The following is a 72089-nucleotide window of genomic DNA, read 5'->3' on the forward strand; positions in this document are numbered from 1 at the left end:
GACATAAGCATTACATGGTGTTCCATTAATGTTCATTGTTATGTTTTATGTACATTTTGAAAGCACATTAAAAATGTCAAGTTGGGAATGGATGGTGCTGCAGAGAATGTGCTGCATTTTACGGGGTGCCTGGGTCACTCTCCTGTGAGTAACCCCAATAACCTCATTGTTTCACAAAGTGAGACTTGATGGAACTATCCCTCCATTCTGTTGCTACCTGGTTGCATAGCTGCTTGTTCTCATGTACAAGAAAAGGTACACATCGTAACAGTGGGGAATTATTTTATACAACAAAGAACTGTTTCAGAAATGGACATTTATATTTGGTATTATATTCAAACACTCTTATGTCATTAAACTCTTCTGGACAGAGGCTGAGGGTGTGCAGTGATACACTACTGCTATTAACCTATTAACCACATTAAAAGTATTAACCTTATGAAGCTTTCTCATGCCAAACACAATATGGAAACTAAAAAGTATAGTTACTGCTTGAAAATTAGAAAATAATGTCACATTCATTTCTGTGGATGGACCTTTAATTTCACACTGTTGCAGAAGATACTAAGAATCTTGAATGCAAAGTAATATTAAAATATAAAACTGTAGCTTTTGGCTTCCATTGTTTATTACTCTGCTAATTTCATGAGTCCACTTTTTTCTCATTTCTGTTTAGATACAGAAATCTATACTGAAAGCACATAAAATCACTTAATATTAAAATACTGCTAAATTCATAACTCAAACTGGCATTTGTCAAACTACTTCTGTTGGTATGTGGTTAGCACTCCGTGAAACATTCTCAGAGTGTCAGATAAGTTTCATTTCACCTGCTCAACTGTGCCCATCTATCTTTACTTCAGAGAGTATTCACTTACAATATTAATCCTTTGGCCTCTACAGAATATTGAGAAGTTTTATTATATTTTGGTTTTCAATTAGTTATTAGTGTTTTTCATATCATTGACTGGGTGTATGCTAAGCAAAATATAATTATGTTTGGCCACATACAAAATAATGAATTAAAAAGCAGCTGTAACCCAGAATCCATCAGCTTCTTTTGACACCAGATCTCATTACAGATGGTTGTGAGCCACCATGTAGTTGCTGGGAATTGAACTCAGGACCTCTTGAAGAACAGCCAGTGCTCTTAACCACTGAGCCATCTCTCCTTGTATCTCAACAGTGAAGACAATGGAGGCCCTCTAGCATGAGAGTCTATGTTGCTATAAAACAGTGCTTAACCTTCCAAGAAACTCATGACTACATAATTATAGAAAATTAAAATTATTAAAATATATTTCTGAGCCGGGCAGTGGTGGCACACGTCTTTAATCCCAGCATTTGGGAGGCAGAACCAAGCGGATCTCTGTGAGTTCAAGGCCAGCCTGGTCTACAGAGCAAGTTCCAGGACAGCAGGACTATTATATAAAGAAACCTTGTCTCAGAAAAAAAAAAGAAAAAAAACCTTCATCTCTGGTTTCATTCTAATAGCAAAAACTGTACCAATCCTATTTAAAACTGATTTTTATTCTGATAAAGACATATAAAACATTCAAATCAGTGTATGATCAAACATATATAATCAGACACCACATCCAAAATCTAAAATAAATTAGGTCACCAAGGAATAAATTAAAACATAGTTTTATAATTTCTTCCTTTCAAGTCTTTTTATTGCTTATTATTTTCTTTTTTAAAAAATGTGTATGCACACACACTACATGAGAAAAAGAGTTACACATAACTTCCTTCTTCTCTCCCTTACTTCCTTTTTTCCTCCTATAATTAATTCTATTTTTCCCCAGACAGCTTCATTTCTACTCTTATGTTATGACATGTTATAAACACATGATTTTATGTGTATCTATAAAATCTAGGAACCGTAAATGTGAGAAACCCAGTATGTATGTTATACTGCTTTTATTAACATGCTATAACTATCTCCAGTCAAATCCACTTCTCTGCAAACAATGTCACATTGTTCTTTTTATTGTGAAAAATTCTACTGTACAGGTATATGGCACTTTTTTGTACCCAATCCTTTGCTGCTGGATACTTGAAGTCATTCCATAACTTAACAATTGTGAATAATGCTGGAATAACCATGGTGCACAAGTATCTCTGAGATAGATGAACTTGGAATTCTCCAGGGTAAAAATACAATAGTATAACTGGACCATATTGTCAATTGATTTTCAGTTTTTTAGAAAGTTTCATAGTGACTGGACTAATTTATATTCTCACCAGCAGAGTATCGCGTTCAGTTTGGTCCACATCTTCAACAACATTCGTCATTTTCTTTTTTTTTAAAGATGTATTTATTTATTATGTATACAGTGCTCTGCCTGCATGTGTCCCTGCAGGCCAGAAGAGGGCGCCAGATCTCATTACAGATGGTTGTGAGCCACCATGTGGTTGCTGGGAATTGAACTCAGGACCTCAGGAAGAACAGCCAGTGCTCTTAACCTCTGAGTCATCTCTCCAACCCCATTCGTCATTTTCTTAATGACTGCCATTATTTCTCAAGCAACCCAAATCTTACTCAGAAAGCCTTTTACCTATGGTTGTAGTTTGACATGTTTTCTATAATTTCTTTTCTAATTAGTTTCAGACCTTCATTAAAATCTTTGATAAATTTAAAGTTGATTTTTGTGCAGTGTGAGAAATAGGGCTCATTTCATTGTGCTATATTTGACACTCAGTTTTACCAGAATCACTGTTGAAGAAGTTGCCTTTTCTCCAAGTGCAGTTTTGGCATATTTGTCAAAAATCAGTTGTCTATCATTGTGTGAGTTTATATCTAGGTATTTTTTCCTACTCTGTTGATGTATATGTGAAAGTTGTTGACTTTTGTATGCTAATTTCATATACTGTCACTTTGCTGAAAATGTTTTTTTCAGTTTTCTGGTACAGACTTTGCAGTCTTTCTTATTTATAGAATCATATAATGTAAAAAATAAGGATACTTCTTTCATCTATTGAGAAAAATTAAATTCACTGGTACATGGGTGGAGCTGAAAACAATCATTCAGAGTGAGACAACCCAGACCCAGAAAGACAAATGCCACATATTTTCTCTCATCTGTGGATGTTAGCATTAAATCTCCAGATATGTGTGTTTTGTGTCCATATCCATAAAGGTCAGGAAATTGTTAAAGGGCATGGGGAAGTACATTCGAGGGACGGGAGATAGAATGAAAGGTATAAAAGGTTAAAAGGCAACAGGAAGGATTGAACTGGGGTGAGGGAGCAGAGAGTAGAGTAGTGGGGGGAGTAGATGAAGGGATTAGTAACATGAAAGAGCTTTTGGAAACATTGGAAACCTACTGCTGGAGAAGCTTCTCCCTAAATAGTATGGGAGCCAAGCTTTCCGTATGGCAGGCTACCCTATAGGAAGAGGTCTTCGCTTTAGGAAGCTGCATATATTTTTAGCTGTCCCAGATGTATTTGTCAGGGTTCTCTAGAAGAACAGAACTGATAGAATGAATATATACAGGATTTTATTACAGTAGTTTACGGGCTGTGCTCAAGCTAGTCCAACAATGGCTATCTACCCACGGAAAGTCCAGGATCCAGTAGTTGTTTGGTCCACAAGGCTAGATATCACAGCTGGTCTTCAGTATACACTGGAATCCTGAACAAGTAGGTTCTGGCGCCAGTAAAGAAATAAACTTTCTAGTGAGAACAAGGGCAAGCAGGCAAAGAGCAAAAGCTTCCTTCTTCCATGTCCTTTATATATCCTGTCACCAGAAGGTGTGACCAGATTAAAGGTGGATTGTCCCACTTCAAATGATTTAATTAAGAAAAATCCATCACAAGTGTACCCAGTCCCTTAGGTTTTAGTTAATACCAGATGTAGTCAAGTTGACAACCAAGAGAGCCATCACACCAGCTTTAAAAAAAAAAATGATCTGTTTAAATGTCTCATAAAAATGAGTCAGGAAGGAAACTCTCAATTCTTCAGTTATTAAAGAATCATCTTTCTAGGATATTGTAGACTGAGAAAATTCTATTTGGAAGGTTCAAAAAATGAAACCAATAGAAATCTTATATGGAGGAAGATTTTGATACATAAGAAGACTTTGGTAGCTTGGTAGCTAATTTCATGATGTTGAACCATCTAGGACCTACATCATTGAACCAGATTTGGCTTTCAAACAAGATGAAAAGATGTGCAGAATTCAAAGATAGGGATCGCCTTAACTAAGCAGACCAGTGTTTCTTTTAGATAAGGTGGAAAATGATGATGTGGAAACCTACTACTTCATATAAAAAGAGAGGCTGAGCCGGGCGGTGGTGGCGCACGCCTTTAATCCCAGCACTCGGGAGGCAGAGCCAGGCGGATCTCTGTGAGTTCGAGGCCAGCCTGGTCTCCAAAGCGAGTTCCAGGAAAGGCGCAAAGCTACACAGAGAAACCCTGTCTCGAAAAACCAAAAAAAAAAAAAAAAGAGAGAGAGAGGCTGCATGACTACTGTCTCTGGTTTGTGAAAGAGAAATCTCAAGTGATTGGAGCAGGGAGGGACTGTTCCCTTTATCTTGCAGAATTAAGAGAGTATATAGCATTCATCTACCATCCTCTTTTGACTGTTGACAATACTGAGATCCTATATGATAAAATGACTTTCCCAGAGATTCAGGGTTAATAACTTTTAGTATTTTTGATAGATATGGAAGCATTATGACCCATAATATATGGCTCTTAAATTTTGATGGCAATTCTTTTGGCAAGATCTAACTGTTCATCAAATTTTAGCTTTTTCAATTTGGGAAAGTTATCAGTACATAAATTCGAAATTCTTATTTTCAGGTTTAGGTAACATGGAAGTCAAAAGGCCAAGTTTCATAATTAACTAATTTCTGAATTTTAATACAGGTTCATCTAACCTATTGCTTAGCCTATCTTTATGATCACAGTGGTATAAATTTTATTCATCTTTCAACTCTTACGGTCCTGAATATTGAATTCTGACTTTGCTATTTCCTATTCATAATATTCTCAACTGAACAGATACTCAGTCCCACTTTCTATTATATTACTTTAAGAAGCAAAATTCACATAGCAGTCTATGTTAATACCCAGGATATTCTGCTAGATGCCAACAATAAAATGGTAAAATCAGACATAATTTATGCTGACAATGAACCTAAGAGTTTAATTGGGAGTAAAAGCATTTAATATGGATATTAATGCTATAAAATTTTAAAACTTAAGAAAAATAACACGGTCTAATAAAAACCACAGTAAAGACTGTTAACAAATATTTTAATTTACTGAGCATTACTGTGGGATGTTCTGTATGTCAAATGTGTTGCTGATTGGTCAATAAATAAATCACTGATTGGCCAGTGGCCAGGCAGGAAGTATAGGCGGGACTAACAGGAGAATTGAGAGAACAGGAAGGAGCAGAGAGACACTGCCAGCCACCGCCATGACAAGCAGCATGTGAAGCCACCGGTAAGCCATGAGCCTCGTGGCAAGGTATAGATTTATAGAAATGGATTAATTTAAGCTATAAGAACAGTTAGCAAGAAGCCTGCCATGGCCATACAGTTTGTAAGCAATATAAGTCTCTGTGTTTACTTGGTTGGGTCTGAGCAGCTGTGGGACTGGCGGGTGACAAAGATTTGTCCTGACTGTGGGCAAGGCAGGAAAACTCTAGCTACAGGGCATAGGTCATACATGGGGACCCATGGGATTGAAAAGCCATAATATAGTAATACTAAAATGTAATGAATGGTCAGGGGGCTTGAATGGCAGGCTACCATGTCAGACCTTATACAATACGAAATATAAATGGAGATATTAAAGGCTACAAATTGGATAAGCAACATAATCTCCTTTAGAGAGAATGGTCTAGCAACATATAAAACTAGAATTAGGAAGATCCTCGGTTTTCTAGCAATGTCTATCATGCAGACAAGATATGATGAGTATAGATAATAACACAGAGAGAAGGAATGGATTTGAAAGACATTTCACTGTTTTTTTGAAGGCAGCCAACATAAGGGAGGTTGCCCCATCACAGGTACTGGAAATGAAGGAGCTTATTCCCAAGCCATGACAAACTTACCATTAAACAGGTGCAGCCAAGTGCATAAGAGGCAGCAGTCAATTGATTGTGAGCATCTCTCTGAGTTTACTTCCATACAAAGATTGTTTATCAAAGACAAGAGCTGATATTTTTAAAGTGTACAAGTGTATTACTAAAATTGAGCAGGAAAATTGAAGTAACCATAGCCTGCCAAATATCTGTTGGCTTTGCAAACTATTACAATCTACATAGTGTTTAAGGAAGGAGAATTTCATCAATGACCTTCACCAGAAGCTTATAATGCATATTAATAATAAAACCAGATTGATATTTAGTATTATTATTGATTTGATATTCTCCACAGAAGCCTTTCCCCTTCCTTGTTCCCACATCTGGAGCTAGTCTCCGCATAACTCAGTCTTTGGTTCTTTGTTACACTATGCAGTTTGTTGTTTAAGACATGATCAATGAATAAGTTTTAACCTTAGCGCTATTGACAGTTGGGCTATGAAATTCTTTGTGGAATCAATAACAATCATGTGGTTAAGGAAGGATGTGAAAAATCTGTAGAAAATTCTACTATTCAGCAATGATTCTAAATTAGACAATGATACACATGGGAGACAGGAAAAGAAGTCACTGAGGTCATTGTTTTTTATAGCTGAGAAATACTCCATTGTGTAAATGTTCCACATTTTCCTTATCCATTTGTCAGTTGAGGGGCATGTAAGATGTTTCCAGGTTCTGGCTATTATGAACAATGCTGCTATGAACATAGTTGAGCAAGTATCTTTGTGGTGTGATTGAGCATCCTTTGGGTATATGCCCAAGAGTGGTATAGCTGGATCTTGAGATAGATTGATTCCCAATTTTCTGAGAAACCACCATATTGATTTCCAAAGTGGCTGTATAAGTTTGCACTCCCACCAGCAATGAAGGAGTATTCTCATTTCTCCACATCTTCTCCAACATTAGTGTTTTTGATCTTAGCCATTCTGACAGATGTAAGATGGTATCTCAAAGTCATTTTGAGTTGCATTTCCCTGATGACTGAGGATGTTGAGCAATTCCTTAAATGTCTTTCAACCATTTGAGATTCTTCTGTTGAGAATTCTGTTTAGATCAGTACCTCATTTTTTAATTGGATTATTGGGTATTTTGATGTCCAGTTTCTTGAATTCTTTATTTGCAGGCAAATGGATAGAACTAGAAAAAAATTCTGAGTGAGATAGCCCAGCCCCAGAAAGACAAACATAGTATGTACTTATAAGTGGATATTAGGAGTAAGTATAGGATAACCAACCTACAATCCACAGTCTCAGAAAAGCTAGATAACAAGGAGGGCCCAAAGAGGGATACATGGATTTCCCTGGGAAGGGGAAATAGAAGAGATATCCGGAGTAAACTGGAGACAGGGGAGGGGGAATGGAGGAATGGGAACTTGAGAGAGTGGGTGGGGTGGGAGTTGGGTTTGGGAGGCAGGCTGGGGGAGGGACAGAGGGGAAGAGTAAGAAAGAGACATCTTAATGGAGGTGCATTTCAGGGATAGAGAGAAAACTGGAGCCAGGAAAACACCCAGGAATCCACAAGGATGACTCCAGCTAGGATTCCTTGCAATAGTGGAGACAGTGACTGAACTAGCCATCTACTGTAATCAGATTGGTGGCTACCTTAACTGTCATCAGATACTCTATCCAGTAACTGATGGAAGCAGGTGCAGAGATCCACAACCAAGCACTGGGTGAGCTCCAGAAGACTTGCTGAACAAAGGGAGGAGGGACTATACAAGTCAGGGGCGTCATGATGAGGAACCCACAGAGATAGCTGACTTGAGCTTGCAGGAGCTCATGGTCTCTGGACCAACAGTTAGGGAGCCTCCATGGGACCGACCTAGGCCCTCTGAATGTGTGTGACAGTTGTGTAGCTTGGTCTCTTTGTAAGGCTCCTAGCAGTGAGAGCAGGACCTGTCCTGGTACTTGGCTGGCTTTGGGGAACCTGTTCCCCATGCTGGATTACCTGGCACAGCCTTGATGCAAGAGAAGGAGCTCAGTCATGCCTCAACTTGACGTGCCATGCTTTATTCGAGCCCATGGGAGGCCTGCACCTTTCTGAATGAAGATGGAGGAGGAGTGAGTGGGGAGAGGGGGTAGATGGGAAGCAGGGGGAGGGGGCAGGAGGAGAGGTGGGAAGAGAAACTGTGGTTTAAATAATAAATTAATAAATAAATAAATAAATAGGAGTCATTGGCTCATCCCATACTTTCAAAATGACTTAATCTTGCAAATAACTGGACTGGCAATCTTTACCTAGACCACTGTATCATAGTTTAGTATCTAGGTCACTGGTGATCATGACTAGAGGGTGTTAGCATGGCATTAACACAGGAAGTATTTGATGCAGTGATGATTTCTGAAGAGATGATACAGAAATAGTACTTGACTTCACAAAATGAATCAATAACGATCAATTCTCTTCGTGTCTCCTCTTAGTAGGTAGAAAGAGTTTAACCCCTCAGAGGAAGGTAAGTAACAATTGCTAGCTAGCAATTGTCTCCTTCCGCTAGCCATCATGACTCCATCCATTTTATTCACAATTTGTTTTTAAGTTACTTTATCTTTCTTAATAATAAAATTATTTTAATGAGTGCATATTAATTTTATAACATAATAAGCTTAACTATTACATTTTCATACATATATAAAATGTCATATTCACCACACTACTCTTTTTTGTACCCACTATGGTTAGGTACAAATATAGTACTGTATTGTTTTTAAAATACAGTATTTTAAAAATACTCCTGTACTGCAGTATTTTCTTAAAGAATAGTACACTATTTCTGCTTCCCAAAAGTCTCTCTCTGTATCTCCCTTTCTTTCCTGTACATGAGAAAAATGTAATAGTTTGTCTTTCTAAGTCTATCTTATTTCATAAAATTATCTCTGGATCCATCTATTTTCCTAAAAGTAATACAGCTTCACTCTTGTTTATGACAAAATAAAACTCAGTTGTGAATATATAACTTCATGTTCTTGAGACATTCATTCACTGGCAGGTACCTAGGCTAAGTTAATACTTTGTTATGATTAGTTCCATAATAAACATGGATGTGCAAGCATCTTTACTCTATGCCAACTTTAATTATTTTGGGGATATACAAGAAGTAGTATCATGGGTTCATATGTTAACCGTACATTTAAGGTTCGTTCTGGGGGTTTTTTAAGCCTCCATACTTATTTCCATAGTGTCCAGACTAATGTATAATACCACCAAAATTGCTCAAGTGCTCCTTTTCCTAAACTCAACATCCTCACCACATTTATTATTACTTACGTGATGACAGACATTCTGACTGGCGGGGGGGGATCTATCCTGGTTTTGATGGACAAGTGACCCAACATACCTACAACAAAATTATTTTCTTTTTAATGATAACAAATTTAAAATGTTTTCTCTGAATAGGCTTTAATATCATTCAATTTAGTCTCTTCCAAATTTCTATCTTTATAATTGAATAGAATGCACCAAAATTTCTAAAAACTGGTGATGGGAATGTCTTTCTGTACGCTGTGAATATATGTTGCTCTGATTGGTTGATAAATAAAGCCATTTGGCCTATGGCAAGGCAACTTAGAGGAAGGTGGGAAATCCAAACAGATAGACAGGAAGAAAAAGGAGAGGCAGAGGAGATGCTGCCAGCCGCCGCCATGAGAAGCAAGATGTAAAAGTACCGGTAAGCCACAAGCCATGTGGCAAAGTATAGATCTACAGAAATGGGTTATAATTTAAGATATAAGAACCAGATAACAAGAAGCCTGCCATGGCCATAGTTTAAAAACAATATTAGCCTGTGGGTCCAAGCAGCTGCAGGACTGATGGGTGAGAGAGAATTGTCCTAACCGTGAGCTAGGTGGGACACGTGAAAACTTCAGCTACAAACTGGCTATTAATTTATACATCCATATTCACAGATATTTTGAAACTTGCTTCTACTAGTTTAGTAAGAGTCACAAGTTGTTTTTTTCTCAAAAATACTTGCTTTGTTTTGAATTCAAAATTTAAAAAAAAAACAGTACTTTTTTTTCAGTAGGAATGTGAGAAATATATTTAAGAAATTTTCACTTTTTAAATTCCTACATCTAACAATGTTTGGGGAACCTTTAAAAACTCATTAAAAATTCTTTATAAAATCTATTCTAATGATGTGACAGTGTTTTTTATTACTTGCTTTATTTAATTTCCTCTGAATTTCTTACTTAGGCTTTTTATAGAAATACTAGCCCTTTTTTTTCAAATCTGAACTTAAACACAACCTACTCTAGAAACCTTCTATTCCAATTACTTTGCTTCCCCTATCACGTTTGTTGCGTGACTTTTCCTGGGGCAATGTAATTGCGTACTCTATTCACTCCAAACAGAACCAGCACAGACAGACCAAAGAAAGCCTTCCAAGTCCAGCTCAGTTCATTGGGTTTACTTACTGAAGCATGAGAAACTTGAAGGCAGTTACATCACTACAAGAGGTCCCACCCCCAGCATGTAGGAACCCTCAGGCAGTGGCATGACTGAAGAGTGTCACTCCAGTCAACTGTTTACTTCACATAATATCCGGAAGGAGAAGGGCCTCATGAGGCTATCAGAGGCCTTCTGAATCATGGGAACCTCTTCCCTCCAGATGAGAGGATGTTAATAGAACTGGTTTCTACAAGGTCCCCTTTGGATGACCACAACTGCTTTGTTTCAACACAGAATAAGCAGTTTCACTATACGACTCTACTAGACATTTATACTACTCTTACACATGATAAAATCTGCCTTCCTACCACAAAATTATTAAACAATATATTTGTCAATTTCTATTCTACTGAATATAACAAATTGTTTTGCAAATAAATGCTTAAAATGTTTATTAAACTGAATCAAAGCCTACTACTGTATTGAAAATGAGTTGAAACTGGGTTTAAATGTTTTCTAAGCATAGTTTTCAATTGCTATAGACTTTGGTTCAGTAATCTTGAGCTTTATAGTGAGCAAATGTGTAAATAATAAACACTGCATGTCAAATATATGAAGAGAGTTACAGTTATTAAATGCATTGTATCATTAATTGTTGAATAATTGGTAATTAGGTGAATGAAAAAGAACAGCATGGTGTTCACAAATTATTAAAATGCTTTATATTCACCTCACATGGCTGTTACAAAACTGTTACCAATGACTACAGGTGAGGAGGCTTGAACTGCCCCTGTTACCACTACGACCTTTGGCATATTTGTCATTCATGAGACATGAATCCTTCATATGGAATGTTAAGATCAAATGTAATGATGAAAATAACCATTTAAGCTATAGAGAAGCAAGTAGTCTTCAAGTGTATGTTGGGTTTCCACTTAATCATCACAACCTGGCAGATTATTATTTCCATGTTTTGCAAGTAGAAATCTTGGCACACATTTCTGTAAATACGTTTTTTTTTTACCATTGGTTAATAAAGAAGCTGCTTTGGCCTATAGCAAGGCAGAATAGAGCCAGGCGGGAAATCCAAGCAGAGATACTAGGAAAAGAAGGGTGGAGTCAGAAACAGATGCCAGAAAGCCACTGGAGCAACAAGATGTACTAGAGAACAGGTAACACCACAAAGCCACATGACAAAATATAGATTAATAGAAATGGGTTAATTTAAATTGTAAGAGCTAGCTATTAACAAGCCTGAGCAATAGGCCAAACAGTTTGTAATTAATATTAAGCCTCTGAACAATTATTTTTAAAGTGGCTGCAGGACTGGGCAGGACAGTAAAGCCTTGGTTTACAATACATGAATTCTGAAGTGCAGATACCATAGCTGTTAATTGGCAAAACTGGAGATTGCCATTTTATAATCTGATTCCAGAGCTAAAGCCCTTTGCTACAACTACAAGTTGCTAAGTAAGTATTGGCACCCTCACTTTATATATTGTAAAACTAAGTTTTATAAAATATTAATTAGCTGTTTTAGAATATTGCGATCTACAACTGCAACAATAGAACTTTTTTAGATTAGCAACAAATATAAAGTCATAAATTCAATCAAATTACTCCATTAAAATTCAAATGAAACCTAAGCAAAAAATGCCAACTTTTGGAAGATGTTAAATTTGTAACTTGAATATTTCCTGTCTCCTACCACTGGTGTATTCTTTAATACATTTAATAATTGAATCTTCAATAAATCTAAACAGTTTACTGTAGTTTGTGACTCATTTAAAATAAAAACCAAAGTCTTCATCTTTTACCAAATATAGACTCAGAAGACCCACAAGTTCCTTTTTTTTAAATCATTCACATAGCTTTCCTCAGCTTTCCAACTTCAGCTTTGGTGTGCAATTTAGAAAACAATACTGCCACCCAGAGGATAAAGGGTTGAAATGCACAGTCAAAAGGAGGAAAAAGTCACTTGCTTGGTTCTGGATGGCAAAAACAGTTGTGTTATGATCTGTGACTTATGGAATTATTGAAATAGTCCAAATACTAAAGGCTATAATTTGCATGTGTAAGAAAAATGACACGACTCTTGATAGCTTATGTTTTCACTCTTGATGCAAGTAAAACAAAGTTGTACAAATATAACCATCTTCCTGGAAAAAGTCTATTAACTTTCTAACAGCTACAGTGGGATTCCAAAGTGCACGAAAAATATCCTAGATAGAAATGTTTGCCCAAAGCAGTCTGAAGAGAACAGTGAGAACGTCTAACAACCAGTTCTAGCCTCACCTAAAACAAAGCAGGGACTATAAATATGGCTCTGTAGTTAAGAGCACAGGCTGCTCCTGCAGAGGACATGAGTTCAGGTCCAGGCACCCACACGGTGGTTCACAACTGTCTGTATCTCCAGTTCCAGGAGCCCAGTGCCCTCTTCCGGCCTCTGTAGTGCACATACATACAGACAGACAAAACAAACACTCATACATTAAAAAATAAACAACAGCAAAAAAAAAATACTTCTAGAAAATGAACTGTCAATTTGGCTAATTTATAAATTTTGAGAAATATCAAGTGCTGGTATTTTATCTAGTTATTGCTAATGTAGATACAAACAATAAATTCGGTATATTTATTTTCCAGGCATTATTATAAGTATTTTCCAGAGAGAAGAATTTTCTCATAGCATATTACCAGGAAGATAATTACTTACTTTTTTCAGTCTTTATGATATTTTAAACTACTATATTGCTATTTTCCTGAGAACTCCCAATCACTGTTAAGTAATAACAGTGATAGTGGGAATGCCTGTTCTGTTCTTGATCTTAATGTGAATTAATTCAGTAATAGGAATGTGAGAACAGAGTCTATTCACATTGGAACAAAACCAAAGGAATGCTATAAATTCTATTTTAAGGGTTAGCACTCTTCGAAGAAAATTTTCAAGTGTACAAGGAAACATTGTACAAAGACTTTACGCAGTGCTCTAACCTTGATTTCCTCTCTAAGGAGCAAATAATGAATGTAGCATGTGCCCATATATATTTCCTAGAATCTACAATTTCTGATAAAGTATGATCAGAATGACAAACCACAGCCAGGTTCAGGATAGTTTACATTCACACAGGTGTGATACAGGTGTCCCTACACCTAAAATTATAGGGGATACAATTTAAAAGGCATTGAGACCTGATTTTAGTATGGCAACAGAGTACCCAAAGAATAGTAAAATATAGCTCTATAAAAAATTGTGGGAGAGAACACATTTGTATGCAGGTGTGTGTGCACATGTGTGCATGTGGACTCCCAAAGTCAATGTCAGGTTTCTTCTTCCATTGCTCTCTACCTTGTATTTTGAGACAGGGTCTCTCCCTGAATCCAAAGCTTGCAATCTCCACAACCTGTGTTCTAGGACTATAGGTGGTATTACAAGCTGTCTTATTTATTTTTCTATTGCCCTAATATGACATCATTACTAAGACAACTTATAAAGAAATAGTTTGTTTGGGGCTTACAGTTCCAGAGTTAGAGTCTATAACCATCATGGTAGAGAGCACGGCCCACAGGCAGGAAGCTCAGCAGAGGAGAGCTTACATCTTGATCCACAAGCACTGGGCAGAGAAAGTTAACTGGGAGTAGACTGGAAATAAAAAATGAAGGAATATTTCCAAGTAATTTTCACAAAGCCAATATTACCTTGATATTAAAAGCCAAAGACCTAACAGCAAAAAAAAAATGATAAGCATGGATGAAAAATTCTCAGTAAAATACTTACAACTAGGGGAGGCTCCTTGCTGTAAATGTGGTCTGGTAGGCGCAGTGATGTGTAATGAAAGGGAGAAATGTAGAACTGGGAGCCAGAGGTTTAAAGAGAAGAATGTCCCAAGGAGAATCAAGCACTTCATTAATGGTGAAACAATGGAACATTATAGTACCAATGAATATGAAATCAGTGGCTTACAGAAGAAAGGCGTTCTGCCCACTGTTGACCCAACAAAACTTACCTGGGGTCCCTACTCATGTTTCACCACTCCATAATAATTTATTTATCTTGCATTTTACAGAAGTGTAAAGAACAACTTTAAAAAGCAACCCCGGTCCCCCATCGTATTTCTCTGGCAATTGTTAAAGTAAGTAATGAGTATGTCAACAACTTGATTATTGTCATCTTGCAAGGATTTCAGGTCAGTGCCAGAGAACTTGGCAGCTCTTCTGTCTTATTTTTAACGCAATGGTATGTCCACTCTGATGGTAAACCCATCCAGCCCACACACTGGGGAAAATTAGTGGGGATTAGCAAACTAGTTAACTTTGGCAGGGAACTGAGCTCGCTTGCCTGTGATAGCCTGGAAGCCAGTTTTTATACCAGCAATAAAGCATCGAGAATCTGCAGGATTGGGTCTGGTGATTAGCATGTTTAACAAGAATTCCTTGATACATCTTCTTAAGACATATTATTTCTGTTTCTGTGGGAATCGCCCTTTAATTGCAAGTTGGTTATTGCCATCTATAGAACTACTTGTACCAAATTCTGCCAATAAAAAACGTGCAAGGAGATGTTTGGGCTGATGATGTAGTGGTTTACAGATACTGTAAAACTGACAAAAGAAATTTTCTTGGTTCTTACTAGAATGACTTGTGGAGGTTTCATAACAAATTTCCTCATCTCCACAGCAACTGTATCCAATTCTTTTCTGTCTGTTGAACAATCTGTGCAGTTATTATATGTGGAATCTCTTTCTGAGTTTGCCCAAACAGACACACTCTAGTCACTGAATGAGATAGGCCTTTCTAACTGGCAGGATTTCTTTGCTCTTATGATGTATGCAATTAAAATATGGATAAGTGAGCATATTGTGGAAACCTGTCAATGGACCTCAATAAGTTCAAGTGAAAGTTCAATTTTTTTAGGTGTCAGTTGAAAGTTCAAGTGAAAGTTTTTAGTTCAACTGAAGTTTGAAGAATTTAACAAGGAAGGAGTCTTTTTGGGAGTCTTGGATACAGGGATTCATGAGCTGGTGGTTCATACATGTGATGGTCATCTTTCCTTTCATGGGTGTAAACTATGTATCAGTACTTGAAGGATTTATCTTCAGGCTGTGTAATTAGTGGCACTATAAATTAGAGTTTACTAAAATACCATTATAGTTCCAATTTATAGTTGCTGAAACATGTTGGTGTGACCTCTTCCTCTCAATTTGGTTTTGTGTTTGTTTGGTTTTTAACTTTTATTGATTCTTTGTGGATTTCACATCATGCGTTCTGATCCTACTTATCTCTCTGTCTCCTCACATCGGCCCTCCCCACCCCCAAATCAAAACCAAATGTAAAGGGAAAACCAAAGACCAAACAAAACAAGACAGAAAGAGAAGAATCTTGCCTTGGGAGCTGTAGTGTGGCCCTGCTGAGTCACTCAGTTTACCCTTTAGTCCATTCATCTTTACTTGCAAGTGTTATTGCCACGAGTCATTGGTCTGACTCAAGGTCTCCACCACCAATTACGGGCTCTCATTAGGGGTCCTCTTGGATATCCTGTTGTCCTGTGTCATGGATAGAGACCCTGCTGTTTTGGATCTGTAGGTTCATGCTCCAACATGTTCATAGATTTGGTGGATGTTGGGGTGGGCCAACTCCTAGCCCAGGTTCTGAGCCTGGGTGGTAGCTGGGCTGAGCAGCCTGCCAGCTTTCCCTCATCCTCACTACCTGGGTGAGCTCTCCAGCACTGCCTCGGCTAGCTCACCCAATGCAGCCTACAGCAAGGAGCTGGGTCAGTGCTCCTGCTCTCAGGTCCTCAGATCCGGGTCCCCGACATTCACATCACCAGGGCCAGCTCTACAGTTTTGCCCAGGGAAGGTACCATGCCTGCTCTCCTGTGTGCTACAACTAGTATGGGGCAGGGCTAGCTCTCCCATTCTTGTGATTCCAGGGCCAGCTCTCCCACATGTGTCCCCAACCACAGGATCAACTCTAGTGTGGTGCCCAGGTGAGGTGCACGCCTAAGGTGAGGGGTAGGGCCAGCTCTCCTGCTGCAGGGCCAGCCATCCCAGGGCCAGTGAAGGGAGGGGTTGGCTCAGCACAGCATTGTTTCAATGACTCCCGTGCTAACACAGGCCATGAACATCACCACAGACCCCAACAGCAGCAGGACCACGGACCTAAACAGGCAGTGGCCAGTGCCCAGATATCTGTATGGCTCCAGGTGGTAGACCTGGCCACCCATATCAGCATGGTCCCAGGTGCAGCACAGCCCTTGGAACACCCTCATGGCCACAGGTTGCAGTCCAGAGCCCAGGCATCTATGTGGTCTTTGGTGGCAACATGGACCAGAGAAATCAATACAGCCCCTGGCTGTGGTAGGACCACAGACCCAGACATGGTCCTAGGAAGCAGCCTGGGGCCTGGATGTCACCATGGTCCCAGGTGGCAGCTCGGGCCACAAATACCATCATGGACCCTGAAGCAGCATGGCCTTCAGACACCAACATGGCCCCAGGCGGTGACTTAGACCAGAGGCTCCTGCACATCTCCCAGTGGCAAAAGGAGCCACAGACATCAACAACACAGGCCCCCCTCGGCTGCTCCAGGGCCCTGGACCAAGACCTGGCCCAGACATTTCCTTGGACTTGGGTGGCCAGCTGGCCATTTACATCAGCCCATTCCTCACCACCCTCGCCTCTCTAGATCTGTTTCTCTCCCCAGCCCACTAACCATTCTGCCTCTCCCTGTCTCTTCTCTCTTCCACCTCCCCTTCTTGTGCGCTCCCACCACAGTGGTGCCCAACCGCTCAGCACCAGGGCTCTTCGTTGGGTCACAAGTGGCTCTTTTTTGAGTACTATCCACCACCCCAGCTAAGGAATGGCTCAGTGCTGTTGTCTTTCCTCTCTCCTGAGCCCAGGCCTAGAAACCTAGGGCAGTGCCTGGTAAGATGGTACCCTTTGGTGCCAGGCAGGCTCCTTGCTGATTTGCCCACCCCACCTGAGTTGGGGCCAGGTGGCTGCTGGTAATGCCCCCCCACACACACACCCAAACAAAAGTCTGGGAGGGCGCCATCTGTGTCCTCCGCCAATTCAGGCCCTGATGGCCTCGGTTTATTTTGTTGTTTTTGTTGTTTTGGGGTTTTTTTGCGGGGGAGGGGGTTGAGACAGGGTTTCTCTGTGTAGCTTTGGTGCCTGTCCTGGATCTCGCTCTGTAGACCAGGCTGGCATCGAATTCACAGAGATCCGCCTTGTTTGGAAGGAGTCTGGTGGAAGATCCACCTCTGCTTTCTTCCCCATGTCTTTCCCCAAACCCACCCCTTCAAAGCCTGCCAAACACAGCTCCTCCCCTAGAGAGGCTCAAGACAACAGGGGATATATGCATCCCAGAAAACAGACTCATGTTCTGCACTCTGAATTGCCCTGGAGCGTTTTTACCCAATAAACCTAGACTTTCCCTGATTCAATCTGATTCGGTTTTTTGCCACAGCCAAGAGGCCTTCAGAAGGCCTAAAACTTATCCCACCTGGCTCTGCCTCCCGAGTGCTGGAATTAAAGGTGTGCGCCACCGCCCCGCCCTCAATTTGTTTTTAACTTTGAGATGTTACCTTCAACTCAGATGTTTGGTTATGAAGTGAAAGTTATGAAGTGCAGGTGGGTCTAAAAGTGACCTACAAAGTCATCTCTCCCTAGAGTCCTAGTGGCTAAGAGTTTATACCACAAAACCTGTGCTTATAGTCAAAGGAAGAGAATGACGAATGAAGTCATCATGTGCTTTCCTTCTTCTAATGGCGTGCTTGGGGAAACACTCGCAGTGTCATTGATTCGGTGCCATTCGTCAATATATTCCATGTGGATCTTTTTATATGTAAGAAAGCATTACCTAATACAAGGTCATAAGATTTGTAATCTAAGTTATTTTCTGTAAGTTTGAGTTTTTACGTTTTGGTATCTGCAGTTTCTTTAGTTCTGGAGTGGTGTGATACAAGTGTTTCATACAGATATTTAATTATTTACTCACACGTTGCTTAAAAGACTGTTATTCTGCCCACTTAATTACCTTCACAATCTTGTAAAAAGAAAATTGTCTACATATGTCTGAGTGTAGTTTTTGATTCTTTCCTGACGCTAAATATCTAGGTTTAAATGTATTTGCAAACATGAGTTCTATTTACAAATCGAGGAAAATGATAGCATTGACAACAATAAGGCCGAAAGTCAAGATTACTTTGAGGCAATCTAGAAGTATGCTTTCTGAACTAAATCTTGATTTTATCTACTCTCCGTCCATATATTCAATTCCTAATCCCTAATGTGATAACAGGGATAAAACATTTGTGGGAATAATTTTAAGGCTTTATCAGATCATTACTGTAAGATCTTAATCCAAGAGGGTTGTGGCCATTAAAAGAGAGAGACACTAGAGAGCTCTCCAAATGTGCAGAGAATAAACACTGTAAGAGAATACGGCCAAAATTACATGCCAGACATGTGCAACTGGAGAGCCTGGAAACTAACCCTGATGGCAAAGTCTGAGAACATAGACCTCTGTCACGTAATCTTCCCAGTCTGTGGGGTTTTGTTAGATCAGCCCAAGCACAGCAACACAGTGGGAGTTCAGGGACTTTAAAGAACTTACGACAGGGAAAACTGAGTCCCTGTTGAGTGTGCTCACGGACTCTCAGTTCCACTAGTCTTTGATCAGATCTGACCAGATGAGTTCTCTAGCTTCTTCCTCCAATATTCCCACCCAGCAACTGTTGTCATCTTGCTCAAATACATACTCTTGAGTCTCAAGCAGAAATTGCAGCCATCATTGGGGTCCATACTGGTAACTCTGCAACCTTGCAATGGAGAAAACCGAGGGGGCACCACAGCAGTTTTGTGGGGTATTATTATTATTACTATTATTATTAATATTATTATTACAAGTGGAGACACAATGCAATAAACATTTTCCTGGTTTTTAAATGAGGAGGTCTTGCATTTCTATTTTGCAATAGGCCCCATAATCTATGCAGTGGTATCTGAAATCTTGTGTGTGGCCAGCCCTAGCTAGGGACTTTAAACAAGCCAGTTTATTTTGATGTCAGTTTTTTATGAAGGTAAGATTTTGGAGTTAATGTAAATCGTTTGGCCCAGGACTTCATCCACTGTAATGGTCACTACTAGAATGTGTAATTAATAACTGATCTAAATCAGAGATCTCCTTTTGCATTTCTTATGCCTACAGATCCAGTTCTTCAAAAAACAGTTCTTACCAGCAGTAACAAATGCTCCTCTTTTATTTCAAATATCCCATTTACCAAAACTCAGCCTTTCCACATAGTCACGCTTCGGCCAGTAAGAAACAAAAGGCTTTGAGGAGCTTTATAAAGCTGGGCGGTGGTGGCGCACGTCTTTAATCCCAGCACTCGAGAGGCAGAGCCAGGAGGATCTCTGTGAGTTCGAGGCCAGCCTGGTCTAAAGAGCGAGCTCTAGGACAGGCACCAGAACTACACAGAGAAACCGTCTCGAAAAACAAATTTAAAAAAAAAAGGCAATTCAAGTACTTGATCCGTTCAGGAAAACGTTCGCCTCTCCCCCTCAGGTCCTTCCAACTAAAACGGAGCACAGCGGAACCATCATGGTGGAAATAATTCTGCAAACATCAGCTAATACCACGCCCACTGGAGCGCTCACTCGCCTGGTTTCCAAGGAAACGCTCCATTCTGCCCGGGAGCCCACGCGCCGGAAGTCGGCCCTCCAACTTCCGGTACTGCCGGAAGGGCCCGACTCATTTTTTTCAGGCGTCCGCGCGGTGGGCGGTGAGTTTTGGGCGGAAGAGGCCTCCGTCAGGGGGCGTGCCTACGCAGCCGCGGTGTAATCGGTGGCGTTCACGTGCCGGAGATGGCGGCCGACCCTCTTCCTCCGTCCGCGATGGCTCGGCCGGGAACTCTGAACCTCAATAACGAGGTGAGCGCCGCGGGCCGAGGCTGCGGGGTGTCGGGGGCGCCCTCTCAGCCTCCGGCGGGAGCCGCCGCGCGGCGGCGGGTGGGGTGCGGGGCTCCGGGAAGGCCGGGGCCGGAGACGGGAGCCACGCACGGCGGGTCGGATCCCTGGTCTCGGGCTCCGCACACGTCCGTCCGTGCGACGGTCGGGAGGTCCCTCGGTGTACAGCCACTTTTAATTGTCCTCTGTCAAATGGAACTCAACCATAGTCCCTGCCTCATCAGGTTGTAAGATTTCGATTGACTGAGCTTTTCGTGCCTGGCCCTGAGGAGGCTCTCGGAAAACCTGCTTTTTCTTGATTGTCAGAAATGAAGGGAGGAGGTTTGAAACTGCAGCACGGTTTGTCCTACCAGTTAACAGATCTTGGGTGACCGTGTATGCACGCCCGACACCTCGTTTCTTTCTCCTCGTACTGCCGGTCCCATGTGTCTGTTTCCATTACCGCTGAACGCCAAGAGCTATTTGTACTCGCTGTCCCCAATTTCTCTCCCTGGTTTCGTGCTTAATTCCAGTCTCACACAACCACCTCCGCTGTAGTGTGTTAGCCCATGCCAGGCCACCATGAGTTTCCAGTATATGCTTTTTCCTACGATTGTATGGCATCCTAAAAATAAGCTTTGAAGAGCAACGGACACCTCACAGCTACTATCGTGAAAGAGCTCCTTACCCTGAGTGTCGTGTATATATGCAGGTCACTTTTTCAAATACACGGCTGTGTAGGATGTTTCTCGTGTGTTTTTCTTCTCCAGTAACCTATGATAGAGAATAATCGAAGATCCCCGCCCCTCCAAATAATAGTGAAGAAGTTTTTGAAGGAGGCAAAGTCAGATGTGTGATACAGTCCTTGTTCTTTGAGGATCCTATACAGGAAGTAATTCCGTAATGTATTTGAAGGCCCTGCAGGCATAGGGACTCTTCTAAGCAGAAAAGGGTTGGTGGTAGGAAACTGAATAATAAAGGGCTAGAAAACGTTCTCTGGTGAGAATTAACAAATATGTCACTGTCTTATGCCAGGTTAAATCTTCAGTAGGCAGTGGGGTGTAAGGTATCAAAGAGGGAGAAACAAGGTATTTCTAATTTACTGATTTTTTTAACTCATTTAAACTTGTATTTTGTGCAAGAAAACTGTTGGTGGGGTGTTTTTTTATTGTATATATGAACTGTGAAAGATCTTAAGTTGATTGTCCTTGGAAGTTCACAGAAAGGGTAGTTTTTCATCCAGTTTTGATTTCAAGGGTCATAATGTCAGGGAATCAGTCACGTAATGTTGCTTTTCTACTTCAGTCTGTTTCAAAATTCCTAAGTATGATCTTTAGAAAGAATTCACTAATTGACTTTAACCAGAATGCTTTCCACAATGTAACCACCTGTTTCTGTCATGTGTGCATGTGGGGGTGTCCCCTGGAACATACATGCTCTATAAATGTTTTCTGGGTGGCTGGATGAATTTATCAAATTAGAAATCACCCATATCCCAAATTTAAATTTAATGTGTTCTTATAGATAGAGGAAAAAGAGGACAGCAAGTCGTGGAGATGTTGATGTTATCATTAAGGTCAAAATAAGAATGCAAATGCAGTCATGAATGACTTAATGGAAACAGGTTCTAAAATATATGGCATTAGGTAATTTTTTCCTTGAACCACAAAAACCTAAATGACTATGACATCACTATTACTTGGTGATGAATTACTATGGGAGCACTGTCCTGTGTATGTCCCTTCAAAATTTATGTGGCGCGTGACGATATAGATTGATCTACATAAAAGTCCAGAAGCATAAGAAAAGGAGGGATAAAGATGACTGCCTAGAAAAAACTCGTCAGGCATGACATTTTTTCCTAGAAATTTGGCAACAGCTTCCCCAAAGAGGAGACATACCTGAAAGGTTCAAACTCCCTGTCACACCTGTTCCACAGAGAGCGGGTCTGCTCTATCCACAGAGAGCGGGTCTGCTCTCTCCTGGCTACTGAAGTGGACACTGTTGTTCTTGTTTGATCATCTTACTGTTGCTGTTGAGTTCTTTGTTCAGCACAGATTTAATCAGGTCATTTTCCTTGTTTTAAATCCTGGGACTTACTTTTGAATAAAATTGAGCAACATGAGGGCAGCCTGTCCCCCTTCTGTTTTATCCTGTCCTGGCAGTCCATGTACTCAGCTGCATTGGCTTCCTTCCAGCCTTGCTATATATAGGTCCTTCGTACATACTACTCCTAATCTAGAATTTCCTCTCTGTAGTCCTACTTACAACTTTCTTAAGAAACCCAGTGCTAGCTTTTATTTTTGTGTAAGTTCTGGAAGCACCACTTAATTCTTGTCAGTGTTTATAATAGCATTTACATGGGAGTGTATGTGTAGAGATTTCATGTCCCTTCTACCTGTCTTTATATTTTTGCTTATCATACTCTCAGTGTATATTTTGTAAATGTCTCTCATCTTTTTTTTTAAAGATTTGTTTATTTTATGTAGGAGGGAGGATAGGCCACATTCCTGCCACAGTTCACATGTGGAAATCAGACCACTGTGGTCCTAGGGATGGAACTCAATTGTCAGGCTTGGAGTCTCAGTATCTTAAATAGCTCTTCTTAAGTTGGTTCAGGGAATAGTTTTGATTTCCTGTATTTGATGTGTGTGTGGTTGTGGTGAAGACTCGGGGGTAAATTGATTGCTTTTTTGGTACACTTACATCAAGTTTGCAAAGATTATAAACCTCTGGTTTTGTTTTTGAGGTAATGATAAACATAGCTGTGATTTGATTAGTAACCCTTGTTTTATAATTTTGATTTTTTTTTAAAGGTATATGGTGGTCTGAGTATATAGCTCAGTGGTAGAATGCTTGCCCTGTGTTCAGTCCCCAGTACTGCCAAAATAAGTGAATAAAGTCTAGTGTTTAATTAATATATTTAATTTCATGAGTTTTATAATATATTCTATTTATAATATATAATTTTACAATATATTCAATAATGTCTTGTGAAAAGTGAAGTCTTCCAAAAATTGTGTTGAAATGAGAGGAAAAAAGAAATCTCCAAAATTTTTAACATTTTTTTCCCTCCCATCTCATTAGAACTAGAGAAGCAGGGATGCACAGTTGAAAGTGTCTATGCTATGACATAGTGAATAAAGAATTTGTAGAACTATTCTATTCATCTCTTTCCTTAGTCGAAGGGGTGTCTGTGTGTGTCTGTGTGTGTGTGTGTGTGTGTGTGTGTGTGTCTGTGTGTGTGTGTCTGTGTGTGTGTCTGTGTGTGTCTGTGTGTGTGTATGAGAGAGAGAGATTGGGGTTGGGTGTAGCTAGAGTTTTCCAGTCCTGCCTGGCCCACAAGTCAGGACAAATCTCTCTCACCTGCCAGTCCCGCAGCTGCTCAGACCCAACTGAGTAAACACACAGAGACTTAATATTGCTTACAAACTGTATGGCCACAGCAGACTTCTTGTTATCTAGTTCTTAAATCTTAAATTAACCCATTTCTATTAGTCTATATAAGTTGCCATTTGGCTTGTGGCTTACCGGTACCTTACATCTTGCTTGTCCTGGCGGCGGCTGACAGTGTCTCTCTCTCAGCCCTCCACTTCCCAGAATTCTTCTCTCTCCTTGTACCGCCTATACTTCCTGCCTGGCTACTGGCCAATCAGTGTTTTATTTATTAACCAATCAGAGCAACACATTTAACATACAGAACATCCCACAGCAGTTGGGGTATGGCTGTCTGATGGAATACTTATGCTTCCCATTGAAGCATCATGAAACTCCCTAGAAAAAAGTGATGTAATTTTACAATATGATATAAAATAGTATGTTCATTAAATTTCTTTTAAGCTACTACTGTAAAGTGAGCTTCATCTGTGGTTTTGATTTTTATTGTTTTGATTATCTGAGATAACTGCAGTTAGAAGATGTAGTTGAAAACGTTCAGAAGTAATTTGTAAGTTTTGAGTTCACATGTGCTGTTAAGAGCAACATATGAAACCACGTGCTATCCTGTCCACGTTTAACTTACCCCTTACTCTAGGGTACCTGCATTATCCGTGCTACCACTCATTAGTCCCTGAGTTCTCAGTCCTCAGATTGACCATCAGGGTACCACAGTGCAAGTGACCCATATTTAATAGTGACCATGAAATAGAAATTTTCACTATGGCATGTTACTATTGATGTGTTTTATTTTATTTTTTAATTTTTGCATCTATTTTACAAGTAAAAAATACGTGTGTGTGTCATATATCATACCTAGAGGATTTTGAGTTACCTGTGGTTTCAGACCTCTACTTTGGGTATCAGAAAATATTCCCCTTGAAGGAGGAGGGAACTGTTGTAAGGATAGAAACTAAATGCCTAACAATGAATTTTTTTCTTCCATGTATTATGAATGATAAGAATATCAAAAAATATGTTTGTATGTATATATGAAATTACAAAATTTTATACCATAGTTGCATTGAAATGTGAAAATTTTTGAAGTGGTAAATCTGCTCCTCTTAAAGAGACCACCAGCTTGTTTGCTTGTTAACTGTTCCCATGAGTTTTGCTAGGTGGCAGCATAAGCTCGGTAGTGGCTAAATTACAGACAGCCACTCATCATTTTAGTTTTTTAGAAATTCTGGTTGATCAAAAATAATTCAACAGTAAGTTATAATCTAAATGACCCACCTAGAGTTTTCTTAGAAAGGCATAATAAGATCCATAACTGTGAAATACTTGAAATACCCAGAAAGTGATAGAATATATGTCCTTGTAACCTACTTTTATTTAAGACTTCTCAGGATTCTGCTGCATCATACTTAAAACACCAGCTTTTTTTTTTAGCTTGGAAGTGATTATTATTGGTGTAGTTTTTCTCACCTATATGTCTCATTCTTTTGTACCACCTTTATACCTAGTGTATAGTATTGATAAATATTTTTCAACTTTGCATATGTGATACTACATTGTAGAAATGTGTGTCCTTTTTGTGTACTCTTTATACATATTGTGTTTTATGAAACATTTTCTAATGCATGGAGCACGGAAAGCGTTGGTGTGTATGTGATCCTTTATTGTTGAAACAGGCCTTTTAGACTCTCAGATGGAGGATTTTTATTAAAGATTACCAAAATTTCCTCCATAAGGACTATAGAAGTTGCCTTTTCTACCAGCAGTTTATGAGCATGCCTGTTTTACCATAACCTTGTGATTCATGTTTTATGATTTTGTATATCCAGGAGTGAATAAGCAGAGTTGTAATATATTCTGAAAAAAAAACACAGATAAACTCAGCTTTTCCTAATAACCATCAGTTTTGTTAAAGGTTAGTCTGGTTCAAGTACGTAAGAAGGCAATGCATTACTTGAGCTAATTTACTAGATAGCGGATAGTCAGCAAGAGTCACTTCAAACCACTGGATTTTGTCTACAGACCATAATATCAAAAACTTGTCATTGTGAATCCCAGGATATAGCTCTTTTTCTTACAAGTAAATTGTCACTAAATGTTAGCTTACAAGAGATAGTGTAGATGAGTAAAGTGATTCATTAAGGAATGTTTGGAATCCAGAGAGGATGTTCACATTGTAAAACATTGCTCAAGGGTCTGCTGATCATCACCAGCAATGGAATGTTGGACTGCAGAAAGGACTTGGTATAGCTAGAAAACCCTTTGGACAGAATGTCCTTCCTTTCATGGTCAGCTTTTGCTTCTTTGTGGTTCCTTTTCTTCATGTCTCATCTTTGAGTTGGCTTTTTCAGTGAGAATGGTAGGTTTTGACTTTATTGTATTGTTTTGTTAATTATCCAAGAAGTGGTGCAGGTTACCTAAATTCCAGGTGGACCTCACTGCCAACACAGGTACACTCTGCAGTGTGAACTTGGAATCTTTTAATGGATTATTTTGAATGCTCTCTTTTGCTGCTTGAAATCATCAGTCTGAGAAATGATGAGCTAGAGTTTTACTTCAGTTTCTCTCTTCAAGCTCTTTATACTTGTTTTTCATTTCCACTATTACCTCCTTACCTATTTTACCTAATATCTTCTCTCTCACACCCAAACAACATTGTAGTATAACTGTCTTAGTGTGGATTGGGGGTTGGGTAGAGTAGTTTGTTCACTCATGTTCTGTGTGTGTGTGTGTGTGTGTGTGTGTGTGTGTGTGTGTGTGTTGGGTGCAGTGAACTTTATTGATGGTATTCAAGAAAGTGGGGCTCTCTGAGCCCCTCCCCTTCTTTGGTGAGTCTGGGATGGAAACTGAGGGAAATGCTCAGTGTCAGGGCCTGAGTTGGGACAGGGACTTATCAACAACTGGAGGCTTCTCTCTTGCTCTTGTGTCCTTTCTGAGGTGGGTGGTCCATGTAGGCCATGAGGTTCACCACTCTGTTGCTATAACCATATTCATTGTCATACCAGGAAAGGAGCTTTGCAAAGTTGTCATTGAGAGCAATGCCAGCCCCAGCATCAAAGGTGGAAGAGTGGGTGTCACTATTGAAGTCACAGGAGACAACTCAGCCCTCACTATAGCCCAGGATGCCCTCGAGTGGGCCCTAGGATGCCTGCTTCACTGCTTAGGTCATCATACTTGGGCAGCTTTCTCCAGGTTGCATGTCAGATCCACGATGGACACATTGAGAGTAGGAACACGGAAGGCCATGCCAGTGAGCTTCCCATTCAGCTCTAGGATAACTTTGCCCACATCCTTGGCAGCACCAATGGATTTAGGGATGATGTTCTGGGCAGCCCTACGGTCATCACACAACAGCTTACCAGAGGGTTCATCCATAGCCTTCTAAGTGGCAGTGATGGCATGGACTGTGGTCATGAGTTCTTCCGCAATGCCAAAGTTATTGTGGATGACCTTGGCCCAGGGGTGCTAAGCAGTTGGTGATACAAGGAGCATTGCTGACAATTTTAAGTGAGCTGTTGTACTTCTCATGGTTCATACCCATCACAAACACAGGAGCGTTAGCAGAAGGGTCTGCTGTGGGATGTTCTGTATGTCAAATGTGTTGCTGATTAGTCAATAAATAAAACACTGATTGGCCATTGGCTAGGCAGGAAGTGTAGGCGGGACAAGGAGGAGAATAAAGCTGGGAAGTGGAAGGCTGAGTCAGAGAGACACTGCCAGCCGCCATGATGAGAAACAGCATGTGAAGATGCCGGTAAGCCACGAGCCATGTGGCAAGGTATAGATTAATGGAAATGGATTAATTTAAGCTGTAAGAACAGTTAGCAAGAAGCCTGCCATGGCCATACAGTTTGTAACCAATATAAGTCTCTGTGTTTACTTGGTCGGGTCTGAGAGGCTGTGGGACTGGCAGGTGAGAGAGATTTGTCCTGACTGTGGGCCAGGCAGGAAAACTCAAGCTACAAGGGTCAGAGATGATGACCCTTTTGTCCCTACCCTTCAAGTGGGCTCTGGCCTTCTTTATGGTAGTGAAGATACCAGTAGACTCTACAACATAGTTGGCACCAGCATCACCCCATTTGATGTTGGCAGAATCTTGCTCCTGGAAGATGGCCATGGCCATTCTGTTGATGACAAGCTTCCTGTCCTGAGTCTTGACTATGCCGTTGAACTTTCATGGGTAGAATTATACTGGAACATGTAGACCATGTAGTTGAGATCAATGAAAGGGTCTTTTATGGCAGTAGTAAGTGGTATATTATCATTTCATAAGCCTGCAATGTTAAGCACCTAGGAATGTTTAGTAATGTTTTAATTTATAAATTGCCACATGGTAGTACTTTTTTGATAAATGACTTAATTTTATAATATATAATAACCTATTATGATTCTGTTTCTCAATTTTTAGTTTGTTTGTTTTGTTTTTTGAAATTGTCTCATTCTGTAGCCCAGGCTTGCTTTGTACTAAGCATGCAGTACAGACTGTCCTCAGATTTGTGGTGGTTTTCCATTCACTGCATCCCAAGCATTGGGATTACAGATGTAAGCCACAATGCCTACCTTCTGCTCCTGAGACAAAGCAATAAAAGACTTGATGTTCATGGATAGCGGTGTGTGTGTGTGTGTGTGTGTGTGTGTGTGTGTGTGTGTTCTCAAAGAAAAACAATAGAAAAACAAGAAAATTTCAAAGATGTTGCTGCATTCTGATGGCAAAGAATGTGATTGTGTTCTTTTGATATAGTATGCATCTAAAGTAGTGAGTGAGCAAAAGGTGTGCTGTGTTTTTGGTTGTTTAGAAAGTATCTGTTGAACATGTTCTGTATGCCATGTACTATTTTGAATGTTTAGAACTAATGTTGAATAAAGTAAGATTCTTGACTTTCATGGAATTTATCTGGAGGAAGACACATTAAACATAATTGGATTAAAAATAAAATATTAAGATTCTTGTGGTAAATTGTAGAGATACCCTTTAATTGCAATAATAGGAAATTTGTGACCTTCAGCAATGATGTTGAGCAAATTAGGAAGAATGGATATTAACAAGCTCGTGGGAAGACACTTTCCTATCTCAAGTAAAAGCTATGATGGTAAATGTGAGCATGCTAAGGCCAAAGACTAAGAGAAAGCCTGGAGCATCCAAACAGTGCCCTGAAACTCTTGAAGAAATGTAAAGGTGTGATATCAAAAATGATAAAGATGACCTTTGATCTCAGAGATCAAAGGGATTTCTCATAGAAAACCATAACTTAGTATGCTCCAATCCAAACAGGTATAACAGTGAAATGCTAATTGCTGGAAATGCTGTAGCTTTAAAAGTAGAATCCCCCCCGGGCGGTGGTGGCGCACGGCTTTAATCCCAGCACTTGGGAGGCAGAGGCAGGCGGATCTTTGTGAGTTCGAGGCCAGCCTGGTCTACAGAGCGAGATCCAGGAAAGGCGCAAAGCTACACAAAGAAACCCTGTCTCGAAAAGCCAAAAAAATAAAATAAAATAAAATAAAAGTAGAATCCCAGTGGTTCCTTCAATCCCTGGCACATACATCTTCAGCCTTGTATTTATTCCTGCACTGTTCCTGGAGGAAGTTGAATTGCATCGATCTGAATAAGCACAGCTCTGGTTAAACTGTAGACTTCAGTAAGTACTAACATTCGGAGTGTCTGTGTTTCCATTAAGGATCTTTCTTTTCCCTTTTGTCTTCTTCCTCAAAGGTTGTGAAGATGAGGAAAGAGGTGAAGCGAGTCCGAGTGCTGGTTATCCGAAAACTTGTAAGGAGTGTTGGCAGACTCAAGTCCAAAAAGTTAGTCGTGGGAAGTGACAACCCATCCTGTAGCTGGTGAAGTGTCAGAAACGTTCTCAAGTTTATAAGCTAGAGCGATGAGGATGCGTTCAGAACTGGAGTTTTCTGTATAGATAGGATCTAGGTGGGAGAGAAGGTACTGTGTCAGCATGCCCTTGTAGGTTTTGAACCTTTTTTGCTTAAGATGCAGAATCATTTCTTCCATTTTTCCGATTTTTAAGAAAGTTCTCCCTTTCCGCTTTCCAAAATTAAGTTGCCTTCAGGTTCCTTATGTGTTTTATGTAACTAGAAGTCATTTCAAGATATTAGTAAGTCTGAGATGCCTACCTTGAGTCAGTAATTTCATCAGCCTTTCTCGGTCTTAGTATTTTGAAATTTTCATGATCTTGTGGGAGTATTTGTCAGTTTATCATATGTTGTGTGATATTTTTTAGTAAAAAAAAAATTTGTATTTCCAGCATCAGTCATGTTAATGAAAATCAATTTAACAGTTCTTAGGGTTTAAACACAAGAATTTAGAAAACCTTCAAATTTGTGGTTTTCTATTTGTTCATAAATGTCCTAGAAGATAACCTCCCTTCTAATTAGATATTGAATATCTTTTTCTTTAATTCCAGAGAACAGTTTTTCAATTAATAAAAGTGCCTCCAGTCTTTAACTGGGTCCTAGGAGGCTTTTATTATGGTAGTACCGTTTTTGATCACAGACTGTAACTGACCTTGCCATTGAAAGACTAGAGAAAAGCTGCCTACCAGTCAGGCTAGTGTGCGTCCTATCCAGTTTCCAGCGCAGTGACTGCAGGTGTGTTGCAGGCAGGATGGGCTGGAGTGCTCGTCACATACTTCTTCTCAGAAACTTAAAATGCTGCTCACCATGACATGGCTCTAAAACTAATGTTCTTCTTGGTAATAACTGTCTTTTTACAGGGGCACTGAAGACGCACTCTTGAAAAACCAAAGACGAGCCCAAAGGTTGCTTGAAGAAATCCACGCCATGAAGGTAAGGCGTGTGAGTGTGCACTGTGCGCTGTTTCTCCTGACAGCTCGTATCTTGTGTGCATGGTGCCTCTTGATGGATTCCTAGGTTGCTCAAGGCTTTTTTGTGTGGCTGAACTTGGTGATGAGCGGCACGTTTGCAGAGCTGCGATATGTGTGAGTGTGCATATTTCCCTGTTTTTTAAATACTAGATTAATTTGAATCGAAACTGCCAAACTAAACTCATTTGTGTTTTATAGTGCCTTATGTCTACGGCTTTTATTTTTACAGTTACTTAGGCATGTATTCTAGACTAAGGTCACTAGTTAAAGGATTTGTGCTATTTGGAAATGGGGATGGTCATGCTGGTGGTTGACATCATGCTTCTCCTGCTGCCAACTCAATAAATTTTTATGTAGTGGTGTCAGCAGTTTATTAGGTTCTGTAGAACTTAAAATAAATGTCGTGTTGGACCAACATGGTCCATAGTGTTGTCTTTTAAGCCAGACTCTTCACTAACATAATTTTTAGGTCTTTTCACTGCCCTTTCTTTGTGGAAACTTTCATTTACAAAATGACATACCATTAAATGTCTGGAAGACTTTTATTGCTGAACTTAAAAACAACATTTGGTACCAGCAATTATCTTAACTGCAGGGTAATTTTGTGTGTATGTTTGACTTTTATAATTGGGTATGACTTCTAAGTTTGAGTTAGATAAAAGAGCAAAAGAATTATTTAACAATATTTTAATTGAGTTAAATTATCAATGCTTTTCACTCTTTCTTTTTAAGGAATAGAAAGGTGTTGAGTAGGGTACAGCTATTCCAGTTAATACGGAGACAGGTGTAGGAGATGCTCTTTGGTATGAAGCATATTTATTTGTATTTGTGACTCCTCCTACAGGACTGTCAGATACCTAACACCCATTTGATAGATCTTTCCTGTGATTTCTTCTAAGGACCAGTCTTTGTAATGTGAACCACTAGATAACTGCTGATTTCACTGTAAGAAGGATTTGGAGTTTGATAACCGTCGACTCCTTCCTTGTAACTCTCGATAATACGCTTTTGTTAGTTAGCAGGTTGTCTCTGTACTATAGGTGAAGCTCATTTTCTGTTCTTTAGTTTCATCAGCAGAAAAGTCAGACCTGTTGCTAGAGACCTTTACAAGGTTACTACATCTCTCTTCCCCACTGTATGAGAACACTTACTGTTAGCCCAGAGAGCCACAGTTTACTGGCTGTGTGTTGAATTCATACACTTTATAGTATGCGTATGTGAATTCATGGTGGGCATTAGGGTATTCTGGGTTGGCTAGTCTGACTTTTACCTTGTTTCTTTTGTTTTTTAATCTCTTTCTGTATTGACTTTAACATGGCATTATATTTAAATGTAAAAATTCAGACTAGGAATACTAGATCAACTACATGTTTACTTAGCTAAAGTATTTAGTTTCATTTCTGATCCATGGTACTTTTACAGAATCAGCCTTCTCTGAAAGAAGTAAATATACTTAGCATTTTTTTAATTGAAAGGTCTTTCATAATTTTGTAAGGAAATATTTTTCATACATAGGGGAGTATCAAAGAAATAGCCACAAAACAGTAGATTCACAGTCACAATTAAATTTGGAGGAAAACCTCTACTTACTATTTTTCCAGACGGGTTTTTTTTTTTTCCTTTGGTTCATATACCACTAGACTTTTATAATTGTGCTCATGATGTACTCTCTTACTTGCTTGGTATGATAATAGGGTATTTTGTTGCAAGATGTCATCCTCATGAAGAAAACCCCATATATTTTTAGAAATGGGAGTAGTTTCCTTTTGGCCATGGGGGAGGGTACAGGGACTAGAGCTTTATGATTCTATAAAATGATAGGTTCTAATTTTATATACTGTAAGTATGAGCCCCATCTCTGATTCTGTTTCTAATGGTATTCAGGCTCTTAAAGTGTTACTGTACATACTGGCTTCTGAAACAAGTTCTTTCTCATTGAGAGGCAGCTTATCAACTTAAAGATCCCCAGGTTACTTATCTGGAGACTAAAAAGACAAAACCGAAGCAAGCGAGTACAACAGACTTGACTTTTATGTGGATTCTGTGAACTCAGATCTTCATATTTACCCAGCAACATCACCTACTAAACCATCTCGCCAGTCCCTGACACCTTACTCTTCACAGTACTGGTTCTAAGAAACCTTTTGTGATACATTTTCATCCAGAACTGATCATCCTCTCAATACAGCTCATTCTATTTCCACTGTGGTCTGTTTCATGGCATTCCTGCTAATACTTAGGGAGGGTGTCTTAGGCTATTGAGTCAGCTTACTCAGCTAATTTTCCAAACATGTAGTGATATGTTTGGCATATGAATGTTGAGTGACTTAATACAACATTTTTTACTATATTTATAGTACTGGGATTATCCTGAATCCCTAGACATAAGTAAAATGATGCTAAACTATTAATAAAAAGATCATGAAATTGAGTTTTGTTTTATTATTTATTAGTGTTAAGTGTCAGAAACAAAAAGATAAAAAAAAGCTAGCTTTTCATTGTATAAAGTCACCTTAGTCAGCGCCCTAAGGCCATATAACTCTGTGTTTTTGCAATATTATTTGTGTGTTTCTGCATGTGTGAATACATGGCAGATGCGTGGAGGTCAGAGACAACTGGATCTCATGTTTCTCCGTGATGTAGTCAGGGGGTGGAACTAAAGTCTTCAGACTTGGTGGTGTCTTCACCCGCTGACCCATCTCACTAGCCCCTATTTCATTTGTTCAAATGCAGAACTTTTCTTCCTAAAGTGGAACAAGATCCCCAAGGTCTTGTGACCTTTGAAATGATGAACAAGAAATCTTGGTAGTGTGTGCAGAGATCAGTATATACTGCCCCTCTCGTACTCAGGAAACACCATTTAAAAACTAGGTTTTTTTTTTTTTTTTTTTTTTTTGGTTTTTCGAGACGGGGTTTCTCTGTGTAGCTTTGCGCCTTTTCCTGGAACTCACTTGGTAGCCCAGGCTGGCCTCGAACTCACAGAGATCCGCCTGGCTCTGCCTCCCGAGTGCTGAAAAACTAGTTTTTAAGTACCCCTTTTGCTTTCTGGAATGTAATTTCTTTAGCTAAAAGTCTGAGCTTTGAATAGGCCATATTCCTGACCCCTTAATATTGTTTCATTGTAGGTCCTGTATTGTAAACATTATGTCAAGCATATGGTGGCCTTACCTTACTCTTCTAAATACAAGCAGATGTTTCAAATGTAAGTGGTGTCTGTCTTCTGAAACTTCCGACCTACGGGGGCAAACAGACCAGGCTGCAGGATGAGTTAGTAAACATTAAATGCTCTTACTGATTAGGTTACAGTGCACACCAAGGTTTTGGAGTAAAGAACTGATTCTGAAATTGATCCATCCAAATAAACCTTCCTCTCAACTTAGTAGATACAAAAGATTTAGGAGTAGAAAGTGCTGGGTGTGGGATGAGGGAAGGGGTGTTGTTTTTATTTGATTTTTCAAGTTTTGTAATTCTGGAAACATGAACTTTTCACCCTGTCAGGATATTTCCTAATAACCATGAAAGTATCCAAAGCACTTTCAACCATTAATGTAAAAAAATCTGAACAAGCAATACTATCATAACTCCAGTAAGATATAATGGGTACTTGAAAAAGAAGAAAATATTACCAGCATATTTTGTAGGAAATAGCAGTAGAATACAAAGGGCCCTCAAGAAAGCAGCAATAAGTTCAACTCCTATAAATGGGTATGAACTCAGTTTGTGGATGAAATGGAAACAGATTTTTTCATTGTTTCTGTATACTTGAAGCCTATTTTTTTTAAAGTTTTGTTTACTTTGATTTTTCCTGTGTGGGGGTGTTTTGCCTGCATGTAAGTGTGCCTAAAACTCACTGCTCGGACATGGCAGCAAAGCCCCAGGGACTTGATTTGTGAGCTAAAGGATGTGTGATGGGACCCAACCCCATGTCCTCTACAAGAGCAGGAAGTGCTGCTGACCACTGAGCCCTCTCTCCGTTCCCCTAAACTGATCTTTTAAATTATATATAATAGCGTAAGACTTTTGTTCAGGAAAGTACACCATGTATTTAGTGCATATTATTACCTGTGAGTCTCTTAAAAATCCCTCTTTTCATCTCTTCCCCCTTCCATTTATTGCCTTTGTTCCCCAGACAATTCTGCTTCTGCTCTCAAGTGTCATCAATACATATGTGACTTTATGTATCTCTGAATTTTAGGATTCACAAGTAAGAAAAAGCATGCAATATTGAGACAAATTAGTTTCAAATATTTACATGCATCAACTTGAACATATAACTGTTGAATTTTTATGATGAAATCCATGTGCTTCTGGTTTTTCTGTAGTTAGAACACATCAGTACTTTGCACATGAAATTAATATTTTATGATAGCAAGAGAAGCTCATTAATGTATGTTTTCCTTGAATATGAAAACTTTGAGGTTCAATTCCCAGCACCCATATGGCCGCTGTGACTAATATACAGCCATCTGTAACTCCAGTTCTAGGGGCTCTGGCACCCTCTGCTGGCCTCAGTGGACACTGCATGCCCAGGATTTCAAATTTTGTAATTCTGGAAATGGGAAGTTTTCCCTCTGTCGGGGTGTTTCCTAATAACCATGAAAGTATCCAAAGCACTTTCAACTGTTCATGTAAAAATTGTGCCTGCAGGCAAAACACCCATACACATAAAAATAAAAAATCTTTAAAAGAATAAAATAAAAATTTGGGGGAAATTGCTCCAATTTTTAATTCTTCTTGGCAGTTTCTAGTAAAGTAGTAGGTATCTCCTTTATAAGCTCCCCTTTTCCTTTCTAAAGCAGCCAAACTCTATTTAATCTGTCATTTTTATGTGGGTTGAATTAGGGAGCAAAACTTGCTTTCTTAAATCCTCAAAACTGTTGTGATAGAATTTGCAGGTTTGGGGAACATCACAGTCTAAGAAAGCATCCTCGTTTTTAATGATCATATGTCTAATTAGTAATAAAATTGCTAACTTTAAAATAAAATGAAAAAATAGGAAAGTTCTTTAAATTCCATATTATATGTGCAGCTTTTGTACATTTTAGTTTAAAACTCTGCGTGTGTGTGTGTGTGTGTGTGTGTGTGTGTGTGTGTGTGTGTGTGTGTATAGAGTAGATTTCTAACTTTGCTGTCATACTGTTCTGTTGGAAACAAACATAATTAAAGAGGTGCTCACATCGAGGAAAACCATTGGTTAGTTTAGTGTCTGACGTGATTTAGGAAGATGCCACAGAGTGAAGACACCATGCTAACTTAGAACTAGAAAAATAAATGTGAACTACTAGAAATTCGTGCTGTGGTCAGTACAGTGCACTGCAGACCAAGCACACGGACAATAAACGCGTGGTGGGCATGGGCTTTTCAGCACTGTGGTTCTGGTGCACTGAACTGTACACCGCACTGTGCGATCACCGTTTTTATTATTGGCTTGTCTCGGTTTCCTTCAGAATTGATGTTGTCATTGTGTCTCAGTGTTTAGTTTCCATCTCAGTTCCTTGATTGTAGCATAGCTCAGACGGTTAATGTGTCTCTAGTAAAGTGTCTCATTGCTGGATCTGGAATGAATGGAAATGTAAAGGTCTAAGTGGTGACTAAAATTGCAAGTGGCGTTCCATTTTAAAGCCTTTTTTAAAAATATAAACACATCGAAGTTTTTTTGAGCAATTATGTTTTTTAAAATGATGGAACTGAAAGCAGAGTAGAGGAGTGACTGGCTAGAAGAAAGTAGATTGGATTAATACTGTGTAAAGAGACAGTGGTTAATGGATCTATCGTGCCTATGTAAAGCAGATATTTATTAAGCCTTGTTTTTCCATGTATGGTCCATGACTGCTTCAGGTATCTACCAGCTTAGTAAGGTTTCTGTTGCTGTGGTAAAACACCATGACCAAAAGCATCTTTGGAAGAAAGGTTATTTCCCTGCCCCATCACAGTCTATCATCAGAGGAAGTCAGGGCAGGAGCCTGGAGATAGGAAAGAACTGATGAAGAGGCCATAGAGGACCATTGCTTACCGACGTGTTCCTGTGGTTTGTTCAGACTGCCTTCTCGTTGCACCTAGGACCACCAGCCCAAGTATGGTACTGCCCACAGGCCACTCTGGGAGCATTTTATCTATTGGGATTATTCCTTTGAAATGATGCTAGCTGTGTGAAGTTGACATAAAACTAGCCAGTACAATTGGCCCTGTCATCTTCACACACAAACACATCACTGTGTAAGTAGAACCTTTCCTTTTCTCATTTAGCCCGAAGATAAATATAAAGTTGATATAAAACTCAAATAACTTATAAAGTCCCATGGTCTTCAGAAGTCTCTTTAAAACACCCAAAGTCTCTCTAAAATTCCAGTCTCTGTGGGCTCCTATAAAATCAAAAATAAGTATAAATACTTTCTTATTTCAAAGGCAGGAATGTAGGGCACCAGGTTCGTGCTGCTATTCTTGGCAATTGTCCCGTGACACTGGTGTCCCTACACTGCTGGGGTCTTCTGCTGCAACTGGGCTGCACTTTGACCAGTAGCCTCTGCTGGTCTCCTTGGGGACTCTGATCCTGCCTCATGGTTTATTCATGTAAGTCATGGGGTGGTATGTGCGTGTGAGTTTGGTTTCCTGAAGAGGCCAGAGATATCAGTCAGATCCCCCTGGAGCTGGAGGTACAGGCAGATCTGATAGGGGTGCTGGGAATCAAACTCCGGTCTTCAGGGAAAAGAATATGTGCTCTTAACCACTAAGCCATCTCTGATGAATATGAGTGTTTGGGATACAAATGTGTGTGTGCACTTCTGTCCTGGTACCTTTGAAGGACAGAAGAGGGCACTGTGTCCCTGAAACTAGAATAACAGATGATTGTGAGCTGCCATGGGATGCTGGAAATTGAACCTAGGTCTTCTGAATAATCTCGCTTTTTATAGACTATGCATTTTAATAGCATTCTTTGGGCTATAAAATAATGATCTCTACAACTTCCCTCTCTTTTCCCAGTTGCAATTTTTCTTTGTAGTCAAAATAATAAGGTTTATCTGCTTTGCTTTACTTCTATATCCCTGCAGTTATTCTTAACTGCAAATTCATACTTACTCACAAGTAATGGTAGTAAAGTTAAATCTCCCAGGCTGAAGTTCATCTGTTAGAATACCCTTCTACAGCGGGTCACGTATACAGTATTCCTTGGATTTCTGCAAGTTCAAAACTGTTTATTTTTTATTGTATTTACTTTTGTAGACTTGCTATTTAAAGACTTTCTGACTACATGTGAATCTTTGGGTTACAGATTATAGTCCTTGAAAATGTACTAAACTGGTATTGTGTGTTGCTGTAAGGGGAATGGACACGACACTTAAAGGTATTGGTTGTAGCTTTTCTAGTATATGGTGATTTCTTAACTGGTAGATAATTCTTCTTGTCTAGAAGTTAACATTTTAAATATCAAGTTTCTTAAATCAAGACACACAAGGAATTTAAATCACAATGCTCATAGATTAACTAGAATTGATGTTTTCTTTTACAGGAATTGAAACCTGATGTCATAACTAAATCCGCTCTTGATGATGATATCAACTTTGAAAAAACTTGCAAAAAGGTATATCTGTGGTAGAGATGAGGTACCAATGTGGAACACCTTATCTTGCCTCTTAATACTCTGTAGTTATTTTATCTCCTGGCATTCACCTCCAAAGTCTTTTGGCCTGCTCCCTCATTCCCATCTCCACTACCAAATTTTAATAGCTAAATACATGAAGTAGTGGAAAGTATTTTAAGAAACTAACTTACATCACTACTAAAAGTTTAGTTGTTTTTTTCTCTTTTACTTCTTGGTACTCGGGGTAACCCAGAATTCGTCTCTTCCTGTCTTTAATGCCCAGTAGCTTTGCAGTGTTAAAGGGAGTATTTTGTTGTTGGTCTTCTTTTGTTGAAAGACTTGTCTTCTCCTCTGCCTACTTCAAATGCATGTCAAGTACCTAATGTTAAACATCCATTTCTACTTCTTGTCTTTCCATTTATTTATTTTTAAGAGACTTTTTTTATTTATTTACTTTTATTTTATGTGCTTTATTGCTTTTGCCTGCATGTCCCCGGGATTAGAATCACAAACAGTTGAGAGCTGCCATGTGGGTGCTGGGAATTGAACCCAGGTCCTCTGGAAGAACAGCCAGTGTTCTTAACTGATGAGCCATCTCTCCAGCCCCTCCATTTATTTTTTTATGATTGTTTTTCATATGCTATATTGTATGTTCCCTAAGGACATAAAAACATTCTGTGTTTGGAATGTGTCTATTTCTTTTCTCATCTCTATTATAAAGAACATACTTACAGAATCAGAGAGAGATTTTATTTTGGCTCAGAAATTAAGGCGCTATTGTACACTGAGATGGATTGTTGGAGTTTATTACGAGAGTATAATAGCATAGATAGCCAGATATACAACAGCATGATGCAGTCTCTAGGGAGAGTGCAGACCCTGGCATCAGATGGAGATAGCATGGCAGGGTCTCTTATGAGAATTCAGAACACACATGTCAGGAAGGAGGAGTCTCTTGTATTTCTGAGGATGGAGTGATTTCACAGCACAAGCCAGAATCGGGGGTAGCTGGAGGAGCTGGCTCTCTGGCTCTCTGGTCACTGACACCTCCTTTGATGCATATTCTGCTGTTAGAGATCTGTCCATAGGAGTCTGTTAGCCAGGGTCTCACACAGTGCCTCAGTAGCCTTTAAGTATCTAAAAGGGAAGAGGGTGCTGCTGCTGCTGCCACTCCAGCATTACATTATAATAGCTATCCATCATGATGTAGAAGACTTGGTAGCTAGGGTTGCTCCATCTATGGCAATGGCTTCTTGTGAGGCTTAGTTACGTTTTGATGGATGCAGAAGCAGAGACAATGTGGATACAGGCAGAACTATAACTCCAAGCCCTCACTTGATGGTGCCAATAGGCCTTACTTTGCAAAGGATCCTTAGCCTCCGGAAACAGCTACTAACAGGGACCAAGCAAGCACCTGATATTGGAAGAAATTTCATATTCGAGATATAACATAGGACTAGTAAATTTAGAGATTGGTCCACTTCTGAAATTAGGACCTAAGGAAGATATAACTGGGATTTTTTTTTTTTTTTTTTGGTTTTTTTTTTTTTGGTTTTTCGAGACAGGGTTTCTCTGTGTAGCTTTGCGCCTTTCCTGGAACTCACTTGGTAGTCCAGGCTGGCCTCGAACTCACAGAGATCCACCTGGCTCTGCCTCCCGAGTGCTGGGATTAAAGGCATGTGCCACCACTGCCTGGCATAACTGGGATTTAATGTTAGCTAACTGAAGATAAACACTAGCCCCTCAGTGCAGATCTAACAGGTTGAGTATTGATGAGCTCTTCCCTTTCAAGCAGAAAAAAATGTCCCTAACTAAAAACTAAACTACTACTTTTAACAATTTTTGAAGAGTAGCATGAATGGTTAAAATTACCGTGTAATGCCCAGCCATCTATCACATTTACCTGTGCTGTCAAGTAGTTCGTGGTAAGCCTCATTTCACTTTTTGTTTGTTTGTTTGGTTGGTTTTTTTTTGTTTTGTTTTTTTTTTTTCCTGAGACAGGGTTGCTCTAGTTTTGGTGCCTGTCCTAGATCTCACTCTGTAGACCAGGCTGGCCTTGAACTCACAGAGTTCCATCTGGCTCTGCCTCCTGAGTGCTGGGATCAAAGGCGTGCGCCACCACCGCCCGGCCCTTATTTCATTTCTACACAACTCTTTATATACACCCAAAGTGTATAAAATTAATTCTGTTATTTTCCTCTCCGGTGGAAACACTTCATTTGTCTATTTTCAGGATTTAAATTAACAATCTTAGTTGTGTTCAGATGTAATATAATTGATATTTAAAATGTTTTGTTAATATCCAAAGTATTGTGCAGGGTTTTACCACAATTCATTTCATCAGCCAAAAAACTATTTCGGATACTTTAAAATGTTTTGTTATCTCCCAGTTATCATGTAGGGTTTCACCACAGGTCATTTGATCAGCCAAAAGAACTCTTTTGCATAATCTTCCTTAAAGTTTTACATTAATTTAAAGGAGAATTCCTGGAAATAAGCTGTGTCTTCATAAAGTGATGGAATAAAACTAGAGTGTTTTGGAGAGCTTGGAATGTCACAGACCCAGAGACTAATTACCTTATCTCAGTGAGCTCCATAGCCCCCTGAATAATTGCTTCCCCTTCTCTGTGTCAGAACTAACATCCTGGGACTAACAGGTACAAACCGTTGGAACCCATTAACTTAGCTCACCGCTAATTTCCACAAACCAAAAGCTGAGAATGTGAATGGAGGCTTCTTAGGCCTATAGGAAGGCTTCCCCTTTCTTGCTGTGACCACATTTCTGATGTGCCCACCATTGTATTTTAAACTTGCCTTGATTTATGAATTTCTTTGTTCTGTAAAACTATAAAATGTCATGAAGCTGCTTCCATGTTGGAATATGGAATTTGGGATAACCTAAATCAGTGTTCTTGGGCCTTGGTCAGTTAAATCCAGAATAAACTCTCTTACTCTCTTTAAGGTGGGAGCTGTGCATTGACATTAGTAACTTGTTGATTTATTTCTTTAGATAACATTTAGAGTTCAACTTAAGCCCAATTTATTGTTACAAATGTTAATACTCATATTCTTGCTCTCCCAGTGGGTTTATGACTTGTTTAAATAACATTTCAAAGAAGTTGTTCTGTACATAAGGAAGCTTTCTCTTTTATACACTTATTTTCATCCAGAGTATATTTGAAGAATTCTTTTCAAAATTGAATAACAAATGCCTTTGTGTTGATAATAAATACTCAAACGCCAAAATAAAATTGTTCCATTAAAAAATCGGGGTGTTTTCCACTTTTTGTTTAATTTATTTGAAATGGAAGAAACTGGAGGTGTGTGAAAAACCACAGTTTCCTGAGAATTTTCCATGACAAACATTGTGTCAGTTTTAAATAAGGAAAGCTGTGGTTTCCGTCATCCAGCCTAACCCCGGGAAGGCTTTGTTAGCATGCAGCTATCAGCACTTCAGAGACTGCAAAACCCTGAATTGCTGCACAGTGGATGCATCACAGGGTCTGCTCCTTTTGTATCCCTGTGACATTGTCTCTCAGATGAAGTTTATCACTTCTGCTTTGGATTAGTCATTTGTAAAGTAGAGTCACAACAGTTAGTCAGTAAATGTATAGAGGCAGTAGAGAGGCGGGCGGGCCTTCGGGGTATTTGTTCCTTTGAGTTCCTGCACTGAACACATGCCGGTACGAAAGACCAAGCTGTGGTGGTATTGTAGCCTGCTACACAGAGCAGCTAAGAGAATAAGCCTGTGCCCGCTGCTGCTGCTGCTGCTGCTGCTGCTGCAGCTGCTGCTGCTGCTGCTGCTGCTGCTCACAAGCCTCTGGCTTGGATTTGGTTGTTTCACTAATGTTTTTATTTCTTTTCTTTCTAAAAAGATTTAAAGTAGACTTCAAACAATTTAGTGCAAAAATTATTTGCAGTTAAGTCACAAATGATATGTGAATTAGAGGAAAACTTGTGGGGACATAGTAGACCAAATTCAGTTTGAGTTCCAGTTTGTTCCTACATAGCTAAATTAAATGATCTTGAAATCGAGTGTAGATTGTAGAAAAAAGCTCTTGGCCTATAGTCTTTTGTTAATATTGGAATTTGAATTTTAAAATTTAAGTGAAGCATTGTCTAAGGAAAATCTTAATAAATGTTTTAGAAGTTTGAGATGTTAAGTTTGCTTTCTTGGGAATAAAAGTAAAGAAATGTTTGAATTGTTAAATTTTACCTTCTTAGGAATAATCTGTCCTGGCACTATTTTTATTCAAATTAAACTGTAAGGTGTTCTATAGTGTGTGATGGAAGAAAAGCTGCAGAATCTTTGTCTGAGCACCTATAAGGAAACTAGACTGTGGACATGGAAATGGCTGTAGGAGAAAAACGGGCTTGAGAGGCACTCTCAAGTCTCTGTTAGACATGCTGGTGCAGATCAGTCAGATTCCAGGTGGAGCTTAGAGGGGTGTGGAGGAGGTTGGCCCCATGGGTGTGCAAAAAAGTAGCATGTGTTGTGAATGTACAGTAAGTGCTGCAGAATTCTATGTTTCTATCTAGTCCTCAAATATTTGTGAAGTGTTGGGAATGAGCTAGGTACTTGTTGCATTCTGAGCATACACCAAGGATAGAAGACATTCAATATAAGAGAGAACATTATTCCAGATCTTCATTAAATGAGACTTCAAACATTGTTGTCATCATAACTTAGCTTAACACTAATACAGTAATTGAGTCTTTCTTATTAACTTCATTTTCTTAGACATTTAAGCTCTTTGATAGTAGAAGCTATGATTCTTTTTTCAAATTTATAACCCATGATATCTAGCACAATTCTAAGTTTTTATAGACTTAAATTATAACATTATTTTAATTACTCAAGATCAGTTATGTTTTTATCAGTGTGATCTTTGTCTTTAGATTACATAAGTAACCTATCTAGAGAGAATATTTGCAAATTCTGTGACCTAACTAATACATACAAAAGATTGATAGATTTCAGTTTAATCGTTTCCAGTAGTGCCAGGTTAATATTGATGCTCTATATTTATTGCTTCCAATTTTCAGCCAGATTCAACCGCAACTGAAAGAGCAATTGCCAGGTTAGCAGTTCACCCTCTTCTGAAGAAAAAAATAGATGTGCTAAAAGGTATGAGTTAAATAACAAGTCAGTATGCTAAATGCATTTAGGTGTATGATTTTGGATAGATGATTCATTTATTTTAAATATCTTTAATGTATATAACTGGACATGTGTCTGCAAGTATGAAAGACGTTTGATATAAAAAGATTAAATCTGTATTTTATATAATTTTAATATATATTATATATAAAAATTATATAAAATAGATACAAAATTATGTTGAATATTTGATGTTTTAAATATTGATACAGCTCATACTGTGTCACATAATTTTTATATATCTTTTATAAAATATATTTATGAAATTAAGTACTTTGTCAAAGACTAAATACCACTTATTTTTATGCCTGAAAACTAATTCAGTGGCACTAACACAAAAATTAATGTTGTCATTTTACTGTTTTTAATGATATTTTTATTATTCTTCATAATTCAGAGATATGAAGAAAGTAATTTTCTTTTCATTTTGCAGTTTAAGATGGCTGTCTCCTAATGTGAATTTGGTGTTTAAGTAATGAAAAGATTTCTTTGTGACCTCAGACTCCTGTTCCATACATACTGTAGATTCCAGTTGTCCTCTTATCTGTTTGCACATAGCTGAAGCAGCACTGTGTGGGGACAATGACACTTTGTATGTGCCGGTGCTGAAACAAGTCTTGCACTATCTTCCTTGCAGCTGCTGTACAAGCCTTCAAAGATGCAAGGCAGAATGCTCCTGAGGCTGGGTCATCAAAGAATACTTCAGAAGAAAACCAGTGCAAGGATACTCTGGGTTCAAAGGATGATGCAAGGCAGTTACAGCATCATGAGAGAACTGTTGTCAGTGAGCAGAGAGGAAAAGATGCCAAAACAGTCGCAAAGAAAGCAGTCAGTGATTCAAAGGAAAGAATGGCCAAGATAGAAGATGGAGCCAAAGCAGTGGCCACTCCATGTTCTCCAGGGATACCTTCAGGAAAGGATGCTGTGGTTACCTCTGCACACCAGAAGGCACCTGCTGACGCAAACCAGAAAGCCTCAACCAAAAGCACGAAGAGAGAGAGTGAGAGCACCCCTGGCGGGAGCAGTGGCAGTGAGGAAGAGTTAAGTGAGGAGGAAAAGGAGTACTTCGACGACAGCACGGAAGAGAGGTTCTACAAACAGTCTTCCGTGTCCGAGGACAGCGACAGTGGTGATGACTTCTTCATTGGAAAAGTGAAGCGGACACGAAAGAGGGACTGTAGTTTGCGGTCCTCGGCTAAGGACCAGAAGCCCCTCCCAAAGATGTCACCTAAAACAAATACACTCGAAACCAATTGGGGTGTAAGAAATGATCAACACAAGCGAATTCCAGAAGCCAGGAAGTTAGAATCTGTGTTTTTTCACTCTTTATCTGGACCTAAAAGCTCCAGAAGGTAAGGGCATGTTTTTATTCTGAACTGATTTAGTTCATTTGTTTACTGTCTGAAGTGGTTGCATATCTTCACAGTATGAGAGAAACTCCTCATATACCTGCTTTGTGTCAGCCCTGCTGGGTTTTGCCTGGTGCGCTCTCTCCGTCTTCATGATGGGGAGCATGTGAACATACACAATAGGAACACACTGCCCAGCTTCACGAGAAGAAGTCATTCCAACTAGGTGACACAGCTGGGTAATTTAGGTTTGGTTCTTTCATTATCAGGGTTCCAAAATTTAGATCATTGTTGCTAGAGTTTTCCTGCCTGGCCCACAGTCAGGACAAATCTCTCTCACCCGCCAGTCCCAAGCCGCTCAAACCCGATCAAGTAAACACAGAGACTTATATTGATTACAAACTGTATGGCCGTGGCAGGCTTCTTGTTAACTGTTCTTACAGCTTAAATTAATCCATTTCTATTAATCTATCTATTAATCTATACTTTGCCACGTGGCTTGTGGCTTACCGGTACTTTACATCTTCCTTGTCCTGATGGCGGCTGGCAGTGTCTCCCTCAACCAGGTTCCTGTTCTCTCCTTTCTCCTCTCTGTTAGTCCCGCCTATACTTCCTGCCTGGCCACTGCCAATCAGTGATTTATTCATTGACCAATCAGCAACACATTTGACATACAGACCATCCCACAGCAGATCATTTTTATGAAAAGCTTTAAAAAGTTTCACGTCTGTCTTGATAAACAAAAGTTTTCTGATACATGTGTGATAACCTACTACCATTCCAAACATGGCTCCTTCCATGTTTCAGTGCATGAGGCTGCCTTTCTCCAGACTGATTTATTTTGGGATACTGCTCTTCGTCTCTGCTGATAGCCACTTTTCACGGCTGGTCTGCTATAAAGTTTCATTTCATTTATCATTTTTATCTGATGGAGAATACTGATGCATTTTTATGTAGAGGCTGTGACTGTCAATAATGACCCTTTTTTTCTGTGTATTTATTGGTCAGAGGTACTCTTTAATAAAATAATACAATGTAAATATTTTTTCTAAACCTGACATAGAAAAGAACTTCAAACAACTTTAAAACCTTGAGAGTAATTTAAATATTTACCTATCTAACTCAGTCATACCCAAAAGGTTTCTAGATTTTTCGTGTTTCTGCACCTAAAATGTAGGCATTAATTTTCATTATGTATAAATCATTCTCCCCTTGAGAAAGTGTTTGAAGTTTTTTATGTAGACAGTATCCAAGAGCAAGACAGTGAAAATGGATTGATTTCCATTTTAGCAGAAGTCCCTGTGTGAGTGGAAAGGTAGGTGTGCTGTGGGATGGTCTGTATGTCAAATGTGTTGCTCTGATTGGTCAATAAATAAAACACTGATTGGCCAGTAGCCAGACAGGTAGTATAGGCGGGACTAACAGAGAGGAGAATTGAGAGAACAGGAAGGCGGAGGGAGACACTTCCAGCCTCCGCCATGACAAGCAGCATGTGAAGATGCCGGTAAGCCACGAGCCACATGGCAAGGTATAGATTTATAGAAATGGATTAATTTAAGATATAAGAACAGTTAGCAAGAAGCCTGCCACGGCCATACAGTTTGTAAGCAATATAAGTCTCTGTGTTTACTTGGTTGGGTCTGAGTGTCTGTGGGCCAGGCAGGAAAACTCTAGCTACATAGGTGTGTGTGTGTGTGTGTGTGTGTGTGTGTGTGTGTGTGTGTGTGTGTGTGTGTGTGTGTGTGTGTGTGTGTGTGTGTGTTTGGCTGTTGGTGGAGTGAGCAAATGGATGCTTTATCATCTACTCCATCAACAGAAGATTTTGTTTGCCTTGTAGCTCCTAATGCTGTTGTCTTTTTCTTTCTGGTTTTTTTTTTTTTAGGGATTCCAGAGAACAGGTCCCAAAGAATAAAGCTCCAGGTGTGTACTAATGACTGCTCAGACTGACAAGCAATACTTTGCCACAGTGAGAGGATGGAAATTGTCATCTTCTAATAGTACTACTGAATTGTGTCCACACCATGGAAATGCAGTGCCGTATCATTTTCAAGATCATTCCTTTTTTTTTTTTTTTTTAAAGTGGTTAAATTATAGTAATCCATTTCCTTAATGGGTTCCTTTTGGCTTGTTTTGTCTCCCATTGTTAGCAGAACTGCTTACTCTCTTGATGTTACTGTTAGAAAGATAGACTCACTCAGTAACAATCTGCTTTCAAGATTAGCTCCATAATAGCTCCTCGTGGAAGTTTTTACCATGAAGCTGTTTTCTGTTGGGTGTCAGCTTTAAATTATGACATATTTTGTCTAAGTAAAATGAGATTCTTCAGCCGGGCGGTGGTGGCGCACGCCTTTAATCCCAGCACTCGGGAGGCAGAGCCAGGCGGATCTCTGTGAGTTCGAGGCCAGCCTGGTCTCCAAAGCGAGTTCCAGGAAAAGCGCAAAGCTACACAGAGAAACCCTGTCTCGAAAAACCAAAAAAAAAAAAAAAAAAAAATGAGATTCTTCTTTAGTAATTGGTGTAAAGAGATGAGATCTGTCCTGTTCGGGCATATGTAGTTGTAATTTTTGCTTTCTCTTCCCAGATTTTCCAGAAGATGAACCTCCAATCAAGAGTCAGTTTACAAAGAGTGCAGGAAGACGGTTTGAGAGTAGGAAGCAGCAGGATCCTGCTCCTCTGCATCCTTCATGGGAAGCGAGCAGGAGGCGGAAAGAGCAGCAGTCCAAAATCACTGTCTTTCAGGGGAAGAAAATCACATTTGATGATTGATTGCTTACTGCTTTTCTGAGCTTTCTGTCAAAAGTTTTGTTATTTTTATTTTTTAACGAATCTATTATTTAAATAAGTCTCTTTGGAAGAGTTATAAAATATATTGCTTGTTTTTCCTTTTTTTTGTGAGTTTGGGATATGTTTACATAATCTTTTACAGATCTCTGAATTTGTTTCATAAGAGTGCTTACCCCGAATTATTTCTTATATAAGATAATTTAGAGATTGTCATCCATGATTATAAAATATATTTCACTAGTTCAACTTTGCCTGTTGCCTTGAAAATAAGGCAAAAACAGGGCTGATGAGATGGTTCACTTCCTGCAAAGCCTCATGACCTGATTTTGACCCCTGAGTTTCCCATATTGGAATGACAAAACCAACTCACAAAAATTGTTCTCTGCACGTGCACAGTGTGGCACATGCATGTGTATACACACACTCACACAATAATGTCAAAAAATGTAAAGATATTTAAAATAATAGTGGAAAAATGAATCATGACTACTCAAAAATAAATATATTTGTTAGAAGTTATTTTTATAAGCAAAACAAATGGTAATTTTCATTGTGGTTATAGCAGTAATATAAATTAAATACTAATTTTTCAAACTTGTAGTTACGTATGATCTTATCTTTGTAGTGTTTAAGCAACTTGTTTATGTATAGTAACCAAAAAATGAATGAGTTCTGTATACCCCTGCAATAAGTATTTCCGTTAAATGAAGAAGAATGGTTATCTAGAATCCTAGTTTCTTCTGTCCACTTTGTGTTAACAAGGAGCAAGTACTGGATACAAAATGTTGGTGATAAAGGAAAGAAATGCGTGATGTCTAGTTATTTTAGCCATATATTGCTTTTGGGGGGCACAGTACTGGGATTTGAACCTATGCATCCTAGGTCTTCTGCTTGGGCTCTCACTGAGGAGCTTGCTGTGTGGCTCAGGCTAGCCTTGGATTTTACTTTCCCAGTGCTGGGAAGGCAGGTGTTCCACCACACCTTGCATTGAAATGTTTGTAAAGAGTCCTCAATGGTTAACTTGAAGGACAAATTCTAGAAGAAAGTGGGATTGAACTGGCTGAGTAGAGGAGCTGTGACTCCTAAAAAACCATCTGTCTACTTCATACAGTACTCTAAAGGAAGAGGACTTTTTGTAAGGTCTTTAATCATTTGCCCTATTACTACTGTGTAAGACATGAAAGGTCATTGGTTAGTTAAAGAACGCTTACTGAATTCCATGTTGCCTTCATGTTAGTGCTATTAGAAGAAGGTAAGGCCTTCCACTTAGCCTATAAGCACGAGCGACCAAGTCCAGGTTCTATTTTACAAGCTTAGGAATATGAGTAGCTAGAACAATGGAATTCAGATTGTGGTGTAGATATGGGGTTTTTTTTTCTTCAGTCTGTACATCATTCCATGCGTGTGTGTGCACGTGCGCATGTGCACACACACTTAAAGCAAAATATTTGTGTGTACCTCAGACTTACCCAAACTAAAGTTGGGAGTGCTCTTAACAGATTTGCAAGTCTGCCTAAGAGTGTTTCTCCAGCTAGGAGTCAGAGATGGTCCACCTAAGAGTTAGAAGCCAACTTCTACATCTACTGCTAGTTTGTTACATGGAGACTTTACAATGGCAGTGAACTTATCTTAGACCCTGGTTTCCTCCTGCTTTGCTCCAGTGACTCCAGATAGACCAGCTGCTGGCGTAGGGTAGGACTTCTCAGTTACTGATGACTGCTCTTACTCTCTGGAGATGTTGAGGTTATTACATGAAAGGTACTACAGCTGTCAGGTATAGTCTAGACATAGTGCTGAACTCTAGCAGTAAAAATTCTGTTCTTTGAGCCTAAAATGTTATGATTCACAAGTTAAAAAACCCTGGTTAGTGGCTCTCATCACCTCACTATAATGCTGTTCTAGTACCACAACCTGATTTCAAGTCTTCCCGTTGTTAGGACCACAAACTGCCTGGGCCTGTGTGAGCTCCTCCACATTGCATAGACTGACCTACCAGATCCTTGAGGGAACCCATCTGCAGATCTTTCTAGAGCCTTCCTCGTCAGTGTTTAGCCTCACAAGTTCTCTTGACATTATCACACCTCGGACTGTTCAGTGGGGAGACATACTTATATTCTGTAATATCTTGGCCCAAGAGTGGTCTCGGTGTTAGCTGGCCCCTCTGCAGATAGCAAAGTCAGCCACTTAGTGCTGGTGTGGCTCTTGTTCTCTAACGTGCAGGCATGTGGTCTTAAACTTAAAGCTCCTGTCCAAACTCCTGCAACCAACTTTCTCTGAACTCGGGAGTTAATCGGGCTTGTGGTAATCTGGGGACGTTTGTGTCAGAAACCACCAATTCTTGATAAAACAGTGATGGTTGTCACAACTTAATTTGCCCATCCCGTACTGCAGACCCATGGTAGCCTTGACAGAACCCATTATCTCAGTGAATACCAGCCTGGCAGCCACTGGAAATGAGCTTGCACATCGACAGGGACATTCCTAAGAATTACCTAACTGGATGGTTATTCAGGAAGTCACCTACTTGCCTTTGTTTGGTGGAAGTGAGAGCTTGCTTAGCTTGATAACATTATCCCCTAAGCTAGCTCTTCAGGAACACAGGCAGCTTGACATTAAGGCTGCCTTAGAGAGTAGAAATCTATTAAGGTAAATAGTACACTAACCAAAGCCTAGATAGAGGGAAATCTGAAGAAGGTAATGTCTGCTCCTTGAGGCTTTAAAAGTTTCTGACATTTTCTAAGAGTCAGATAATGCACAAGTGTAGGCTGTGAGTGCCTACTCAGGACCAAGCTGGACTACTCTCAACTCTCACCAGGGGAGATCACACCCCAGTGGGTAAGTGATGAAAGCATGTCTGGGTAGATGCTCAGCAAGTATTGCTTCAGGCGCTTAAGGGAATATATCAAGTTAGCACAACACTAAGCTACATGAAGCAGACTGCAGTGGCCTTACACAGCGGAAGAACTCAACTCCACAAGAAGAATTCAGAAACTATCACCAGCCTTAAACAGGCATAGGGGACTGATTTTACAAAATGAGATATACATAAGGTGTGGCCCAGTGCACAAGGAGGCAGGAAGTGGCAATAAGTAGAAATTGAGGAAGGGCAGATAGTGAACTTAACAAAGACCCTGAGTAAGCTAAATTAAATATATTCCTACCTATAGGACACTTTAAAAAGACAAGAGAAAGCATAGTCTAACCTAAAGCTACAGATAATGAATTGGGAATTATAGAGAAAGGTATTATGTACATGCCTGTGTTGTAGCACTCAGGACTGAAGTAGGAAGACTGAAAATGAGGTTAAGCTAACTCAAAGAAAATTCTGAAGTTAGAAAGTGCAATTACCAAGTCAAGTTGAGAAGGATTCCTATGTCAATTGAGATTACGCAGTTTGAAGAATAGGAGATAAAAGACTGAGGGGCTTGAGAGATGGCTCAAAGGTTAAGAGCACTTGCTGTGTGATTATGGGGACCAGAAGCCCAGTACCCAAGAGAAGCTTGGCGTCCTGCCAAAGTCCTGTAACTCCAGCTCTCAGTGATCTGACACCCACTTCTGATCTCACTGGGCACACACAGTCTCATTCACACATTCATGCTTTATATACACATTAAAAAACAAACAAAATGGGATTTTTATGTAACCAGAGTTCACAGTCAGCTGTATTTCCCAAAGACTAGGAAAACATCCACATCAAAACTTCAACATGAACATTCATAGTGCAAATAATATATCAAATAATATATCAACCAAAATATCTAAACAAAAGGTGATCCTCACATACAGTGAGATATTAATCAGCCATAAAGAAAAATGAGGTATTGTTACCATAGCTTGGTTGAACCGTGAGAACATGCTAACTGAATGAAACCTCTTGGATCAGTTATCTGTCCCCGTATGTCACATTCTGTGCTTTGGTGTAGTAGATAATAACCACCAAACAGTCTTGGCTATTTGGAAGTGATGGGCAGCTAGTCTACCCACCATTTGGTACCAGTTTTGCGATGCATAGTTCATCCAGCCTCCTTGGTTTTCAACATGCTTGGGTTAGCCACAAAATACTCCAGTTTCCATTTTGTGTCACCTCTTGGTCTACTTAGTCAAAACACCAGGTCATAAGATAAAATGCCAGACCATGAAAGGAGTTGGTCATGTAGGGCTCTTCATCTAGACGAAGTTTCACATAATTTGGAAAGAAGTATTACCAAGTCAATTTCATTGCCCATGTTGAAACTTTTTCCTGTCAACCAATACAGTGCTTTAATTGTAGAGTAAGTATCCATGAACAAATTTGTTCAATTGAAATTCAATCTGGAGATTGTTTCTTATCTCTTCTGTTACTTCATAACTAATTTTGCTAATGGTATGAATCATAACGTAAATATTTTTGGAGATAGAGGTTTGCCAGGGGGTTGTGACCCACAGGTTATCGCTGCTCTAGAGCAACCCCATCTACATCTGTTAGAAGCAAGCCAGACCATAGCCTGTGGCTCCTAGGAGATGGCTGTACTTCACTAGATCTGTTTCTCCCACCTCACTTCTCTGATGGAGTCAAGGAAAGTTCATTTTTTAATGTATCCATTCATATTTTTCTAATCTCAGCTTCCTATGTTCTATGTCCCAATTTCATTGCTACCACCTCATTTATGTTATAGACATAACTTATTATATATAATCAAGTTCCTAAGTCACTACAACCTTCCTGTCTGCTTTAAGCCTTGCTTAAGAGAACCCACCCAGTGTGGAAAAAAAAAAAAATCTGTCATAAGCCTTGAGCATCCCTGCCAGCTTGTTCAGTGTACTAAGAATGCCAGGACCAGTTAACTTTTAACCATGTTCATTTCTCAAGCTGTAGTTATGCTAACCAATCATGAGGGATGGACAATATCTCCCTAGCACAAAATGTTTCCATCCTCTAGTACAATCCACTGCATGTACAAGAGTCTACAATGGTTCATTGTGTTTCCTTTGCAGGACTTTGGACAATATAGGCATATAAGAAAGGTCACCATTAGGCTTGGGTTACCCAAACTTTGCACATTCCCAAGATTTGCCTATCTTCCAGACTGGTTCTTTTGGGAAGCAAGCTCTGAACTAACATTCCTGCCTGAACAGAATTGTTTGTATATGTAAGAACTTGGGCCATCGAATACTTACTTGATCAGATAGTGTGTTTAGCAAAGTGATTTACGAGTATCTGTGTACCCTGGAGAAACAGGCTAAGTAGCAAAGGTCAGTCATGAAAATGTCTGGGTTGGGGGGGCAGGGAGTGTGTAAAACTGACCCAATAAAAACCTAAGACACCAAGGGTCAGGTGAGCATGCTTGCATTGTCTATCATTGTAAGGAGAAGGAAGCACAACCTGAGAAAAACCTCTATTTAGGACCTCTTTCTTGTCTGCTTCCTAAGAGATTAATTTGTATTACAAATTGACAATGTGATCAATGAGTTACTGCTAGAAAAAGGATTTATGTTTTTCTCTAGAAGGCTGAAGCATGAATTGCTGAGGTTAGTCAGATTGGCAGTGTGCACCTATGTGACAGAGTCCCTATTTAGAATCGGAAGGAGGGAGGGAGGGAGCAAGAATGGAGAGATGAGGGGGGGGGAGGGGAGGGGGATGGGGGGGAGGGGGAGGAGAGGGGAGGGGAGGGGAGAGAATGCAAAAAAAGAAAGGAAGAAAGAAGAAGAAAAGAAAGCCCTAGTCACTGGGGATCAGATGAACTCAGACTAACATTTCATACTTGTGATGTCATTACACAGAATGTGTGGTCATGGCTCCACTGAGAAAAGATGCCTAGAAGCCTGCACCTGTCTTCTTTGAATGTCAAGCCATGCCCCTTTTCTCTGTGCTAATTTTAATCCGATATCCTATCATTGTAATGATGATGATGATGATGATGATGATGGTAAATCACAAAACGTTCAACAGGTACAATAGCTTTTCCTGAGTCCTTCGAGTCTTTCTAGTGAGACATTGAGACTTGGGGTACTGGAGGACTGAAATCCCCCTGGGGAGCTGGCATAGGCATCATATTCATGCTGAGTGTTCTTGTTTTTACTGTGAGTAATAAAAATTACTTGGTTCTGATCCAGCATCTCATTCCTCCACTCAGTCATGAAAATTCTCATGCCATGGTAAAGTTTATGATATCCCCAAATAACCCTGCTATTCCTCTAGTACTTTAATAGCTTCATGTTGAAATGTGTATTCCTAATCCATCTGGAATTTATCCCTCTGCATTCTGGAAGGTTAGCAAGCTACTTAATCAAACTAATTTATAATAGTACTCAACTAATCTACATTTCTTTGTTCATTCTCTGGTGTGTGTGTGCATGCATGTGTTGCGCATGTGTGTGTATGTGTGTGTGGCGGGGGGAGGAGATAGATAGAGAGTATTTCTTTTGTTTATATTGGGTTGTGTTTGTTTTGTTTGAGACTGGGTCTCTGAAGTCCAAACTATCCTCAAAAGCATAGCAATTCACCTGCCTCAGCCTCCTTGCTGCTAACTAATCTCTCTTAAATTAAGTTTGAGTCATGTGACTTAAGAATTGTATGTCATACGCAGACTGAGGAAGAAAATCATGTCAATACCTTCAGTTCTTGCCCACAAAACTTCTTTATTTTCTTTGATCCCATGGTTGGATCCCCCACCCCACCACCACCACCACCATCTTTAAGGAGAAACTGTCCTCTGAAAGAACTGTGAGGGGCTTTTCTCTAAGTAAGTCACCCAGACTTGAATGTTCAAATTACTATTGTGTTAAGCTAAAGAGAAATTCAATTAAAAGATAGTGCATGTAGCCTATTTCTGGTGCAGAATTTAGTGCTGGAAGTAGGGTATTCATGTGAGGAGGATGGGGAGACTTCCAAATATATAGCACAGTCAAGATGAGATTTACTATTCAGGTGTGAAGAATGGGAGATTCGTGCTATATGACAATTATTAAAGAGGTCATTTGTGATTACTTGGACATTGGACCTCATGGCTACTAACCACTTAGTTTCAAGGTGAAGGTAGGAACATAGGATGTTTAGTGAATGTTGTTTTTGTTTGTTTTTTTATCAAAGCAATGTATTTTTTTTTTTTTTTTTTTTTTTTTTTTTGGTTTTTCGAGACAGGGTTTCTCTGTGTAGCTTTGCGCCTTTCCTGGGACTCACTTGGTAGCCCAGGCTGGCCTCGAACTCAAAGAGATCCGCCTGGCTCTGCCTCCCGAGTGCTGGGATTAAAGGCGTGCGCCACCACCCGCCCGGCTCAAAGCAATGTATTTTAAAAGAGACCAGAACTGGGCTATATTGATAGTTTGCTAGTTTGCAGATAAAACAGGCACAAAAAAGAAGGAAAACTCAATGGTTTTAGTTCCAAGCAGTAAGTTAAGTTGAGACTTCATTCTCCAGTATAGACATAAGGAAAGGTATAGTATTACCTCCTAAATAAGTCAGTCTTGAAATATGGAAACAAAGCGGGGAAATAGCAGACTTCAGAGCTGGAATTAGGAAAGAGCCTTGGGAAGACACTGCTTGGAGAGATAATCAAACACCTATCTTTGTACTGAATTGTTTGTAATTCCAGAAACATTTTAAGAGTCAACTTTAGCAGCTTTCGAATTGTTGGGATGAGTATGTCTGTACCACTGTAGTTGTTTAAGGAAGAAGTATGTGACCAAAGATTGTGTAGTCCGCAAGGAAGGGTACAGTCCTCATCATAGATTTCAAGTGTGACCTATGATGGTAATGAACAAAGAAGAACCCCCAAAAGCGTGAATGGCATAGCCAAAAGTAGCCCCAGAGGACTATGAAGAGCAACAGAGAGGTAGTTCTTTTCTAAAAAGCAAACCGAAGTCAAGGAAATGCCCTCATTTCAGAGCAGAGAACTTCAAAATGCCCATTCAAGGGGTACAATTACCTCAGATGTGAGCCTTCTCCATCTCCCTTATTATCTTTACTAGATGGCAGTTCCTGCTTTTTAAAACCCCTCTCTGTGGTCATTGTGGTATGTTAGGGCTAGTGGCAGTAGAGAGGTTTCTGTAAGTTGTGTTCTTTGGGCAAGGGTCACTGTACCTCAAGGAACCATCTCCAGGGCTGGTAGAATCACTCATGACTCACAGAGCTCCCACTTAGAGCAAGTGCAGTAACAGGGTGGGAATTTGGAATTGGCTCCCATGAGGAAGGAAGGATTCATTATATTTCAAGGTATGGTAGGGTATTTAATAACAAGAAATAATATAATAGAATAAGAATGTCCATTGATAAAATGTTCGTTGACTTTTCACCCCCATTTTGGCACCTGGTTAAATTGCACTTCCCTACCAGCTTCCTTGAAGGAATATGGAATTCCAATGGAATATGGGTAAAAAGGATTATGTCTCATTTACCTGTCTCACAGAACGTTAGAGGAAGTCTTCCCTGTATCCATTAGATACTGCTATCATGGGCAATCTTGCAAAACAGAGTTTAAAGGTGGTGAAGTTCTATTTGCCAAGGTCTCTCAATGGTGGACATGGAAAAGGTCCCCCTGACCATATCTAGCCATATCCAGCTGCCTATTGAACTTCATTCACATAAGCAAGAAAGAAGTGGGCAGTAAGTCACTGGGAATATCTGTCACTGTAGTTACAGTCTAACACATGTTCATTGTGAGTTAGAACTTGTTTGAAATGTGAATGTTGTTTTAATGCTATTGTTCAGCAACTGGGTCATTCTTTCATTACTAATTTGAAATATCATCACATATGTGGTAATATTCCAAGTTGGTCTCTCTCTCTCTCTCTCTCTCTCTCTCTCTCATCTCTCTCTCTCTCTCTCTCTCTCTCTCTGTGTGTGTGTCCTCTCTCTCTCTGTGTCTCTCTCTCTCTCTGTCTCTCTGTCTCTCTCTCTGTCTCTCTCTCTCTCTCTCTCTCTCTCTCTCTCTCTCTCCTCTCTCTCTCTGTGTGTGTGTGTGTGTGTGTGTGCATGTGCGTGTCCACACACATGATATCATCTCTTTATCCCATGAAATATGACACTGAAGTAATCACAGTTTTATGTTTTACTTAGAAAGCCTGTATCCAGACTTACCCATTATTTTAGTTCCTCATCGCTGTGATGCAATGTCTGAGGAAGACACCTTCAAGAAGAAGGGTTTATTGTGGTGCATGAGCTGAAGGAACAATCCGTCATGGAGGGGGAGCCATGGAAGCAGGAGCTGAGGTGCTGATGGCATTGCAGTCTGCAGACAGGAGAGGGTGGTCCACAGCCCTCCGTTGACTTCACTCTTTTGATTTCACCCACAGCTACATCCACGGGCAGAGCTGCCCACATTCAGGGTGGGTCTTCCCTCCCCATTTACACCTCCCTGGAAATATGCTCTTAGACACAGTCATATGTGCTGTCATAGGGATTTTCCATTCAAGTTTGCAAAGAAAATTAAACTGCCATACCTAAGTCTTTGTACATGCACATTTTCTTATGTAGTTATGCCTTTTATGAGTAAATTTTAAAATCTACTTGTCAAGTTTTATTTTAAAAATTACACTGGCATATAACTCTTAGTTATTCTTCCACATTATTAATGACCTGGGGAGTAACTGCATTTCAAATATGTTCTCTAATTAATTGCATAAAAACTAAGCCTTCTTTGAAAAATTATAGAATTGAAGAAGAAAAAATATGTGTGAAGACACATTCAGTAGCTGAAATACGATGTCATCCTGCAGAAATCAAGTAGCCTTAAGCTGGACACTGGAATGTTGTTTGTCCTTAGAACATGTGTTTCTCTTCATGAGTAAACTTGTTTTGAAAGAAAGTCGTTCTCCATGTTGTTTTCAGAATAAAATTAAAAGGATGTTTTTCAGTGAAGACAGCCAAAACTTAGAGGGTCAATGAAGGGATGCGGGTTATTTGTGTTTATTTTTAAACCAAACATGGTATGAATATTTCACAGCGAATTTAGCTCCCTCTATCATGGACGGAAGTTCACAGTCCTCACACATGCTAGCAAGCAACCAACTTAGGTCACCTCCAAAGTGTGAGTGAGGTAAAGGAGGTACAGCTGATATTTTTTGTTTGTTTTTATTTTTTCATAGATGCCACCTATAATAAAGGAAAGGTAGTCAAGTCCTGTCTTGGGGTTTCTATTGTTGTGATAAAATACCATGGCCAAACAAGTTGGGGTTGGGATGTGGTATATTTCATCTTACAGCTTGCAGACCATCATCCAGAGAAGTCAAGGCAAAAACCTGGAGCCAAGAACTGAAGCAAAAGTGATGGAGGAATGCTGCTCACTGACTTGTACCCCATGGCTTGCTCATTGCTTCCTAGACCCCCTGTTTGGGGGCAGCACTGCCCACAGTGAGCTGTGCCCTCCCACATCAATCATCAATCAAGAAAACACACCACAGGCTTGCCCACAGGCCAATCTGGTAAGGTTATATTCTCAATTGAGGGTCCCTCTCCCAAAAGACTCTAGCCTGTGTCAATCTGACAGAAAACTAGCGAGCACAAGCCCGTTAACTTTTAAAACCTTAAGCACTGTCATCTCGTGATCAGTATGCCTAGAATTTACTTTCTTCAGTGATGGAGTTATGTTCTGCACTTGGTAGCTATGGCTCCCTCAGGCTTCCAGGCCTCTCTGTTCAACTGCTCATTGGTTATTCCTGTGCCACTCATCACCTGCTTGTGTAAGTTTATAGGATTTCCAACACTTCCCTCCAGAGCAGAAACTTTGTGAGTACCAGGAATATGTTTCCTTTTTTGCTATATCCTGCCTTTCAACAGAGTTTGGTATGTGTGATAGGTGCTCAGTTAAACACTTGTTTTTTTTTTTCTTTTTGACAAGTGTTTTCATTCTTCAGTCAGTTGGGATTGAATAGCTGTAGCTATGAATTATATGTAGCTATGTTAAAATAACCAGCTCGGAGAGAAGGCAGATTGGATCTAGATCTACATAACAGCAGTGGGAAATAAAAATGAGAAAGTGATGACGTGAGAGATTACAAGGGGAAAGTTTAGTCCTGTAGGGAGCACACGGTACAATAACAGAAAGAAGGTAGCATGATGGCTGACCCACATCCCGAAACCATTTGAAGTGTGCTGTCAATCAAATGAAAGCAGTCAGGGTGACCATTTGTCCTCATTTCTCTACACTGTGTGGTTTTAGTTATTTATTTTGTGTTCTTGATCTTTTCTGTTGTTAGTCAGTCTGTAGGAATTTTTATGGTGAAAGAAGTAATCCTTTGCTTACCATGAATCACTGTTGACTCCTGAGGTCTTTTTTTTCCTCAAAAAAATTGATTTTGTTATGTTATAAATGAATTTTAATTTTTTAATTTTGAACTGGTTAATGTACATAAAAGCTATGAACTTCTGTAGATGGATAGTTGTCCCACCTACCTTAACAACTCTGATTTTAATATTTACTAAGCTATTACTATTATTTTTTAAGATCTAAAATACTAATAATCTTACAAGATCCTTTCTAATTTTAAATTGGAAATGCTTTACATTGCCTGATCCAAGTATTATTAAATATATAATTATAAATACATATAATTTTTAAGATTTTGTAGGAAGACTGAAGAAATCTAATTTTCTTTACATTTGGACCACTCTGTATATTTTTTTCTATTATGTTTAGACTTTTATATACAATCAATTTTTGTTTTTCTTAAAACATAACCACTTCTTCAATTGTGTGTATTTATTTCTTATCTAAATGTAAGCAATGAAAAATTTAATCTATACAATTTCTTAACTTATTTCTTATTTGTTTTCAAACACAGTTTTTGTACTTGTTGACTATAAAAAATGTTTGTACAATGTATTTTCATCATAATCTTTCCCCTTCCTCGAAGCCCTCCCCATCTCCCTACTTATCAACTTCATGTTCTTTCTCTCTCTCAAAAAAAAATCAAAACAAACTAACAAATAAACAAAACAATACCCAAACTAAATAAAAGACACCCAAAATACATGGAGTTCATTTTATGGAGGCCAGTTTCTCCTGGGCCTGAGGCCTGCTCTGGAGTGTGGTTGATATACCAAGTGACACTCCATTGAAGAAAACTGATTTTTCCTTTCCCAGTAAATATCAGTTTCAAATATCTTCTTGGTTAAGGTGGAGCTTTGTGTCCACCTCCCCTTCCCAATGCTGGGATTTCGTCTGGTGTGAACCTGAGTAGGTCTTGTGCATGCTGTCAGCAGTCTCTGTGCATTCCAGCGTGCGTCAGCCCTGTTGTGTCTGGAAAATGCTGTTTCCTGGGAGTCGTTCATTATCTATGGCTCTTAAATTTCTTCAGCCTTCTCTTCTGAACAGATTCTTGAGATCTGAAGGGAGGGATATGATAAAGACATTCAGTTTAGGGCTGAGTGATCCAAAGTCTCTCACTCTTTGGACATTGTTCAGTAGTGAATCTCTGTTTTACTGCAAGAAACAGCTTCTCGGGTGAGGGTTGAGTGATGCTTTGATCTATGGTTACAGCAATATGTCATTAGGTATCATCTTGTTGCTATGTTCCTTTAGGAGACTAGTAATAGTAGCTTTTCCTCTATGCCTATGGCCCATCTTGTCTCAAGTTCTTGATTCTTATTTTTCATCTATACCCTTTACATTTTTTCTAGATTAATTATTCAACAGTTTTCTGAAGTGAGATATTCATTCTTTTCTTTGTAGACCCTTTTAGCTATATATCATAAGTTGTGGTTCATTGTGATTTCTAAGCTAGTACTCTATACTTATATACTTATATACTAAGCTAGTACTTCATACTCTTTTTATAATTATTTTTACATGTCTTTCTGTGTTCCTTTGCTTCTACATCATAATTGCTTTTGGAGCTCAGTCTTTAAGTTTTAAGATATGCATTATCTTAAAATCCAAATTCAGCTCAATAAGTCTGCACACCTACCCATCGATACATTTGCCTCAGAAATCTCTCACCACATTTTCTCCTATGTGCAATATTTTTAAAATTTTTATCTGCAGATTAGACTATCTTTATTGCTTTATGCAGTTGATATTACTATAGACTCACATAGCTGCTAAATTTCCATCAATTTTTCTTTGTCTCCAACTGTTATTCTATAGTTTCCCTATTGCTCAAGCTTTAAACATAATGAAAAACTATTAGTGTTAAGTCCTTTTATTTTGATCTCTCAGAACATAGCCAATATTTTAATATTGCATACAATATTCTTATTCATCACTATGAAAACGCCTTTTTCCCTGATTTCCTTTCTTTCCGTTGAGAAATATTCCATCAATTGCATTGTAATTCTTTCTACTAGGAACCTTTGCATCTCCAAGTGATTTTTCTCATAATATTAAGTAATTTTGCCACTTAACAGAGACTATATTTATAATTGTGATTTTACATGCTATGCTAATACTCAGTCGCTTGAGAATAAAGATCATCAGACTTTGAGAGATGAGACTGTAAGTGTTCTAGCCATTTCAAAAGAGAGGGTGCTGTGGGATAATGCTTTTGTATACTGGTTTAATAAAAACACTTATTGGCCAGTAGCTAGGCAGAAAATATGGTGGGGTGAGCAGACAAGGAGAAATCTGGGAAGAGGAAGGGCAGAGTCAGGAGTCACCAGCCAGACATAGAGGAAGCAAGATGTAAAGGCAGAACTGAGAAAAGGTACCAAGCCACGTGGCTAAACATAGATAAGGATTATAGATTAATTTAAGTGTAAGAGATAATCAGTAATAAGCCTGAGCTAATGGCCAAGCAGTTATAATTAATAAAAGCTTCTGAGTGATTATTTTATAAGTGGCTGCAGGTCTGTGGGGGCCAGGCGGGACCCGAGAAACTTTCCTGCTACAAGAAGGTCTCTGTGGGAGTTGCTCAGTGCTGTATTACAGCACAAAAGTAGCTAGAGACAATACATAGATGTGTCAGTGTGATGAGTTTCCATCACTGTCACAGAAGCAGGGGAAGGCCTGACTTTGTCTTTAGCTCATGTCTATCAAGGTCTTCTCTAGACAGTATCTCCTTAGTGCCTTTGCTAAATAATGATGAAATTAATATAGTTTTTCTTTCTCTTCAATCCCATTCTTCCATAACAATTTGTCAATCAATACTATTCTCCTAGAGTTTTTGTCTTGATATTGATTAATCTAAGTATCAGTACACTGGTGTTGTAGTTAGGTTTACTATTACTATGACTAAAAACAAGTTGGGGAGGAAAGAGTTTATTCAGCTTACACTTCCACATTGATGTCCATCATTGAAGAAGTCAAGCCAGGAACTCAAACAGGGCAGTAACCTGGAGGTTGATGCTGATGCAGAGGCCATGGAGGAGTGCTGCTTATTGGCTTGATCATCATGGCTTACTCAGCCTGCTTTCTTGTAGAACTCAGGACCACCAGCTGATGATTGGCACCATCCACAGTGGGCTGGGTCAAAAATCTCTTGCAACAGATCTTATTTTCTCAACTGAAATACCCTCCTTTCAGATAACTCTAGCTTGTGTTAACGTAAGAGTAGCCAACATAATCAGTATACTTACGTGCCTTGAATTATGCATTTGACTCCAGCAATGAACTATAAAGAAAGAGCAAAATCAACTTTTCCTACCTTTCATGTGACATTTCAGTCCTATGCAGGCTCAAAGACTTTATATTCTGTTCTGTCATCTGAGTCTTTGGTATGCTTACTGAAGAAAGCATACCCTGTAAGTGATGAAGCTAAGATGTGACTTTGGCTAGCCTGTGTTACTAATAACCATATTTTGCTATTGTTGTCTAATTTTGTCTAAGTTACCATGACAAAATGTATCATATGGCATATAAATAATAAGACATTTTTTTACAGCATTGGAAAGCTGGGAACTCCAAAGTCAAGATGCACAGAAGATTCAAAGTCTGGAGGCTGAGGGTATGTGCAATGCCTCCTTGTGAAGTTTTTGCATGGTGAGGGAGACAATCTACCTTTGTTCTCTAAAAGTGCTCTAATCCCATTGTAAGGGTTCTGCCCCCATAATCTAGTCACATCCCCATACCCTCACCTCTTGGACAACATTGGAAGCTAGGATTCCAGTGTATGAATCGATGAGAGGTGCTGGGGCTATACATTTAGACCACAATAGTTCTGTTTTTCCAATCCACAATAACTTTGACAAAATTGATTAACAAGGATTGTGAGAAGAGTCAAATCATTTAGAAATATCCATAATATTGATGAATGTCCACCACAGAAGACTACTCAGAAACAGATTTAAGCCAATAGAAAGTCTTTATTAGCCAGCCTGTAACCACATTGGGTGTTTGGGACCCCAGTGTAGCCCGGAAACTTTCTCAAGATGAGCTTTAGGCACAAAAAAACATATCCTGGTTGACATACTTCAGTTAATAAGAACAGGTAACCAGAAGCGGAACTACAGAAGCTAAAAAGCAAGGTTAGTACATTTAGAGACTTTCCCATAACTCTGGACATTGGTGGATTCGGTCTTTGGTTTTGTTTTGGCAGATAGTGCTGTCTATATGCTCAGTTTTATGGTCCAAATGGTACTTTGATCATGGAGTCAGTTGTGCTAAGGTCTGGAGGTCTACTAAGGTCTGGGGCCCTGTTACAATAAGAAAATGACAAATGCAGTAGATGACATTTTTTACAGACACACTTGCTCAGCATTAACCAGAGGGTACTTTAGAAAAATTAGTTGAAAATCAATTTTTGACCAAATCAAATCTGTAGATGTAACCAACCGTCTTATCAAATAAGAAACACAGAGCCGATTCAGAGAAGAAAGCCAAGAGGTCAGAGCTAAGAGCCTCACCCTTCCTGCTTCAGCGATCCTCTTCAGTCAAGAGAGCTCTCCGAAAGGGGGGGCCTACTTCCTGTCTGTATGTCTTTATATAGTCTAGCTGTTCTGCATTCTCATTGGTTGTAAATCCAAACACGTGACTGCCTCGTTACTGCCTATATGTACCACCCTCCAGGTCCTTAAAGGCGTGCGCCACCGCCGCCATGCACTTGCTATGGCTCTAATAGCTCTGACCCCCAGGCAACTTTATTTATTAACATACAATTAAAATCACATTTCAGTATAAATAAAATACCACCACACAAATCTTTTCTGGTCAAAATAAAAATGTGAGACATTAAAGTCAGCTTCCGAACAAAGCATCTAAAACTATAGGAAAAGGCCGGGCGGTGGTGGCGCACGCCTTTAATCCCAGCACTCGGGAGGCAGAGCCAGGCGGATCTCTGTGAGTTCGAGGCCAGCCTGGACTACCAAGTGAGTTCCAGGAAAGGCGCAAAGCTACACAGAGAAACCCTGTCTCGAAAAACCAAAAAAAAAAAAAAAAAAAAAAAAAAACTATAGGAAAGGAATGATTTCCTAAAATAAAAATAAGTATCTTAAAGTACCATCTATTACTTTACTTAATATTAGAAGTTCAAAATATACCTAGGATAGCTATCATTACCATTTTCCCTTAACTTCAATGCTCAGAAAGTTCAAGCCATCACAGTTAGAAGAAATATGGTAATGATAGAAAGCTAGAAAGGAGGAACTAAAATTACCATGAAGTCTACCACACTCCACTTCTTACTGGTAGGAGGATTTGCACTGGTTTAATTCCACTTTGATTTATGTCTTTGTCATCATACAAGCTGCCCTTGTTCCTTTAACCCGCCTCAGGACTGTTGACTGACAGGCTACCCTCCCCTTCCTCCCTGCCTCCCTCTCTTCATTTCTCTTTCTACCTCTACCTCTACCTCTTTGTGTTTCTTTCCTCTTTCCTTCTCCCTTATGCTCTCCTCTTTTTCTCTCTTCCCTTCTCTCAGTCTCTACTTCTCTCTTCCTTTCCTCCAAGATCTAATTCTATTTGCCCTTTTGTAGGTAGTAAAGGGAAAAGAGAAAAGCCCAAAGTGTGATTACAGTAACTTCTTTGACCACTTAAGGAATAAGGATTTTCAAAGATCTTCTTTTATTCACAGTCCTTTTTAAAATTTTATTTTGATTTTTGATTTTGTGTACTATACATCACATGTACTGTATGTACTACATGACTATATGTCACGTATGTGTGGGTGCCCATGGAGCCAGAAGAGGGATCAGATCCCCTAGAGCTGAAGTCACTGGCAGTTGGAGCCTCCTGATTTTGGGTGCTGGGAATAGAACTCTGATTCTCTGGAAGTGCACGAATGTGCTGAAATATCTCTCCAGCCTCTGAATCTGTGTTCTTGAATAATTATCATTTGAAGGTGGAAAAATGCTGAGTTAAGTATGAACAATGGAGAAAAATGATGTAAGACACCCAGAAAACAAAAGCAAGTCCTAGGACCTGGCCCTGACACCACTGCAAACAATTCTACATACAGCACTGTGAATTCTGAAGAAATTCATTTGTCTGCTCTTTAATCATTTTAACCTCTATTCACCTCTGTGGTTCTCCAGGGCAGACTCAATGCCTAGCACAAAATGGGCTCCCATCTTTATGGGTGTGCTTTTGGTTTTGTTTTGATGGGTTTTTTTTTTTTTGTCTTATTGATCTTTTTTGTAGTTTGTCTGTTTTGATTTTCCATTTGTTTTTTTGTGGGGTTTAGTTGTTGTTCTGTTATTGTTGTTTTTCCTGTTTCTTTCTTTCTTTTTTTTTAAGAGAGAGAGAGAGAGGCCATAAAGTTGGGTGGGAGGATCTGGGAAGATTTGGGTCAATATATATTGCATGAAAATAATTAGTAAAATATGTTTTAGTTCTATGTGGGGATGCATTTATATGTATATTATATATACATATATATACATTTATATGTATATTATATATACATATATATTGGGATATATAATATATATATCCCAAAAGAAGATTGAAATGTTCATTTATTTTAAAAACTAGAGAGACAAAGTATTAAGCAGGAAATCAGCTGTAAATCTAAGAAAAGTCATGTACATGGGATGTGTACAAAAGAAACAAGCTCTTAGAGATGGGGGGGTGCTCCTCTAAGAGGCAGGTGCTTTATTCCTGGGGAGGTAACAGGTCCAAGAGAAGGAGGCACTTGTCTACTTTGGCTGATCGAAAGCATGAGTGAAAGCCCAGTGAAGTGGCCGGGTGTGGCTAGATGAAAGAAGACATTGGACAGTATTCAAGATGCTTGAAAATTAGTTCACAGGAAACTGAGAAACCAAATTTAAAATAAAAGATTTGAGGAAGAAGAATGCTATGTAAAGCATGTAAGACAACCATCTTGCCAAACGTCTTCATCCTTCCTGCCTTTCCAGTAACCAACCTTAAAATGTTCTAGGTCAAAATCTTCCCATGATATTTCAAATCAACAGATCATTTGTGGAAGGTTAAAATTACAGTTGAGTGTCGTGGGGGAAAAATACACATACCCAGGAGAAAAACAGCTCCAAAAACAATGTTTTTGCTTTTCTTAGGAAGGAACACAGCACCTTGAAGGTCTTTCATGAGCTTCCAAAATGCTCTCAAATTACTCAAAGGAAAAAGTAGTTTATTATCAGGTTTACATTTTAAATGTTATTTCATTTAATGAATTACGCTAATCAAAGAAATAAATAGTTCCGTTCACATTAAAAAAGCAAATATGCCATTATGAAACACTTTTAGTCCTTTCAAACAGCACTAATTATGATAATGAATATAGCAGTGGTTGTTAATAACTAGCCAAATGAGTAGGTGAAAACCTGATATGGAATTTTATAGCGGAAGGATCAGACTTATTTCAGTGGACCCACTAGTCCTCACATCACAGAAAGAGCCAGCTATATCAGGCATCTTTAGATGATGGAGCTCTGAAGAGGAGGGGGTCCCGAACCAAGTCTTCCTACTCCTAGCTCAAATCTTTCCCCTGTTGAAGCCTCTAGATCTCTCTCTCTTTCAAAGCAACTATAAAGAAGTAAAGGTAGCATTCAAGAGCACCGCGGGATGAGATTATCAAAATATATAACAGAGAATTCTATAAGACAACATTATCCATCTCCCTGGGTACTATTAGCAAGAAAAAATGAGAAATGGAGAATATACATAATTGTGTAATATACAATTTTGATGTGTGGACAAAGTTTAATTCCAATGCAAACAGAATGTCTTTACATGTTAAAGTAATAGTTTTAAAGGACAAGGAAAGAAATTATATATATATAAAATATATTTTATATATATATATATGTGTGTGTGTATATATACTAGGTATTTGATAGTATTAGGTAAGTGTTAATTTTTTTTTTAGGTGAGATGATAATGTGTTTTTAAAACCTCCTAACCATGGAAAACCATGCACTGAAGAATTGGATACAATTATAGAATTATTTTAAAATAATAGAATGAGTAAGAGATTTGAGAACTAAGGAATAGTATGAACTCTGTGATCTGATGAACATCTGCTAATGATGACTTGAGTGCTGACGGAGACTTATTACATTATTCCTTCTTGTTTCTTTTATATTTGAAATACTCAGATAGAAAGTAATGCAAGCTATTGCTGGGGTTAATCTAGAACATGGAAGAAAGTTTTAAAGGGCAATATGCAACTTTTATTTTTCCAAGATGTCACAGTAAAGCACTACTGGACCTTTATTTCATTATAGTGGAATCTCATTCAAGGCAAATGCATTAAGCATTTTCAAGGTATTTTCAACCCAAAATTTAGGGTTTTGCTATCTTTGTATCATCAAATGTCATTTTCTGAGTAGATCACATTTAAAGTAGAATCTATAAAGGAAGCTCCATAATTTGGGTTATAGTAACATTAGAAAGTAACAATTGTTTACATGGATTCTGTCTAATGTTTAAATTTCTCTGCTAACACTTCATAAGTCTTTGCTTTTAAATTTGATTATTATATGCACTTCTCAAGTACAGGAGACACATATGTCTTTGTGCTCACAGATAAGCACTAGGGAAACCAGGAATGTTAGCACACAGGGTTGTCTCTTCAAAGGGAGAGGTGTATAACATGTTTTCCACCCAGGCTGGGAATGGATATGACTAATAGCCTGGTGATCTTTGCGCTGTCTGTGCATCCGAGCCACACTGGCTCTCCCAGACCCTTATCTTGAACTTGTTTGTCTCAGTCAATCTATAGAGTGATTCTCCTCTAGACCCTTATCATGAGCTTGTTTACTTTGAGCCTGTTTCCAAAGTTAATCTATAGAACCTATCTTTATAGATGTCACTTGTACTTAACAAGAGTTTTGATGGAATCACGTCTTAAGCTTTGTTGTTGGATTGTTTGTTTGTTGGGTTGAGTTAATTTTCACCAGAAAGAATTTTCCAAATTGTGCTGTGCTTAAATATGACTGAAATAAACAACTTGATATCAGACTCTTAAGGTTTGAACCAGCCCTGGCTACTGAATTGTGTTGAACAGAACTGCCTTCTTGTCTCTCACAGATCAACACTCTGCTGGCTTTGGTGGTCACAGAGACCGCCCCCCCCCCCCAACTCAAGTATAATTCATGCACAAGAACATTTAAGTTTCTTTAAATGTATTATGTTACTCTCACTTCCTTGATTACATTAAAAGGTAATGTTATTTAAATAACTATGTGTACTGCTCAGTCTTCATATAAATTAACTAGTATTAATTAATTCATATAAAGTATGTTTCTTTATTCAGCAAATAATTTGAGCTTTCTTCAAATGTACCCTGTTCCAAGATTATTCATATATATGGAATATATATATATCCTTCTGCAAAGACTAGTTATGGTTCCTAACTGGGATTTATGAGCATAGTGAAGTATTTTGGATCTTGTGTCTAGTTAACCCATTGGATGTATATTAACTTATATATTTATCTTGTGCTATTTTTGGAACCTGAGCAGTGACTTAGCCTCTTGGAACCTCTCAGTAATCAGAAATTTCCTCTGCATAGTTGTAAGAAGACAATAATACAGTGAATAAACCTCTGTATAGGGACTAGAGAGATGGTTCAGTGGTTAAGAGCACTGACTGTTCTCTCAGAGGACCTGGGTTCAAGTCCCAGCACCCACATGGCAGCTCACAACTGTCTGTAACTCCAAGGTCTGACACCCTCACACAGTCTGTGTACATGTAGCAAAACACCAATGCAAATAAAATAAAAATAAATTATTTAAAAAAAACCTCTGTATAGACTGTGGTAAAGACACTTAGATACTTAATATTTACTGTACATCTGATCTGTCATGAATGTAATACACTTCCCTTTAGCTAGCTACTCAAAATGTTAGGCTTTGCTCTCTTATGTGAGACAAAAGCAGGTTTCTTATGCTAGAAGGGCACATGACTTCGTTTTTTTAGAATTTCCTCAGAATAGTGGTATGTAATTCAGTGAAGAGACTATGAGGCACTTAGGCAGAATGCCTTTTCCAGTGAAGGAGGAGTTATTTGTTGACCATAACCATCTAAAATGATTTCAGTAGAGCCAAGATGAAAGTATTGATTTTGAATGAAGATCCAGAATATTCTCATGGGACAAATCTAAGTCTTGGATTTTTTTTAAGCAAGTTCAAACGACAGGAGTGCTTGAGGTCAAAGCACTCCCACTGGACAGTAGCTGCCAGGACATTGAGAAAGAAAGGCCCATGGGATTTCCTGTGGCTACATTGTGCAACTCCGTATGTGAGGAGAGAAAAGGAGAATGTGTACTTTTTCCATGCCTCCCTTAGAAGTATTCCTCTGAGGAAACTGTGAGGGAGTTGGACAGAGTAAGGATATGAGAGTCTAGCTGCCGGCAAACCTTCTCAAAATCCAAAGAATAACAGTAACTCCCTGTGGACTAAAAGGCATCTCTGGCCAGTTTGGGCCCTTGATATACCTTAGCTAGTTTGCCATCCTTGGGAGAGCAAGATGCCTAAATTGGTTAAGAAGTCACACCATATGTGCTTTGTATTTTATCCTTATGGCTACCCCCCACCCAACTGTGGACTGCAAGGCATGTTTAATGTAGATACTAATACTGGTGGACTCAGTTTCAGAAACATTCAGGGTACTTGGGTAAACCTTGTGTAACGTCTGCCTCAGCTCAGAAACAAGCAAGATTCCCTGCACCTAAAATTTAAAGGGATGTTAAGAATACTACAGAGAGCAATGTGTGTGTATGGGGGGGGGGGGCAGATATGACTGACTACCTGCTTCTCTCACTCAAGTTTATTGTTTCCCTGCAAGTTTCATCAAAACACTGCCATCTTTCTTTGATGGTCTCTAATTATCCCTTTCCTTCTTTATGGTACAATTGGACTACAGCCAGCTCCACAAGGTCTATGACTAGGTTGAACGCATTATGATTAGTAGAAGTAAGACATAGATGAATGCATCCCTTCAGATAAACCATAGGAAAGAGATGATGGGGAAGGGGGTCAGTGGGGACAGTGAGTTATCAGAAGGGCGAAAAGCTTAAAAGAATCTCTTCCTCCTCCACCTTCTTCCTCTTCTCTCTGATGGACTGTCATTTTTGGAACTCCAGTGTGAGCGGGTGGCATGAGAAGGAACTGAAGAACTTCTCAAATGTGTAAGGTGGACTTCCTTCCTGAGATGCTCTAGTAAGCTTCCGGGACACATGAAAGATGAGATGGGAATAATGACACTCTTTAGACCTGCCAGTAGCAGAACTTAGTGGAGAAGAGGAAAGGATGGCGGATGGAAGATTTATTATCTGAGATCTGAGAACATGGATTTTCTCTTAACAAAATCCCATCTGATGGAGCAGATTAGAGGGAAAAACTTTTGAGCTGGTTTATAAACTGTGCGTTTTATTGATCTTTTTGCTAAACATAGCCAAAGTGGCTTGCTGACATCCAAGAATCTTCTTGTTTACCCCCTTCTGGGTGACCATTGTGCTCTCCCCCACTTTCTCTTACAGCAGTGTGATTCAGGGGGGAAACCATCACTCTGCTGCTTCACCCCACAACTTTTGCTTCGGTGGTTACAGAAGCTCGATCACTTGACTCAGTGTGGGCCAGTCACAGAATCCACACACATTAATGTCAGCAGTTTCCATGAGATAGACCAAATCTACTAAATGCATTCCCTGGACTGTTTGAGCTGAAGCCACAGATGAGTGGCATTTTCTTTCTGGCTACCAAGCTGGGTGGTGACGACCAAGACCTTCAGGCACCAAGGTTACATGGCTCTATTTCTTTTCTTTTCTTTTTTAAATTGTTATATATATATATATATATATATATATATATATATATATATATATATATATATATGTATATGTGCATAATATACAAATACAATTCATTTATTCCGTTTAGTGTTACTTGTGTATATATGATTTCACATCTGACTAATTGGTATTGATAACCAGTTAGGGGATTCGCCCCTGAGGAAGACTATTCCTCCCATTCCCAGCATTCATTGGTTGCCAATAGTTTTGACTAGTGTTGGAACCTCATGAGACTTCCCCCCACTTTCCATGCTGTCATGTCTATTGGTGTTATAGCTGTCCATGTTTAGGCAGCCATATTGTTGAGGTATCATGGATGAAGCTTCCGGCTAGAGCTGGATACCACATGATCATTTATTCTCTCCATTTTGTTCAGTTGTGGTTTTCTGTAACGGTCTCCATCTGTTGCAAAGAGAAATTTCTTTGATCAGAGATGAGAACTACCGTCATCGCTGAGTATAAGGATAAGTATTTAGAATGCAGTTAGGAATTATGCTCGTTTAGTAAAGTGACCGTTGTAGATTCACCTCCGATCCATGACCTCACTTGTCTTGGGTAATTGGCTGTTTCTAGTATCAGGCATGATTTCCCTCCTATTGAGTTTTCCTTAATTCCCATTAGATAGCTGTTGGGTACCACCAAGATAGGAGTGCCACTATTGTTCCTTTAGAGATATCTTGCCATGTTGTCACTGTGGATCATAGGCTCACAGCTGGGTAGGACTGTGGTTTGCTTCTCTCCATGGGAAACTTAATGCCTTCCGGTATTAAAATCAGGGTTCTTTGAACATAAACCCTGTGACCAACACTCTTTTCAAGTGACTAAGGAGCAAATAGCATATACAGTGTGTGTGCTGGAGGAATGCATGATTTGTGTCTTGGGCAGGAAGAAGCAGGAATGCATGACATTTCACCATGCTACTTAGAATGGTGTGTGATTTAAAACATATGAATTGTTTCTCTATAGAATTTCCCATCTAATATTTTTGGGCCATGAATGACCACAAGTAACTGAAGCCACAGAAAGTAGAACTGTGGATATAAATACACACACCCTTCCTTCCCAGTCATTCACTCCAACCTTCCTTTTCCCTGTCTCCTGTAATGATTACTAAATTTTACTTGAAATTCACTTAAAATTGCACATTTGGGTACAATGTAAAATAGTGAATGTACAAAATGAAAGAACCATGAAGAAAATGATTGGTTCCTTATGTGTGCTATACACAACTAAGATTTAAAGAGGAAAAAAATTTAATAGGGGATACCAAAGTAGTCAAGTCATCTGATAAATAGGTATAATTCATATTTCTTAAGAAGAAAGGTAGTTTAAACAATGTAGTCCTTCCCATTGAAGGGGTCCTACTTATCTATACAATTTAAGGATACAAAACAATTTGCAAACTGGTAACCTTCAGAAACCCATACCCATAGCTCAGATATGTTGACAC

At 39.2% G+C, this 72089-nt stretch overlaps 1 protein-coding gene and 1 long non-coding RNA gene across 4 annotated transcripts; one reads left to right on the plus strand and one right to left on the minus strand.

The window, feature by feature from the left end:
• Positions 1–5297: 5297 nt before the first annotated feature.
• On the minus strand, positions 5298–20205 carry LOC128112816 (uncharacterized). The gene is made up of 3 exons (XR_008219184.1): positions 14009–20205; positions 12786–12936; positions 5298–9438 (listed from the first exon to the last, which is right to left on the minus strand). It is a non-coding gene; the product is annotated as an uncharacterized LOC128112816 (long non-coding RNA).
• Positions 20206–20292: 87 nt separating this feature from the next.
• Positions 20293–48357, plus strand: Srfbp1 (serum response factor binding protein 1). 3 transcript variants are annotated; one of them, XM_052742177.1, is made up of 8 exons: positions 20293–20422; positions 29541–29665; positions 30556–30628; positions 38174–38245; positions 43292–43373; positions 44044–44758; positions 46638–46675; positions 47337–48357. In XM_052742177.1, the coding sequence occupies exons 1-8, from the start codon at positions 20357–20359 to the stop codon at positions 47519–47521; spliced, it is 1356 nt and encodes a 451-aa protein (XP_052598137.1). In that variant the 5' UTR covers positions 20293–20356; the 3' UTR covers positions 47522–48357. The 3 variants fall into 3 exon arrangements, with proteins under 3 accessions (XP_052598137.1, XP_052598138.1, XP_052598139.1); XM_052742178.1 differs by having other exon boundaries at positions 20294–20422; positions 29541–29629; XM_052742179.1 differs by having other exon boundaries at positions 20366–20422; positions 29541–29597.
• The last annotated feature ends 23732 nt before the right edge of the window (positions 48358–72089 follow it).

This window comes from Peromyscus californicus, unplaced genomic scaffold (assembly GCF_007827085.1).
Source record: "Peromyscus californicus insignis strain IS unplaced genomic scaffold, ASM782708v3 Scaffold_17__1_contigs__length_78620276, whole genome shotgun sequence".
Lineage (NCBI taxonomy): Eukaryota > Metazoa > Chordata > Mammalia > Rodentia > Cricetidae > Peromyscus > Peromyscus californicus.

Excerpts from the sequence above, each read along its gene's own strand:
- Srfbp1 (XM_052742177.1), top strand. The coding sequence starts at position 20,357 with ATGGCGGCCGACCCTCTTCCTCCGTCCGCGATGGCTCGGCCGGGAACT. Across the intron at positions 44,759-46,637 it reads GGACCTAAAAGCTCCAGAAG|GGATTCCAGAGAACAGGTCC; the intron begins GTAAGGGCATGT and ends TTTTTTTTTTAG. Across the intron at positions 46,676-47,336 it reads CCCAAAGAATAAAGCTCCAG|ATTTTCCAGAAGATGAACCT; the intron begins GTGTGTACTAAT and ends TTCTCTTCCCAG.